Source organism: Canis aureus, chromosome 23 (assembly GCF_053574225.1).
Source record: "Canis aureus isolate CA01 chromosome 23, VMU_Caureus_v.1.0, whole genome shotgun sequence".
In the NCBI taxonomy this organism is placed as follows: Eukaryota; Metazoa; Chordata; class Mammalia; order Carnivora; family Canidae; genus Canis; species Canis aureus.
In genome coordinates, this window is record NC_135633.1 from 34,769,051 (window position 1) to 34,841,139 (window position 72,089).

Genomic DNA, 72,089 nt, shown 5'->3' on the forward strand with positions numbered 1-72,089 from the left:
TTCACTTATCATAATGTCTTCCAAGTTCATCCATGCTATCACAGTGGCAGGATTTCTTTCTTTTTTATGGCTGAATAATATTACATTAAATATACGTATATATTATATATAAATATATATGTGTACACTCACATCTTGTTGAAGATCAGTTGACTATATTTCTAGGCTTTCTATTCTGTTTCATTGGTTTATGTCTGTTTTTATGCCATACCATACTGTTTCCATTAAAGTAGCTCTGTATCACATTTTGAAATCACATAGTATGATGTCTCCTACTTTGTTGTTCTTGCTCAAAATTAATTTGGCTATTCAGTATCTTCTGCAGTTCTATATGAATTTTATTATTCTTTCTATTTCTGTGAAAATTTTCACTTAAATTTTTGCAGGTATTGTTTTGAATCTGTAGATAATTTTCAGTAGTATGAACATTTTAACAATATTAATTCCTCTGTCCAATAAATAAGTAATATCTTACCATTTATCTGTGTCTTCTTAAATTTCTTTCATCATTATTTTATGGTTTTCAGATGCACGGAGCTTTCAACTCCTTGGTTAAATTTTTCTTAAGTATTTCATTGGTTTGCTGCTATTGTAAATGGAATTATTTTATCATTTTTTGAATAATTCATTGTTAGTGTATAGAAACATAACTGATTTTTGCATGCTAATTTTGTATCCCACAACTTTATTGGGTTTGTTTGTTCTAATTCTTTTGTGGTGGAGTCTTTAGTGTTTTCAGTATATGGTATTATGATATCAGCAAGCAGACGATTTTTCTTCTTCCTTTATGATTTGGATGCCTTTTGTTTCTTTTACCTGCCTAACTTATCTGGCTATGACTTTAGTACCATGTTGAATAGGAATGATGAGAACAGGCATCCTTGCTTATTCCTGATATCAGAAAAAGAGCTTTTATCAAACTTCCACCACTGAGTATGTTACCGGTAGGCTTGTCATATGGACATTATTAATTCTGTACCTATTTAAAATTTTTCTTATGAAAGGACTGTGTACTTTGTCAGATATTTTTTCTTCATCTATCGTGATAACTTGGAAATTTATCTTCATTCTGTTAATGTGGTATATCACATTGACTGATTTGCGTATGGTGAATGCCTAGCCCTTGCATCTTAAGGATAAAGCCCACTTGATCATGGTGTATGATCTGTTTAAAGTTTTTTTTTTAATTAATTAATTTATTTATGATAGTCACACAGAGAGAGAGAGAGTGGGGGGTGGGCAGAGACACAGGCAGAGGGAGAAGCAGGCTCCATGCACCGGGAGCCCGACGTGGGATTCGATCCCGGGTCTCCAGGATCGCACCCTGGGCCAAAGGCAGGCGCTAAACCACTGGGCCACCCAGGGATCCCTATGATCTGTTTAATGTGCTACTGAATTTGTTTTGCAGGTATTTTGTTGGAGATTTTTGCATCTATATTCATTCATATTATTAGCTTCTAATTTTTTTCTTATAGTACCTTTCTCTGGCTTTGGTATCAAGATATGCTGGTTTCATAAAATGAGTTTGGAGGTCTTCCCTTGTTTCGAATATTTTGGAAGAGTTTGAGAAGGACTGACATTAATTGTTTTTTAGATGTTTGGTGGAATTCACCAATAAAGCCATTGATTCTGGGCTTTTATTTTTGAGGGAGTTTTATAATTACTCCTTCAGGGATCCCTGGGTGGCGCAGCGGTTTGGCGCCTGCCTTTGGCCCAGGGCGCGATCCTGGAGACCCGGGATCGAATCCCACATCGGGCTCCCGGTGCATGGAGCCTGCTTCTCCCTCTGCCTGTGTCGCTGCCTCTCTCTCTCTCTCTCTCTGTGACTATCATGAATAAATAAATAAAATCTTTAAAAAAATAAAAAAAAATATAATTACTCCTTCACTCTCCTTATTTGCTATTGGCCTGTTCAGAATCTCTGTTTCTTCCTGATTTAGTCTTGGTAGATTATATCTTTCTAGGAATTTGTCTCTCTTCTAGGTTATCCTAGATACATAGTCTATCCTACATTGAAATATAATTGCTTATAGTAGTCATTTATAATCCTTATTTCTTTGATTTCAGTTGTAATATCTTGTTTTATTTATAATTTTATTTACTTGATTCTTCTCTATTTTTTCTTAGTACATCTAGCTAAAGGTATGTCAATTTTGTTTATCTTTTCTAAACATGAGCTCTCAGTTTTGTTGATCTTTACTGCTGTTTTCCTAGTCTCTGTTTCATTTATTTATTTTCTTCTGCTAATTTTGAGTATGTTTTGTTCTTTTTCAGTTACTTAAAGGATAAAGTTAGGTTGTTTACTAGAAATATTTCTTTTTTTTTAATTTTAGACATTTATCACTATATACTTCCCTTATAGAACTGCTTTTGCTGTATCCCTGGGTGGCTCAGTCAGTTAAGTGTCTACTTTTGACTCGGATCAAGCCTCACATCAGGTTTCCTCTTCAGCAGGGAGCCTGCTTATCCTTCTTCCTGCTGTTCATGTAATGCTCTCTCTCAAATAAATAAAATCTTTTTAAAATTTGGTATGCTGTATTTCCATTTTCATTGGTCTCAAAATATTTATTTTTATTTGTTTAAAAGTGTATTATTTAATTTCCATATATTTGTGAATTTTCCAATTTTCTTTCTGTTATTGGTCTCTAGTTTCACATCTTTGTGGTCAGAAAACACACTTGGCATTTCATTTTTCTTAAATTTGTTAAGACTTGTTTTGTGGCAAATATATGATCCACCCTAAAGGGTGTTCATGAGTGCTTAAGAAGAATGTGTGAAAAAAAAATGTGTACTCTGCTATTTAATGAAATGTTTTGCATGTATCTGTTATGTCCATTTCATCCATAATGTTATCCAAGGCCACTGTCTCCTTATTGATTTTCTGTCTGGATGATCTATCCATTATAGACAGTATGGTTTAAAGTACTGCTGTCTATCTCTTCCTTCAGTTCTGTCAATGTGTTTTACACATTCAGACAATATGCTGATGGTTATATGTATTTACAATTGCTACATCTTCTTGATAAATTGACCCCACTTTGATTTTATAATAGCCTTATCTCTTGAGAGAGATTTTTACTAAAGTCTATTTTTTCTGATGTAATTATAGGCACACCTGTTCTCTTTTGGTTGCTATTTGCATGGGATATCTTTTTCCACACCTTCACTTCCAGTACTAGTGTCCTTGCAGCTAAAATGAACCTCATGTAGGCAGCATAGCTTTGGGTTTTCTCTTTTAATCCATTCAACCACTCATTGTCTTTGATTAGAGAATGTAACTAATTATGAATTTAATTTAATTAATCCATTTAAAATTAAAGTGATTATTGATAGGTAAGGACATACTTTCACCATTTACATTTTTTCCAGTTTGTAGTTCCTTTCTTCCTTTGTCTTCCTTTGTGTGTTGTTATTTTTCTTAACTTAAATTCAATTAGCCAACATATAGTACATAATTAGTTTCAGATGTAGTTTTCAATAATTCATCAGTTGCTTGTAACACCCAATGCTCATCATATTCATGCCTCCTTCACACCCATCACGCCTCTACCCACCTTCCCTTCAACAACTCTCAGTTTTTTTCCCAGACATAAGAGTCTCTCATGGTTTGTCTCCCTCTCTGATTTTTTTCCCATTCAGTTTTCCTTCCCTTCCCTTATGGTCCTCAGCACTATTTCTTATATTCTGCATATGACTGAAACCATATGATAATTGTCTTTCTCTGATTGACTTATTTCACTTAGCATAATATCCCCCAGCTCCATCTGGTCAATTGGTAGGTATTCATCCTTTCTAATGGCTCAGTAATATTCCATTGTATATGTCTTCCTTTGTGGTTGAATTTTTTTTCCCATTGCTCTGTTTTGATTTCCTTTTCTTATCTTTTGGGTAGCTGTTAGAGATTTGTTCTTTGTGGGTACCACGAAGCTTACATAAGAATGTATTTTAAACTGATAACCTCAGTTGCATACAAAAACTCTTCAAAAAGTACACTATTACCTCCTACTACATTTTATGTTAATGTCAAAATATAAATATTTTTATATTTTGTATCCATCAAAAATTATAATAGCTATACTTCTTTATAGCTTCTATAATTCTTCTGTTTTAAACTTTTATATTACAGCTCAATGTGATTTATATACCACCATTAGAATATTATTGTACTCAAAATATTGACATATTCCTCTTTTACCAGTAAATTTTACTTTCATATGTTTTCATGTTACTTAATAGTGTTCTTTTGTTTCAACTTAAAGACCTCTCTTTACTCTTTCTTATAAAATAGATCTAGCGCTGATGAACTCCCTCATCTTTTGTTTTTCTAGGACAGTCTTTATCTCTTCATTGCCAAAGGACAGCTTCACCATATATTGCATTCTTTGTCACGAGGTTTTTTCTGTTTTGTTTTTGTTTTTGTTCTTTCTTTTCTCAGCACTTTTAAATATCTCATTTCACTTTCTCCTGGGCTATAAGTTTTCAGGGGTTTTTTTCTTTTTTTTTTATTTTTTGTTTTAGGGTCAGAGGGAGAATTTAGTGATTCATCAGTTGCATATAACACCTAGTGCTCATTACATCAAATGCTCTCCTTAATGTTCATCACCTAATTATTCCTTCACCCCATCTACCCTCACTTCCCCTCCGGCAACCTTCAGTTTCTTTCATAGAGTTCAGTGTCTTTTGTGGTTTGCCTCCCTCTCAATTTTCATCTTATTTTATTTTTCCTTCCCTTTCCATTGTGTGTCTGTTGGCATCTGTGTTCTTTGAAGAAATATCATTCATATAATCTGCCGATTTTTTAATTAGATTATTGGGATTTTTTGTGTTAAGTCATAGAAGTTCTTTATATATGTTGGATACTGACCCTTTACTGGATATGTTATTTGTAAATATCTTCTCTCATTCCATTAGGTTGTCTTTTCATTTTGTTGATTATTTTCTTTGCTGTGCAGAAGCTTTTTACTCTGATGTACTCCCAATAGTTTATTTTTGCTCCCTGTCTTAGGAGACACATCTAGAAAAATGTTGCTATAGCCAGTGCCAGAGAAATTATTGCCTATGCTCTCCTCAAGGATTTTTATGGTTTTAGGTCTCATTTTTAGGTCCTTCAAATAAATTTGAGTTTATTTTTTGTACGGTGTAAGAAAGTAGTCCAGGTTCCTTTTCATGTAGCTGCTCAGTTTCCCCAGACCATTCATTGAAGAGATATTCTTCTTCCCATTGCAAATTCTTCATTCCTTTGTGGAACATTTGTTGACTATGTAACTATGAGGTGTTTTTTTTCCCCTAATTTTCTATTCTGTTCCATTGATCTATATGTCTATTTTTGTGCCAGTACCATATGTTTTGATTACTACAGTTTTATATTATAACTTGAAATCTGGGATTCTGATACCTATAGTTTTACTCTTTTTAAAGATGGTTTTGGGTATTTTAGGTCCTTTTGTTTCCATACAAATTTTAGGGTACTTTGTTCTAAATTCTCTGAAAAACCAATGTTTGGTATTTTGACAGACATTGCATTGAATCTGTAATTGCTTTAGGTAGTATGGACAGTTTAGCAATATTTATTTTTCCAATCCATGAGCATTGAATATCTTTCCCCTGATTTCTGTCATCTTCAATATTTTATAGTTTTCAGAGTACAGGTCTTTCTTTTGATTAAATTTATCCTAGGTCTTACAATTTTTGGTGCAATTCTAAATGGGACAGTTTTCTTAATTTCTCTTTCTGCTACTTCATAGTTAGTGCCTAGAAATATGATGGATTGGTATACATTGATTTTGTATCCTGCAAACTTACTGAACTCCTATATCAATTCTAGCAGTTTTTCAGTCGAGTCTGTCAGGTTTTCTATATATAGTATCAGATTGTCTCTGAAGAGTGAAAATTCTACTTCTATCTGGATGCCTTTTATTTCTGTTTGCTGTCTGATTGTGGTGGCTAGAACTCACCACACTATCTTAAATAAAAGTAGTGAGAGGGGGCATCCTTGCCTTGTTCTTGATCTTATGGGAAAAGTGATCAGTTTTTCACTACTGACTAGCTCTGAATTTTTCATATTTGGCCTTTATTATATTCCCTCTGAACCTACTTTATAGTGGAGTTTTATCATGAATTGATATTGTACTTTATCAAATGTATTTTCTGCATCTACTGAAGCATTCATATGGTTTTTATCCTTTCTCTCATAGATATGATGTATCACTGTGATTGATTTTTGAATATTGAGCCACCCTTGATTTTCTGGATTAAATCCTACTTGGTTGTGGTGAATGATTATTTTTAGTGTATTGGATTCAGTTTGATACTATTTTGTTGACGGTTTCTGTATATAAGTTTATAACAGATATTGCCTGTGGTTCTTTCATATTTTTTGTGATATCTTTTTCTGTTTTTGGTATCAGGGTAATGATGGCGTCATAAAACAAAAATGGAAGATTTCCTTCCTCTTCTATTTTTTGAAATACTTTGAGAAGAATGGTATTTATTCTCCTGATATATTTGGTAGAATTAACCTGTGAAGTCAACTGGTCCTGGACTTTTGTTGGCTGGTAGTGTTTTGATTACTGATTCATTTTCACTGTTGGTAATCAGTCTGTTCAAATTTTTCTTTTCTTTCTAATTCAATTTTTTGAAGTTATGTGTTTTAGGAATTTCTAGTTTCTAGGCTGTCCAATTTTTTGAAATATAATTTTTCATTATCCTTTGTATTTCCATGGTGTCATTTGTTTTTCTTCTTTCTGATTTTGTTTAGTCTGGCTAAATCAATTTTATTATGATTTTAAGATTTTATTTATTTTTCTATTTTCTAAAATATTTTTATTGGAGTTCAGTTAGCCAACATTTAGCATAAGACCCAGTGCTCATCCCTCCAAGTGCCCCCCTCAGTGTCCATCACCCTGTTACCCCAACCTACCACCCACCTCCCCTTTACATTACCCCTTGTTCATTTTCCCGAGTTAGGCGTCTCTCATGTTTGGTCACCCTCACTGATATTTTCACTCATTTTCTCTCCGTTCCCTTTATTCTCCTTCACTAATTTTTATATAGCGCAAATGAATGAGACCATATAATGTTTGTCCTTTTCCGATTGGCTTATTTCACTCAGCATAAAACCCTCCAGGTACATCCACCTCGAAGCAAACAGTGGGTATTTGTCATTTCTTTTTTTTTTTTTTTTTAATTTTTATTTATTTATTTATGATAGTCACAGAGAGAGAGAGAGAGAGAGGCAGAGACACAGTCAGAGGGAGAAGCAGGCTCCATGCACCGGCAGCCCGACGTGGGATTCGATCCCGGGTCTCCAGGATCGCGTCCTGGGCCAAAGGCAGGCGCCAAACCGCTGCGCCACCCAGGGATCCCTATTTGTCATTTCTAAAGGCTGAGTAATGTTCCATTGTATACATAGACCACATCTTCTTTATCCATTCATCTTTCGATGGACACCGAGGCTCCTTCCACAGTTTGGCTATTGTGTACATTGCTGCTAGAAACCTTGGGGTGCAGGTGTCCCGGCGTTTCACTGCATCTGTATCTTTAGGGTAAATCTCCAGCAGTGCAATTGCAGGGTTGTAGGGAAGATCTATTTGTAACTCTTTGAGGAACCTCCACACAGTTTTCCAGAGTGGCTGCACCAGTTCACATTCCCACCAACAGTGCAAGAGGGTTCCCTTTTCTCCGCATCCTATCCAACATTTGTGGTTTCCTGCCTTGTTAATTTTCCCCATTCTCACTGGTGTGAGGAGGTATCTCATTGTGGTTTTGATTTCTATTTCCCTGATGGCAAGAGATGCAGAGCATATTCTCATTTGCTTGTTGGCCATGTCTAAGTCTTCATGTGTGAAATTTGCAGAAGATTTTTATCTTGATGAAGTCCCAATAATTCATTTTTGCTTTTGTTTCCCTTGCCTTCATAGATGTATCTTGCAAGAAGTTGCTGTGGCCAAGTTCAAAAAGGGTGTTGCCTGTGTTCTCCTCTAGGATTTGGATGGAATCTTGTCTCACATTGAGATCTTTCATCCATTTTGAGTTTATCTTTGTGTATGGTGTAAGAGAATAGTCTAGTTTCATTCATCTGCCCGTGGATGTCCAATTTTCCCAGCACCATTTATTGAAGAGACTTTTTCCCAGTGGATAGTCTTTCCTGCTTTGTCAAATATTAGTTGACCATAAAGTTAAGGGTCCACTTCTGGATTCTCTATTCAGTTCCATTGATCTATGGTCTGTTTTTGTGCCAGTACCACACTGTCTTGATGACCACAGCTTTGTAGTACAACCTGAAATCTGGCATTGTGATGCCCCCAGCTCTGGTTTTCTTTTTTAATATTTCCCTGGTTATTCAGGGCCTTTTCTCATTCCACACAAATCTTAAGATGATTTGTTCCAACTCTGAAGAAAGTCCATGGCATTTGGATAGGGATTGCATTAAATCTGTAAATTGTCCTGTGTAACATACACATTTTCACAATATTAATTCTTCCAATCCATGAGCATGGAATATTTTACCATCTCCTTGTGTCTTCCTCAATTTCTTTCAGAAGTGTTCTGTAGTTTTTAGGGTATAGACCTTTTAGCTCTTTGGTCAGTTTTATTCCTAGGTATCGTTTGCTTTTGGTTGGAATTGTAAATGGGATTGACTCCTTAATTTCTCTTTCTTCAGTCTCATTGTTAGTGTATAGAAATGCCACTGACTTCTGGGCATTGATTTTGTATCCTGCCATACTGCCGAATTGCTGTATGAGTTCTAGAAATCTTGGGGTGGAAACTTTTCGGTTTTCTATGTAGAGTATCATGTCATTGGCGAAGAGGGAGAGTTTGACTTCTTCTTTGCCAATTGGAATGCCTTTAATGTCTTTTTGTTGTCTGATTGCTGAGGCTAGGACTTCCAGTACTATGTTGAACAGCAGTGGTGAGAGTGGACATCCCTGTCTTGTTCCTGATCTTAGGGGAAAGGCTCCCAGTGCTTCCCCATTGAGAATGATATTTGCTGTGGGCTTTTCATAGATGGCTTTTAAGATGTCAAGGAATGTTCCCTCTATCCCTACATTCTGAAGAGTTTTGATCAGGAATGGATGCTGTATTTTGTCAAATGCTTTCTCTGCATCTAATGAGAGGATCATATAATTCTTGGTTTTTCTCTTGCTGATATGATGAATCACATTGATTGTTTTACGAGTGTTGAACCAGCCTTGTGTCCCGGGGATAAATCCTACATGGTCATAGTGAATAATTTTCTTAATGTACTGTTGGATCCTATTGGCCAGTATCTTGTTGAGAATTTTTGCATCCATGTTCATCAGGGATATTGGTCCGTAATTCTCCTTTTTGGTGGGGTCTTTGTCTGGTTTTGGAATTATGTGATGCTGGCCTCATAGAACGATTTGGAAGTACTCCATCTCTTTCTATCTTTCCAAACAGCTTTAGGAGAATAGGTATGGTTTATTCTTTAAACGTTTGATAGAATTCCCCTGGGAAGCCATCTGGCCCTGGACTCTTGTGTCTGGGGAGGTTTTTGATGACTGCTTCAATTTCCTCCCTGGTTATTGGCCTGTTCAGGTTTTCTATTTCTTCCTGTTCCAGTTTTGGTAGTTTGTGGCTTTCCAGGAACGCGTCCATTTCTTCCAGATTGCCTAATTTATTGGCATATAGCTGTTCATAATATGTTTTTAAAATCGTTTGTATTTCCTTGGTGTTGGTAGTGATCTCTCCTTTCTCATTCGTGATTTTATTAATTTGAGTCTTCTCTCTCTTCTTTTTAATAAGGCTGGCTAATGGTTTATCTATCTTATTAATTCTTTCAAAGAACCAACTCCTGGTTCTGTTGATCTGTTCCACAGTTCTTCTGGTCTCAATTTCGTTGAGTTCTGCTCAAATCTTTATTAACTCTCTTCTTCTGCTGGGTGTAGGATCTATTTGCTGTTTTTTCTCTAGCTCCTTTATGTGTAAGGTTAGCTTTTGTATTTGAGTTCTTTCCAGTTTTTGAATGGATGCTTGTATTGCGATGTATTTCCCCCTTAGGACCGCTTTTGCTGCATCCCAAAGATTTTGAACGGTTGTATCTTCATTCTCATTAGTTTCCATGAATCTTTTTAATTCTTCCTTAATTTCCTGGTTGACCTTTTCATCTTTTAGCAGGATGGTCCTTAACCTCCACGTGTTTGAGGTCCTTCCAAACTTCTTGTTGTGATTTAGTTCTAATTTCAAGGCATTATGGTCTGAGAATATGCAGGAGACGATCCCAATCTTTTGGTATCGGTTCAGACCTGATTTGTGACCCAGTATGTGGCCTATTCTGGAGAAAGTTCCTTGGGCACTTGAGAAGAATGTGTATTCAGCTGTGTTTGGATTAATGTTCTGTAAATGTCTCTGAAATCCATCTGGTCCAGTGTATCATTTAAAGCTCTTGTTTCTTTGGAGATGTTGTGTTTAGAAGATCTCTCAATTGTAGAACGTGTCGTATTCAAGTCTCCATGGATAAGTGTATTATTATCTAAGTATGTCTTAACTTTGGTTATTAAGTGATTGATATACTTTGCAGCTCCTGCATTCGGAGCATAAATATTCATGATTGTTAGGTCCTCTTGTTGGATAGATACTTTAAATATGATATAGTATCCCTCTTCATCTCTTACTTCAGTCTTTGGGATAAACTTTATCTGATATGAGGATGGTTAGCCCTTCTTTCTTTTGAAGACCATTTGAATGGTAGATGGTTCTCCAACCTTTTATTTTCAGGCTGTAGGTATCCTTACATCTAAAAATCAGTCTCTTGTAGACAGCAAATTGATGGGTCTTGCTTTTTTTTATCCAGTCTGAACCCCTGCACCTTTTGATGGGATCATTAAGCCCATTCATGTTCAGAGTTACTTTGAAAAGATATGAATTTAGTGTCACCATGATACCTATTCTATCCCTGTTTTGTGGATTATTTCCTTGAACTTCCTCTTCATTTGACAGAGTCCCCCTTAATATTTCTTGCAGAGCTGGTTTGGTGGTCACATATTCTTTCAGTTTCTGCCTATCTTGGAAGTTCTTGATCTCTCCTACTATTCTGAATGAGAGCCTTGCTGGATAAAGTATTCTTGGCTGCATGTTCTTCTCACTTAGGACCCTGATTATATCCTGCCAGCCCTTTCTGACCTGCCAGGTCTCTGTGGAGAGTCTGCTGTTAACCTAATACTTCTCTCCATAAAGTTTAAGGATCTCTTTTCTCTTGCCACTTTAAGGATCTTCTCTTTATCTTTGGAATTTGCAAGTTTCACTATTAAATGTCGGGGTGTTCAATGGTTTTTATTGATTTTGGTGGGGGGGGGAATCTCTCTATCTCCTGGATCTGAATGCCTGTTTCCCTTCCCAAGTTAGGGAAGTTCTCAGCTATGATTTGTTCAAATACACTTTCTGGTGTCTGTCCCTTTTGGCGCCCTCTGGAACCCCAATTAAACGTAGATTTTTTTCCTTCTGAGGCTGTCATTTGTTTCCCTAAACCTTTCCTCATGGTCTTTTAATTGTTTTTCTCTTTTTTTCCTCAGCTTCCTTCCTTGCCATCAACTTGTCTTCTATGTCATTCAGTCTTTCTTCTATCTCATTAAGCCTCGTCATTAGGACTTCCAGTTTGGATTGCATGTCATTTAGTTGATTTTTAATTTCTGCCTGATTAGATCTAAATTCTGCAGTCATGAAGTCTCTTGAGTCCTTTATGCTTTTTTCTAAAGCCACCAGTAGCTTTATAAATGTGCTTCTGAATTGGCTTTCTGACACTGAATTGTAATCCAAATTTTGTAACTCTGTGGGAGAGAGTACTGTTTCTGATTCTTTCTTTTGAGCTGAGGATTTCCTTCTAGACATTTTGCTTAGTGCAGAGTGTCCAAAAACAAGTTGTATTGGGAAAAGGAGAAAAAGAGAGAAGAGAAAGGAGAAAAGTAAAAGAAAAAAGGAAAAAAGAGAAGAAAAGAAATAAAACGGGTGGGTGGAAGCAAAGAAATCAAAAAACAAGGGAGAGTATCCTCTGATTCTGTATACTGTAAATCCGACCACTTCCCCTGGAACTTTCCAGTGCTGCTTGGTCAATAATTTGCTTTTCCCCTGTCCGTCTAGCTGGTCTTCTGGGGGAGGGGCCTGCTGTGCTGATTTTCAGGTGTTAACACTTGGGGGAGCCGCTCAGCCCCCTGCCTGGTGCAGGGCTCAGTTAAAGATGTTTAAGCTGTTTATCTGGTGAGGCCACTGTGAGGCTCAGTGGGGGTTGTTAATCTTGTGAGGCCCCTGGAGGAACAACATCAGTGGCAGCGGCCAGCTCTCCAGCCCTGGAATCAGCTCGCGCAGTAACTACCCAGCTCTCAGTCTGCAGGGGCCTGGATGCTCCAGGGGCGGGGCGCTGATCAGTTCAGCTTGCGGCAGGCGTGTCCTTGCTGTCCTGTGCCTCTGCACACAGCCTCTGCCTGTCCCAGGGGGAGCACCGGATCCTGGGCTGTGTCCCTGGCCCCCTGTGCTCCTGGGCCTGCACTGCTGGAATCCCGCTCCTGGCCGCGCAGCTCCCTACGCGTGGAACCTCTGCCTCTGCCGCCTCTGAGCTGCTCCCGGGTCCAGCCGTGGGGGCCCTACAGCCCTTTAGGGAGCTGGGCCGGGGGAGGTGGGCACTGTCTCCCAGGGCGCATGTCCTCTCTTAGTGTCCCAGGAAGCCTGACGGCATCCCGCCCATCCTGGGATCCTGCTCCAACTCCCTGAGACCGCCTTTCCCTCCAGGGAGATTGGTGAAATACCTGCTTCTCCAGGCGGGGCTCTCCTGTCCTGGGGACACTCGCCCCAGCCTTAGCCCGGCTCCTCACGGGGCCCCTCCTCCTTGGATGCCTTTTGTTTCTTTATTTCTTTTTTCCCCCATCTTCCTACCTTGATAGAAGCATGAACACTTCTCACTGTAGCATTCCAGCTGTTCTCTCTTTAAATCTCAGGCCTAATTCGTAGGTTTTCAGGATGATTTGAAGGTTATCTAGGTAATTTGGTGGGGGCAGGTGACTTGGGGACCCTACTCTTCCACCATCTTGCCCCCTCTCGGAAGAGCAAGTTCTTGACCAAGCAGTCAGGAAAAGTTCCAGGGGAAGTCTAGGGACTTACAGTATATACAATCAGAGGATACCCCTCCTTGTTTTTGTTTTCTGTTTGTTTCCCCCCTTTAATTTTTCCTCTCTTTTTCTCCTTTTTCCAAAACAACTTGTTTTTAGTCACTCTGCACGGAGCAAAATGACTAGAAGGAAAAACTCACCACAAAAGAAAGAATCAGAAACAGTATCTCTCCCACAGAGTTACAAAATTTGGATTACAATTCAGTGTCAGAAAGCCAATTCAGAAGCACTATTATACAGCTACTGGTGGCTTTAGAAAAAAGCATAAAGGACTCAAGAGACTTCATGACTGCAGAATTTAGATCTAATCAGGCAGAAATTAAAAATCAACTAAATGACATGCAATCCAAACTGGAAGTCCTAATGACGAGGCTTAATGAGATAGAAGAAAGACTGAATGACATAGAAGACAAGTTGATGGCAAGGAAGGAAGCTGAGGAAAAAAGAGAAAAACAATTAAAAGACCATGAGGAAAGGTTTAGGGAAACAAATGACAGCCTCAGAAGGAAAAAATCTACGTTTAATTGGGGTTCCAGAGGGCGCCAAAAGGGACAGACACCAGAAAGTGTATTTGAACAAATCATAGCTGAGAACTTCCCTAACTTGGGAAGGGAAACAGGCATTCAGATCCAGGAGATAGAGAGATTCCCCCCCCCACCAAAATCAATAAAAACCATTGAACACCCCGACATTTAATAGTGAAACTTGCAAATTCCAAAGATAAAGAGAAGATCCTTAAAGTGGCAAGAGAAAAGAGATCCTTAAACTTTATGGAGAGAAGTATTAGGTTAACAGCAGACCTCTCCACAGAGACCTGGCAGGCCAGAAAGGGCTGGCAGGATATAATCAGGGTCCTAAGTGAGAAGAACATGCAGCCAAGAATACCTTATCCAGCAAGGCTCTCATTCAGAATAGTAGGAGAGATCAAGAACTTCCAAGATAGGCAGAAACTGAAAGAATATGTGACCACCAAACCAGCTCTGCAAGAAATATTAAGGGGGACTCTGTCAAATGAAGAGGAGGTCCAAGGAAATAATCCACCAAACAGGGATAGAATAGGTATCACGGTGACACTAAATTCATATCTTTCCATAGTAGAGGTTCCTCAAAGAATTAAAAATAGATCTGCCCTACGACCCAGCAATTGCACTGCTGGGGATTTACTCCAAAGATACAGATGCAATGAAACGCTGGGACACCTGCACACCGAGGTTTCTAGTAGCAATGGCCACAATAGCCAAACTGTGGAAGGAGCCTCTGTGTCCATCAAAAGATGAATGGATAAAGAAGATGTGGTCTATGTGTACAATGGAATATTACTCAGCCATTAGAAATGATAAATACCCACCATTTGCTTCCACGTGGATGGACCTGGAGGGTATTATCCTGAGTGAAGTAAGTCAATTGGAGAAGGACAAACATTATATGGTCTCATTCATTTGAGGAATATAAAAAATAGTGAAAGGGAATAAAGGGGAAAGGAGAAAAATGAGAAAAAATCAGAAAGGGAGACAGAATATGAGAGACTCCTAATTCTGGGAAACGAACTAGGGGTAGTGGAAAGGGAGGTGGGCGGGGGTTGGGGGTGACTGGGTGACGGGCACTGAGGTGGGCAATTGATGGGATGAGCACTGGGTGTTATTCTATATGTTGGCAAATTGAACACCAATAAAAAATAAATTTATAAAAATAAAAATAATAAAAAAAGAACTTGCTCTTCCCCTGTCCTTCCAGTTCATCTTCTAGGGGAGGGGCCTGCTGTGCTGATTCTCAGGTGTGTGTACCTGGGGGAGCTGCCCCGCCCCCTGCCAGGTGCAGGGTTCAGTAGGAGCTGCTTATCCTGTGAGGCCCCTACTCTTTTAGGCCCTGCTCAGTCCCAGGCACAAGGTGAGTGCCTTTCCCTCTGGGAAGATTGGTGAAGCTCCTCCTTCTCCGGGACTGGGCTTTCCTGTCCTGGGGCACTTGCCCCGGCCTTAGCCTGGCTCCTCGTGGGGCCCCTTCCCCTTGGATGCTTTTTTATTTCTTGATTTTTTTTTTTTTTTGTCTTCCTACCTTGATAGAAGCGTGAACTCTTCTCACTGTAGCATTCCAGCTGTTCTCTCTTTAAATCTCAGGCCGAATTCGTAGGTTTTCAGGATGATTTGAAAGTTATCTAGGTAAGTTGGTGGGGGCCGGTGACTTGGGGACCCTAGTGTTCCTGGTCTTGCTCCGCCTCTTTATTTATTATTCATGAGAGACATACAGAGAGAGGCAGAGACATAGGCAGAGGGACAAGCAGACTCCCTGCAGGGAGCCCAATGAGAGACTCGATTCCAGGACCCTGGCATCATGCCCTGAGCCAAAGGAAGATGCTCAACCCCTGAGCCACCCAGGCATCCCTTTATTGATGATTTCAAAGAAACAGCTCTTTGTTTCATTGATCTCCTGCTCTATTGTTTTGATTTGGCTTTTTAGTTTCTATTTACTTCTATTCTAATCTTTATTATTTCCTTCCTTCTACTGTTTTTGATGTTTGTTCTTTTCTATCTCCTTCAGGAGTAAGGTTAGGTTGTTTATTTGAGATTTTTCTTCCTTCTTGAGGTATGCCAATAAACTTGTCTTAGAACAGCTTTTGCTGCATCTCAAAAATTTTGGACCATTGTGTTTTCATTTTCAAAATTCTTTCCATATTTTTTATTTCCTTTTTGATTTCTGGTTGTCTCATTCATTGTTTAATAGCATATTATTTAATAATCTCCAAGTATTTGTGTTCTTTCCAGATCTTTTCATGATTAATTTCTACTTTCAGAGCGTTGTGGTCAGAAGGGATGCATGGTATGACTTCAGTGTTTTTTAATTTGTTGAGTCTTGCTTTGTGGCATAATATGTAATCTATTCTGGAGAATGTTCCATTTGCACTCAAACAGAATGCACATTTTGCTGCTTTAGGATGGAATGTTCTGAATATATTTGTATTAGATACTTCTGGTCCTTGGGATCCCTGGGTAGCGCAGCGGTTTAGCACCTGCCTTTGGCCCAGGGCGTGATCCTGGATACCCGGGATCGAATCCCACGTCGGGCTCCCAGTACATGGAGCCTGCTTCTCCCTCTGCCTGTGTCTCTGCCTCTCTTTATGTGACTATCATAAAAAAAAAAAAAAGATACTTCTGGTCCAATGTGTTATTCAAAGCCACTGTTTCCTCGCTTTCTCTTTGGATGATTTATCCAATGAAATAAATGGGGTGTTAAAGTTCCCTACTATTATTGTATTACTATTGATTATTTCCTTTATGTTTGTTATTGACTACATTGTATAATCAGGTGCTCCTATGTTGGTTGGTTGCATAAATATTTACAATTGTTATATCTTATTGTTGGATTGTTTCTTTTAGGATTATTTACTGTCTTTTCTTTTGTTATAATCTTGTTTTAAAGTCCATTTTGTCTGATTTAAGTATTGCTAACCTGGCTTTATTTTCCATTTTATTTGGATGATAAGTTCTTATCCATCCTTTCACTTTAAATCTGCTTATGCCTTTAGGTCTGAAATGAGTCTCTTCTAGGAAGCATTTAGATGAGCCTTGCTTTTTTTCTCTCTTTTTTATTTATTTATTTATTTATGATAGTCACAGAGAGAGAGAGAGAGGCAGAGACACAGGCAGAGGGAGAAGCAGGCTCCATGCACCGGGAGCCCGATGTGGGACTCGATCCGGGGTCTCCAGGATCGCGGCCTGGGCCAAAGGCAGGCACTAAACCGCTGCGCCACCCAGGGATCCCGAGCCTCGCTTTTTTATCTAGTCTATTGCTCTATGTCTTTTGATTGGAGCATTTAGTCCACTTATATTCAAGGAAATTATTGATAGGTACATCTTTATTGCCCCTTTGTTATTTGTCTTATGGTTGTTTTTGTAGTTGTTCTCTGTTCCTTTCTTCTCTTGGTCTTGTCTCTCATGATTGCTGGCTTTCTTTAGTGACAAATTTAGATTTCTTTCTCCTTATTTTTTGCTTATCTATTACTGAGTTTTGATGTGTTGTTATCATTAGGTTTGTATATAATCCTTTACATGTAGAATAATCTATATTAACTATATGGTCAATGAAGTTGGACCCATTCTTAACTTCTCTCCCCACCTACCTCCACAACATGGTATCATAATTTACATCCTTATATTTTGTAAATCCCTTGATTGATCTGTAAAGCTATACTTAATTTTTACTGCTTTTGTGTTTCCTAATTTTCTTACTCCTCTTTATGATCTTTTCTTTCCACTCACAGATTCCTCTTTAATATTTCTTGTATGTATTTCTTTTAATAAACTGCATGCCTCTTTCGGTCTCTTCTGGGAACTTCTATAATGTATTGGTTATTTTTCTCATTGGTTTCCTATAAATTACATAGGCTTTCTTCACTCTTTTTTTTTAAATTTTATTTATTTATGATAGGCACACAGTGAGAGAGAGAGAGGCAGAGACACAGGCAGAGGGAGAAACAGGCTCCATGCACCGGGAGCCCGACGTGGGATTCGATCCCGGGTCTCCAGGATCGCGCCCTGGGACAAAGGCAGGCGCTAAACCGCTGCACCACCCAGGGATCCCCTTCTTCACTCTTTTTAATATTTTTTTTCTTTTCTCTCCTCTGACTGGATACTTCCAAATGACCTATCTTTGAGTTCATAGATTCTTTTTCTTCTGATAAAGTCTGTTGTTGAAGCCCTCTGTTGCATTTTTTTCATTTCATTTATTGTATTCATCATCTCCAATTCACTTTTACCATTTTATTTTATGATCTTACGATTTTTATGTTTGGTTCTCTTTTATGATTTCTATATCTTTGTTATACTTCTTGTCTTGTTTCTGTATTGTCTCCTGGTTTCATAGATTCTATCTGCATTCTCTGGTAGCTCACTGAGCAACTAAAAAAAAAAAAAAACTATCTTGGATTTTTATCAAGCAATTCATAGATCCCAAATTCTTTCTGTTCAATTACTGGGAAATTACTGTCTGATGGCATACTTCCCTGATTTTTCATTCCTTGAAGCCTTGCTGCTCTCTTTGCATTTGAAGGAAGGTTTTGGAAGTCTTTTGGAAGGTTACCTCTTCCAAAAGACTAGCTCCAAAAGAGAAAGACCCTCATTACTCGGGCCATCTAGGAATTCTGGGGGTTGCACAGACCTTTTCTTTTTTTTTTTTTTTCTTTTTTTTTTAAGATTTTATTTATTTATTCACAAGAGACACACAGAGAGAGAGAAAGAGAGAGAGACAGAAACACAGGCAGAGGGAGAAGCAGGCTCTGTGCAGGGAGTCCGATGTGGGACTTGATCCTGGGACTCCAGGATCAGGCCCTGGGCTGAAGGCAGGCTCCAAACCACTGAGCCACCCAAGGATCCCTCACAGACCTTTTCTATGGAGGCACATGCTCCATTCCACTTGTTGGGGGAGTTTTAAGTTAGTTAGTATGCCTTTTTATTGGGGAAGTTTTAAGTTTGTACAACTTCTCTTAATCTAACAAAGTCAGCTACTATTTATTTTCCCTACATCAGTACAATGAAGTGTTGAGGGTCATGTGCCTTTTCATAGTCCATCAAAGTCAAGCTGTGTGTGTGTGTGTGTGTGTGCGTGTGCGCATGATTTGCAGGTGTTTGGCCATCTATGGAGGTTCATAAAGGGCAGTGATTCCCAGGAAGAGGAGTAAGTGGTGTGCTAGTGACATGTGTAAGCTAGCTGAGGAATCTGCAGGGGAATAGGTGAGAGACTGATTGAGTCACAAGGTGTTTAGTAGAAAATGCAGCCCTTATCTGAGTTCTATGACTTGGTTGCTCTGAACCCTGTATATTTTCCTTGATCCTAGCTGCTCCAGACTATTCAGATATACCAATTTCCTCAATGATTGGGATGGGATGAGATGGAAGTGGACCTCCTGGGCTAACTTCCACCTAGCTTAGGAAGCAGGGAGCTCACCAAGCTCTCACTTTCCTGTGGAAGAAATTTCAAACTGAGAATTCTCTTTCAGCATTGTGCTATTCAGTCTTATGGAGGGAGAGTGGTGCAAATGAAGTGAAATTGTTCTTGCTACCTCCTTCAATGTGTTTATGCTCAGATTTTTTGCTCCAATGGAGTGCTACAATCTCTCTTCTGAACTCCTGAGCTCCCACAAAGGTACTCCCATCTGTGAGTGATTTTCAAAAACCATCTGGGGGTGGATGAGGGCTGAAAACTACTATTTCACCATTTTGCTGACATTTCTTCTGTTTTTTCCCCCTCCCTCCCTAGCTTTATTGAGGTGTAAATTGCATATAAGTTTTATGTCTTTCTTTTAGACTTTAATTTGTATATGGCAGTAGGGAGAGAATGAAGTTCATTTTTGCCTCATATATATAATATATATAATTACATATTGCCATATATATAATTATATATTGCCAAATATATATATATATATATATATATATATATATATATATATATATAATTGTTCACCATCTGTTGAAAAAAGTTTTCTTTCCCTTGTCCAATTGATTTGGTCTATTTGACAAAAATCAGTTGTACAACTTATGATGACTATGTTCTGTAAACTCAAATCTATTTCATTAATATAAATATTTTTATATCATTATGATGCTGTCTTGGCTACTGTAGCTTCACATCATGTCTTAAAGTTAGATAATGTAACTTCATTAGCTTGTTGTCTTTCATTTTAGCGATTTTAGTTTTTGTTTGGAGCAAGTTGCTTCTTTTTCTTTTCTTTTGCATTTCCACACAAATATCATAATCATAACAGCCATCAGAGCCTGCTTTGAATTGCTCTCCAATGCCCCCTATAATAGTTTTTTAGAATAGATATTATTCCAGAAATTCTAATTATTGGGTGAAGGCAAGTTAGTCTGATACAAGATACACTATTATTACCCAAAACAAAAACTCTCCCTCTCATTTTGTTGTGTTGCGTTGTTTGTTTTTATTAGGGCTCTGTCACTGTCCTACCTCTAACAGTCACCTACAGCAATCCAATGAATAATTCAACAAATAAATTACTTGTTTTCTCTCAATTATTTTACCCCTTCAGAACTCTCACTGCAATACAGTGTAAGCAGGATCCAGTCCAACTTCTCTGATTTTCTTGGAACTGCACAAGTTCCATTTCTATTTTTCCTCCCCACCACTTCTACATTGAGAGAAGAGGTGTGTATTTAGCACACTAGTGGCTCATGTGAGCTAAAATTCAGATTCCCAGGCTCCTGCATGAGATTAAGTAAGCCTAAGGTGAAGTCCAGCAACTTTAGGTTAGGGGCTGTGTCACTTTCACTCCTAGAATACAAACACAAACTGGAAACGTCAAATACAGACTGGTCCTTGAATCACTAAAAGAAACCATATAAAATGATTCTGGTCCATGATTTAGAAAATATACTCGCCTTTGTTCCAATCATCATCAACTGTTTGTCAGCATTGTCTTTCAATGTGTTAGACTTGTCAGCTCCACCTAATGGATAAGGCACTGGCCTCCTAAAGTGTGTTAGACTCTCCCTATTTTGGATTGCTATATTAGCTAGAGCCATCATTAATTTCTACTTGAGCTATGTCAATAATCTCCTGTTATCTATACTCATGCTTTTCAATAGTGAATCAGATAATGTTACCCACACACTTAAAACACTCCAATAATTCCAATCAATGATCTGTATATTTCTTATATTCCCAGACTCGTCTTTTACCAATTTTTCCCATTTCAATGAATTCCAACCACACTGCCCTTCAAAGGATTCTTCAAACGTTCACTTATAATATGAGATTTTTGGGTGTGCTGTTCCCAGAGTCTGAAATTTTTTCCTCCAGATCTCTGCACCAACAGTCACACTTACTATTCAGTCCTCAATTCAAGTTTCACCTCCTCAAAAAGGCTTATTCATCCGCTTTAAGGAAGCTTCCCCCATTTCCAACTTTATTTTTTTGCCACCTACAATTTTTTTCCCTAAAACTTTCCAGAAGTTAAAATCTTGTTCATTTGTTTATTTACTTATTTTCTGCATCCTCTCAATAGAATGCAAGCTACGTGAGAGCATGAGTCTTGTCTTTTCTTCATCACTAAAATCCCACAGAATGGGAACTTAAAAAATGCCTCTCACAGAATAGGTACTCAAAAAAGAGTTGTTCAATTAATAGACTGGAGCCGAGAGAGAGAGAGAGAGAGAGAGAGAGAGAGGAGAGATCATGTTCATCAAAGTAAAAATATGTTCTTAAACCCAAGAAGAATAACCAAGGAAAATAACATCATCTATCTGTATCTTGTACTTCATGAGTACTCAACCAATTTATGAGATTAGGCCTTTTTACAAATATGGTCAGCTAAGCACTGCACCTATGCCATGGTAAGGAAAAGAAAAATATCATACAGTGCCTGAACAAAATAAAATATGGAGTAAGTGCAGTGGTGAGAAGGAGGAATAAGATTTTTGATATGGATGGAAGTGAGTTTAAATAAAACATTCTTGAGGCTATTATAAAAAGTTCAAAGGCTCTTCTGTGTAAGTTAAAGTATATGGGAAATTTTCCATTTCACAAGGTGGTTGTGGGAATTATATGGGACACAGTAATTTGAGAAGACACTGGAGAACAAGGCACATAGTTGTTTTCTCCCTCACCTAGTCCTAATATACACTAATATTCTGCCAAGTAAAAGAGTTTTTCATCCGCTTAAAACACATAATTTAATTCAATTAATTTATCATAGTATGATATCAACAATGAGGAAGATATAATCAAAGACATCTATCCTACCTAGAAGGCAATGTGACTTAGTGAAAGTAATCAAATTTAATGAGTACATTTGCACATTCAGATTTCTTTATTCAGTCTAATTCTTAGTATCTGACTACTCCTAGAATCCACATGGCTCTATGTTATCAAAGTCATTCCAATCACCTGTAATTGAAACAAGTGAGAATTTATTAATATTTCTGTAATATTAACCAAAAACACTACTATAAAAGGAAATAACATACAGACATCAAGTAAGACAAGTTCTAACTCACTATTGCTTCAGGACACTACCAGTACTTTGCCTTGTACAGCCTTCTTTTCATCTATTTCATACAAATACAAGTGATAAAGCAAGGAAAAGAGTTCATTACTACTGCTGACACAACTCTGTACATTTATTTTCCATTTTATCTTATTCCTTCTTGTTCTTTGTAAATGAAAGCATAGAGTATATCCTCATTCATGTGTGATATGATTTCTTCAGCATAACACCTATGAGATTTTATTTGTGTTTTTCTTCCTTTTTAATTTCTATGTACTATTCCATGATGTGAATATACTACTTTTTTTTTTTTTCAGTTTTCCTTTTGATAGTCATGTTTCCAGGTTGGGGTATTATTAATAAAGTTGCTATGAATATTCTTGTAAAAATCTTTTGGAGCTAAGTTTTCCTTTTTTTCTTTCTCTTGGTTAACACCTAGAAACAGAATTGCTAGGTCAAAGAATAAGCATGTGTTTAAATTTATTTTTTTTAGACTGCCATTTATCTCAAGTGATTTTATAATTTTATATGCCTATAACAGAAAGGAAAGTTTTCATTGCTCTTCACTAACATTTATATCACAAGTCTTTTTAACTTTAGCCATTTTAGTGAGTATATTGAGGTATTTCTTTGTGGTTTTAATTTGTATTTCCTGTATGACTAAAGATAGTAGCTTTTATTAAATTAGATTATTGGTGTTTTTGTAGATCATCTTATGTGAAATGTGAAGTCTTTAGTCCATTTTTAATAATTGAATTGATTGGGGTGCCTGAGTGGCTCAGTTAAGTGGGCATCCAAATCTTGATTTTGGCTTAGGTCATGATCTCAGGATTGTGAGATCAAGCACCATGTCAGGCTCCCTGCTTGGGGATCCTGCTGGAGATTCTCTCCTTCTCCCACTGCCTCTGCCTCTCCCTACAAAACTCTCTCTGTATCCCTCCCTCTAAAAAAGAAGGGAAAAGGAGAAAAAAATAATTGAATTGTTTTTAATATTGAGTTATAGGAGTTTGTCACATAATTGCAAAGTATTCTGTGAGATATATGTTTTGCAGTTATCCTATCTGTGGCTTTTCTATTCATTTCCCTAATACTAAATTAAATAAGCAGAAGCTTTTATGTTTGATAAAATATAATTCATCATTTTAATGGTTATTATTTCTTTAATCTTAGGTCCCAAAGATATGTACATGTATTTTCTTCTGGAAATTTCATTGTTTTAGCTTCTATGTTTTAGTCTTGAATAATTTTTTAAATTCATGTAAGCTAGGATTTTCTTTTCCCATATGGCTTTTCAGTTGTTTCTACACGACCTGTGGATATTTTTTCCCAATAGTTTGAATCTTTTATTTAAAATCAATTAACAACGTAAATGTCAGTCAATTTTTTAAATTGTCAGTGCTATGTTAAATGGGTTTTTAAATGTATATTTGCCAATTTGTTGTTATAAGTATACAGAAAGAAATATTTTTAAGAAATATTTTTTAATATCAACCTTGTATTTTGAAAACTTGTTTAATTTAAATTTTAGTACTTGTAGGTTGTTTTTGTATTCCTTTGGGATTTTCTACATAAAACATTATGTCACTTTTAAATAGAGAGTTTTCCTTTTCAACATTTATGACTTTTTATCTTGCTTTGTTGTAATGGTTAGGCCTTCTAGCATAATACAATGTTGAAGAGGAATGGTAAAAGCAGGCATTCTTGTCTTGAAAAGATCTCTGGGAGAAAGTGTTCAATATTTCACTGAGTATAATAAATAGCCTTTGTTTTGTTTTGCTTGTAGATACTTCTTACTAGATTGAGAAAGTTTTCTGGCGTTCCTTGATTATGTAGAGTTTTCATCTAATGGACACTGAATTGTGTTAAATAACCTTACTGCAACTATTGAGAAAATCATATTTTTCTCCCTTTTTTGGTTAATGCAGTATGTTATGCTGATTTATTTCCAAATGAAAAAATCACATTTGTGTCCCCAAGATAAATTTCCCTTGGTCATTAGAGGTCATTTGATGAAAATTATTAATATTCTACTTTTTGCATCTATATTCACAAGAGGTATTATTTTTTATTTTTTGATGCATTTCAATCTTTTTATTTACATTCAATTAGCCAATATATAGCACATCATTAGTTTCATATGTAGTGTTTAATAATTTATCAGTTGCATATAACACCCAGTGCTTAAATCACATGCCCATCACTCAAGGACTCCATCCACCCACCCACCCACCACCCCTTCAGCAACCCTCAGTTTATTTCCTATAGTTAAGAGTTTCTGATGGTTTTTCTCCCTCTCTGATGACTTACCATTCAGTTTTCCCTCCCTTTCTCTATGATCTTCTATGCTGTTTCTTATATTCCACATATGAGTGAAACCATAGGATAATTGTCTTTCTTTCTTTGATTGATTTGTTTTTGTTCAGTTAATACCCTCCAGTTCCATCCACATCAATGTAAATGGTAAGATTTCATCCTTTCTGATGGCTGAGCAATATTCTACTCTGTGTGTGTGTGTGGGGGGGGGGGGGCGTGTATGATACACACCACATATTTATCCATTCACCTTCTGATGAATATCTTGGGTCTTTACACAGTTTGGCTATTGTGAACATTGCTGCTACAAACATTGGGGCACAGGTGCCCCTTTGAGTCATTATATTTGTATCTTTGGGGTAAATACTTAGTAGTGCAATTGCTGGGTCATAGGGTAGTTCTATTTTTCACTTCTGGAAGAAACTCCATGCTCTTTTCCAGAGTGACTGTACCAGTTGCATTCCCACCAATATTGTAAGAGGGTTCCCCTTTCTCCACCTCCTTGCCAACATTTGTTGCTTCCCATCTGACTGGTGTGAGGTGATATCTCATTGTGGTTTTGATTTGTAGTTCCATGATGCCAAGTGTTGCAGAGCATTTTTTCACATGTCTATTGACCATTTGTATGTCTTCTTTGGAGAAATGTCTGTTCATGTCTTCTGCCCATTTCTTGACTGGATTTTCTTTTCTGGGTGTTGAGTTTGATTAGTTCTTTATAGATCTTGGATACTAGCTCTTTATCTGGAGGATCATGTGCAAATATCTTCTGCCTATCCATAGGTTGCCTTTCAGTTTTATTGACTGTTTCCTTTGCTGTGCAGAAAATTTTTTAATTGATGAAGTCCCAATGGTTTATTTTTCTTTTGTTTCCTTGCCTTTGGAGATGTATCTAGCAAGAAGTTGCTGTGGCTGAGGTTGAAGAGCTTGCTACCCTGTGTTCCTCTCTAGGATTTTGAGGGATTCTTTTCTCACATTCATCCATATACAATATCTTTTTTTTTTAAGATTTATTTATTCATTCATGAGACACACACACACACAGAGGGAGAGAGAGAGAAAGAGAGGCAGAGACACAGGCGGAGGGAGAAGCAGGCTCCACGTAGGGAGCCTGGTGTGGGATTTGATCCAGAGACTCCAGCATCACACCCCAGGCCAAAGGCAGGCACTAAACTGCTGAGCCACCCAGGGATCCCCAATATCTTTTATTTTAATGTATTTTCCAGTTTTAGTATCAGCATCATCTTGGCATTATAAAATAAGTTGAGAAGTTTTCCTTTCTACTTTATTTCTGAAAGAATACATGTAATTTTGGTATTTTTTTCTTTATTTGTTGTATAGATTCATCCGGAGAAGACCTATGCAGCTGGAATCCTCTTTATGTTATGGGTTTTTGATAAGTAATTTCTTTAATTCATATTTTGTATTTTACCTATATAAATTCTAACGAACTGTATTTTTCAAGAAATGTAAATATTTCATTAAAGTTGTCTAAGTTTTTATCTTTTAAAATTGGTAGAATCCCTCATGTAACTCTTTCCCTCGTAACTGATATTGCCAATTTATGATGTTTCTCTTTCATTTCTGGTCACTTTGTGAGGATTTTTTATTGATTTTTAATTTTTTCAAAGAACTAAATTTATAACTTTTCTTTGTCTCTCTATTTAATTGATTTCTGTTCTCATTTTTATTCTATTTATTTCTCTTTATTTACTTTGAGCTAATATTTTCCTATTTTCTTAGGAGGAAAATTATATCATTGCTTGTTTAAGGACTTATTTCTATTTTTTTAAAGATTTTATTTATTTATGAGAGAAACAGAGAGAAAAGCAGAGACATAGGCAGAGGGAGAAGCAGGCTCCCTGAGAGGATCCTAGATCCTGTGGGACTTGATCCTATGATCACGACCTGAGCCCAAGGCAGATGCTCAACCACTGAGCCACCCAAGTGTCCCTCTTATTTCTAATATAAACATTTAAAGCTATAAATTTTCCTTTTAGCACAAATTAGGCTATGCTCCATAATTTTTACATTTCTCTAATCATTTGAATCAAAATATCTTTTAATTTCCTTTGTGATTTTTAAATTTAGTCCATGTTATTTATGAGTATGTTGTTAATCTTAAACATTTAGATGTTTTATGTATCACTGTTTTTCTAAAGATTTTATTTACTCATTCATGAGAGGCACAGAGAGAGAGAGAGAGGCAGAGACACAGGCAGAGGAAGAAGCAGGCTCCATGCAAGGAGCCCGATGCGGGACCCAATCCCAGGACTCCAGGATCATACCCTGGGCCTAAGGCAGGAACCAAACCGCTGAGCCACCCAGGGATCCCCAATGTATCACTGTTTTAATGTATCAAATTGTTACTGATTTCTACCTTAATTCATTTGTATTCAGGAAACATTTATATGCTTTCAATAACTTTGCATTCATTAAAACTTATTTTACAATCTTTTATATGGTCTATTTTTGTGAAGGTTTTGTGCAAAGTTGAAAAGAACATATGTTTGCTTTCCTTAAATGTAGTCATCTATAAATGTCAATTAGGTTAAGTTTTTGATAGGATTACTTAGATTTTCTGTATCATCAGTGTATATCTGATAGTTGCTCTATCAAGTATATATGTTCAATTACTAGTAGAGCAACTGTTAGTGTACTTTTGTCTATTTCTCCCTTTAAATTATATAAATTTTTGCTTCTAGTATTTAAAAACTATTAGGTGCATATACATTTATTATGCTAGGTATTTCTGATTGACTACCCAACTTATTATTACAGAATATCACTTTTTAAAAGTACTCCTTATTGGACACCTGCGTGGCTCAGTCAGTTAAGTGTCTGCCTTTGGCTCAGGTCATGACCAGAGTCCAGGGATCAATCCCCACATCTGGCTTCCTGTCAGAGGGGAGCCTGCCTCTCCTTCTCCCTCTGCCTGCCACTCCCCTTGCTTGTGCTCCCTCTTTCTCTGTTGAATGAATGAATGAATGAATGAATGAATAAATGTACTCATCTTCCCAGCATTTCCACTAAAAATAATATTTATTATTATTGTTGTTGTTATTATTACTGTTACTATCTAAGTACTCCTTATCTTGAAGTCTATTGTGTTTGACTTGAATACAGCTACTGCAGCTTACCTGTGGTTACTTTTTGTATGATATTTCTTCATCCATTCTTTTCATCTCAGTCCATTTCTCTTTATCAAAGGTAGATAGCACATGGTTGGGTTTTTCTTTTAATCCAATCTGTTAATCTCTCCTCTTTAATTTGACTGTTTGGTCCAGGGATCAGCAAATCTTTTCTACAAACAGCTAAATAGTAAATATTTTGTGTTATTTATTTATTTGTTTGTTTGTTTGTTCATGAGAGACAGAGAGAGAGAGAGAGAGAGGCAGAGACACAGGCAGAGGGAAAAGCAAGCTCCCTGCCAGGAGCCCGATGTGAGACTTGATCCCAGGACCCCGGGATCATGACCTGAGCCAAAGGCAGACGCTCAACCACTGAGCCACCCAGGTATCCTGTCTATTTTATGTTTTATATACCATACAATTTCTCTCTCATAATTACTCAATTCTGCCATTTTAACATCAAAGTGGTCCTAGACAATGGGTATAGCTGTGTTCCAATAAAACTTTAGTTATAAACAATGAAAAATTAACATTTAAATTTTGTTAAATTTTCCTTTTGCCAAAAAATATTATTCTTTTTGTATTTTTGACTATTTAAAATTTCAAAATCCACTCTTAAGCCATGGACACTACAAAAATATACCAGATTTGATGATGGGCATCCCAATTTAAGTTTGTTTACATTTAATATAATTATTAGTATGATTTATTTGTTTTCTTTTTGTTCTGTTTCATGTAGTCCTCATTTCTGGCTTTCTTTTTTGTTAATATAATATTTTCAGTTTTTCATTTCAATTTCTCTGTTAGCTTTCTAGCTACATGCATCACTAACTAATCACAGTCTACTTAATTTAGCTCTGCTTCAGATAGAATGTAAGACTTTTAGTTACATTTATTCCACCTATGTGCTGCTGTAAAATACATGTACCCACATGTATATACATATGCACATATTTTTATATACATATATATAATATTTATATTTTTTAAACTCACAATTTTTGCTTTAAATAGGATATGCTTTTAAATAATTAAAAAATGTATTTTACTTTTTCTTACCTACGGTTCTTTGTTACTTCTAATAAAGAGGAGAGTCCATATGGTGCCTACATTTCATCCTGAAACTTTCTTTAGCATTTCTTGCAGTGAAAATCTGCTAGCAATAGTCTTTTGTTTTTATCTGAAAATGTTTTTATGTCATTCTCATGTGAAAGATATTTTCACTGAATAGAAAATTGTTTATAATTCTCATAATTTTAGGGGTGACTGGATAACTCAGTGGTTGAGTGTCTGCCTTTGGCTCAGGGCGTGATCCCAGGATCTCAGAGTCCCAGGATCAAGTCTCTTATCAGGTTCCCCACAGGGAGGCTATGTCTTTGCCTCTTTGTGTATCTAATTAATAAATAAATTAAATCTTTAAAATAATAATAATAGTAATAACAATTCTCATAATTTTTAGCATTTAAACATTCATCCATTTTCTTCTGGTTCCCATCATTTCTGAGGTGAATTCAGTATCATTTCAATCATTGTTTCCCATATGTAACACAATATTTTTGTACAGCAGCTTTCAAGAATTTCTCTTTATTGTTGGCTTTAGCAGTATGACTATGACGTACCTAGGAGGGATTCATTTGAATTCATCCTGCTTATACTTTCCTAAGCTTCTTGATTTGTTATTTTTCTTACCTTATTTAGTAATTTTTAAAAATAATTATTTCTTCAAGTATTTTCTGCCCCCATTCTTTGTCTCTTCTTACACAAATTTATATGTCTGATATACTACTTAGTATTGAATCTAATAATTCTTTCAGTATTTTTTTCTTATTCTTCAGAATAAATATTTTTCTACTGATCTATCACCAAGTCAAATTCACTGATCTTTCTTTATGCCTTATGCAAGTTGGTAGAATGAGTATGGCCTGTTGACATCAGCTAGTCTTTATGGACTGATGGAGTGAGGATTACAGTAGGCATATATCAAGGAAAAAGAAAATTCATTGACCCAAGAATATGGCTCTCAGTCACCAAGGCTGATCTTGCAACTGACCTTACTAAATATACAAACTTCTATCAACTGACATCATTATTGAGTCACCAGTATCGCTACCTTCCTCAAGGAGACCCACCAGCCAATTAGTCACAAATTGACTATATTGGGCTCCTTCAAATTAGAGTAGGTCGAAATTCACTGAAACTGGAATCAAACCATATTAGGAGTATGAGTTTGCCTTTCCTGCTTATAGTGTCTCAACCAGCATTTCTATTTGAGGGCTCATCAACAATAAAATTTTGTGTAATATCACATCATAGTAAGGGATACATCAAAGAAAGCATGGTAGTGGTCTCTAATTAACTTCCAATGGATCCATTGATTCTATCATATGCCATATACCCTAAGCTACCAGTGTGACAAAGAAAGATAATAATAGCCTTTTGAAGGCATATCTGGGTTTATAGCTTTGAAATAATGGGATTCAATCCTTTCAGATGCAGAGTATTCCCTAAATCAATACTTATTATACAGGTATTATATTTCTAGTATGTGGAATACATAAGTCTTGGATCAAAGGTAGAATCTAATTGGTTATATTTACTACTATTTCCAATAAGCTACTAATGAATATATACTAATTGTCCCTCCAATTGTAGTTTCTTTGTAGAGGGGAATACATCCTATTAAAGTTTATGTGTAGCTACCACCGAGTCATTTTGGACTCCTTGTGCTAAAAAAAAACCCCAAAGGTCAAAGAAGGGAAGTTACTATTCCAGCCAGGGTAATTAATACTGATATCAGAAGGAAGTAAAGTTGCTATTAAACAGTGTGGGGAAAAATAATACATTTGATGCCCAAGTGATCAAGTGGAGTTCCTCTTGATATTCTTCTGCCCAATTTTGATAGCCTATCAGCAAATGAAGCAGCCATAATCTGAATAAGACATGATACATAGGAACTCAAAATTCCTCAGGCATGAAAATCTTGGAGATGATACTAGCAAAAATGCTAATTAAGTGGCAGGAAAATCTAGAATGATAGTAATGGAGGAAAATTATGAATATCACTTGTAGCCTGGAGAGCATCTGCAGCAGGAAATGCTGCAAGAGATTTCATCCCATCAATCTTCTTCTAGTAAGGAGTATGAACACCCCCAGCAAATGAACAAACAGAACCTAGAAAAAGCTCTCTGTAGATGAATTATTATTATAGTGTGAATTATTATTATTATTATTATTTATATTATTATTATAGGGAACAAGTGGATCCAAGTGGTAGATTATTCAGAACTGAGATTAACTCCCAACTGCCAGGCATGTTGTCTGCTTATAGTTTTTGGGAACTGAGTCCCTCCCTGAAACTTGCTTGTCCCAACAGAGCTGCCTCACCCAAAATTCCATCCTCAAAGGCTGTCTACATCCAGTGATCTATTGATGAAGGTGAACAAAGACCCAGATTCTCTGCTTCAATGTGAGACACCCATGAAATGCCATCCTTGTGTCACATCATTCGGTGGGATTAGCTGAGTCTCTGCTGCAACTATACTGAAGATCAGTCTGTTGCTCTGACCACTGCTGCTTCCCTTACTCTTTTACAGGTAGTATATCTGAAACTACTCCTCAATAACCCACTTGCACTCAAAACTTCATCTTAGGTTCCATTTCAGGAAATCTAGGCTATAGATACATTTAATAACTTCTTTTCAGATTAAAAAAAGTATTGAACTATAAATGTAAAATGGCTATTACTATAAGTGGTTAAACAACGAGAAGAACTTCTCTGTAAATTGTACTTTCCTTACTCCACTGAAGCTACTTTTCCCAAGACTACTCCCTAATAAACTACCTGAACATAAATCTCTATCCCAAGTTTGTTTCCTGGAGAAACCTAAGGCAAGCCTGAAATATACATTATGGCCATTATACTCATTAGTGAAATGGAGACTCAGAGAGGTGAAGTGATTTGCTCAAGGATTACACAGCAATAAGTAACAGGGCAACTAATCCAAACCCCAGGCTGATTCCAAAGCCCTATGCTTGTGACAATATCACACTGCCTTCCCTCTTTTCTCCAACTGAGCATGACTTTATTAATAAAAGAAACTGCAGCCTCTTCTGTTTGCTTTAAAGTAAACCTTCTCAAGCTGACAGCTCTATCAGAACTTGCCACTTAGAATTTAATGCCATGCAGCCTGGTTGGGGCTTGTCAGATTTACAGTAAAGCCCAAATGGATGCTATGCCATTATGCATTTAATGTACTGCCCTCATGGAGCCAGCCACCACGTTAAATACTTAATGCCAGTCAAATTTATTTACAGAATCAACCTTCTCCCTTTCATATATTGCCTTTTATCCTTTAGGCTGAAGCCTCTGGGGCTCTTCAGGAGCCACTTGGCACTTTGTCCACCTAGAGCAATCCTTTGCCAATGGTGACATTTTCCAGTCCAGAATGAGAACTATTTATGAAGAGAAACAGGTCCCAAGGAACTTCAGGTTGAGAGAAAAAAAGATGAAATACAAAAAAGATATTGTTATAATGTGGAGCTTGTAGAAATAGATAAAAGAGCTCTTTTGTTCTCTTTTGCCCTACATCAAAATGCTAGTTATGTTGACCAAAGTCTTTTGAAGACTGATTCCAAATCCACCAGCTTTACTTCTTTTTCGCCTTTTGAAGTATTACTGATATGAAAAGGGTAGGTAGAGAAATTTAGAGTATTGTATCTGCCTTGCCATCCCAGTAGAGTTCCTGGGGTCACTCCAATAAATATTGGCTAACAATGTTTTTGGTAGGACTTCAGTTATAACTTCCTCCATCCACAGTTTGAAACCCAGAGGCACTGCTCTTTCTCTTGACACATTCACATGACTGCCATGCTGCTATGTTGTTAGGAACACATGTAAAGAAGACAAATACAAGTGAGATCATAGCTGAAGAGGAGCAAAGAGAGTTTCTGTAAGTCATGTTATGTCAGAAATAGCTGAAGGATATAAATATGTACAGACTAAGAAGATTAAGAGAGAGTAGCAGTGTTCTACCTAGGGGGAGCAGGATTATCCACATCCAGCTCTTGTCTTGCCCAATTCAAGCTCTTCTCACAGATAATTCCCTGCCCAGAAGGGTTCTTAATTATTCCTGCTCTCAACTCTTGCTTGGTTAACAATGACTCATTCTTCAGATCTCATTTTAAATGTCACTTCCTCATGAGGTGTTTTGTCCACCACCATCACATCTATGAATACTACCACCATCAGAACTGGTCAGTTTGGCCTCTTCTATGAGCTTATAAAACCTCTGTAGTTTTACATAATAGTTCTTATTATGGTTTGAAACTAATTTATGCATTTTATGTTATTTTCCAGTTACTACTGATTTCATACTATATTCAAAATCCTATCACCACATCAACCAGTACTATTTTGTTTATTATTACATCCTTAGAGCTAGGGTAGGGCTTTGCATAAAATAGGCACTCAACAAATACCTTTTTCAGAGAAAATAACATGTTCATAAGAATGAATGAATGGATGAATGACTTATAAAGAGACCTAAAAACAGAAAGTAGAGAAAGCCACATGACAATTAAATAGAAGTAAAACTGTTATTCATCAGCAAATCTGCTATATATATGAGAATGAGCTCTCTGCCAGAGAAAGTATTCAAAACCAGAGAATAAGATTTGTTTTTAAAGCTTATGTATGTATTAATTAAACTTAGAAATAATTGCCACTTGATATAATATTCTAGAGTTTTAAGATTCTATTAATATATCCTCTTTCTTTTCCTTCTCCATAAGGTCATCCATTTGTATTAGATTTTGACTGACAACTTCAATGACCACCTAACAAATCCCTCAGCTCTCATAGTTGTGGCAAAACAAACTTCTTAGATACTATCAGGAATTTGTAGGAAAGGTGATTTATTCATTGAAAGTCCACTCTTTTGTTTTTCATTTATGAAACAGTAATTCCCCATGTCCTGTCCATCAATCCTGTCTCTTCTGGATATAGCAAATGGCTTTGTATATTGAATGTTTAAAACATAGTTTTTGGTGATTTTTTCCCCATTCCCCTGAAAATGGTTCATATACTTATGAAGGTAAAAAATACAAATAGCGAATTCACCAATCTACAATGATTTCTGGAGGGACTCTATTTCCAATCTAAGTTTGCATAATACACAGGTAATGAACAAAAAGAAGTAGAAAACTAGGTGGAAAGAAGTTGTTAAAATAAAGTAATCAGGGGTGCCTGGGTGGCTCAGTCCTTTAAGCATGAGCTTTCTGTTCTGCTTATGATCTTGGAGTCCTGGGATCCAGCCGCTCATGTAGCTCCCTGCTCCACAGGGAGCCCTCTTCTCCCTCTCCCTCTCCCTCTGCCTACCACTCCCCCTGCTTGTGCTTTCCCTCCCTCCCTCTCTCATAAATAAATAAATAAACAAACAAACTAATCAATACAATATAAATAAAAATAAGGAAAATTTATAAGCAGGAGGCAGATTTTGACTCAATATGAAAAAACTTTCCAGGAGCATCCAGGCAGTTCAGTAGACTGTCTGCCTTCAGCTCAGGTCATGATCCTGGAGTCCTGGGATTGAGTCAGGTTCCATGTTCAGCAGGTAGCCTGCTTTTCCTCTCCCTCTACTCCTCTCCCTGACCCCTGGCTCTTTCATTCACTCACTCTCTGAAATATATAAATAAAATCTTTTTTAAAAAAGAAGAAGAAAAAATCTTCCAAATTTTAAGTAATGAGTTTCCTGATGATGAGAGTGTTTAAATGGTGGCTGATGGACACCGAATAGAGAGGATAGGTTAATACTTATACACCAAAGTGATTTTGAATTGCAATGACATTTAAAAGTCTTTCCAATTGTGAGGTTTTCCAAGATTGTTGTTTTAATTTGAAAAAGAAATACATAAACAACTGGGAATTAAGAGTAGAACAATATGGTACCAAGTAATCTATAAACTCATTCTATTCAGGAGAGGACACAATCATTCAGGTAAAGTAATCTACTTGCTAGTCTATTCAAGAAACACTATTTTTCCACCTAACAGATAAGGAAACTGCTACTCAGACAAGAAAAAAATATTCCAAGCATTTATGTAATAAAACATGTAATATAATTATGGGACTTTCATCCTAGTATTTCTGATTCCAAAATCCATGCTCTTTATATAATATCTAATTAAGTGAGTAGAGAAATAAAATCAGGGGGAGAGAGAGGGAAGATGGTGGCAGAGTAGGAGAACCCTAGGCTGTCCTTGTCCCACAAATACCACTAGATAACTACCAAACCATCCTAAATATCCCAGGAATTGACCTGAAGTGTGGCAGAACAAATTCTGTAACTAAAGGTAGAGGAGAGGCCATATTGAGGAGGACAGGAAGTGGTTTGGAAGAGAAATGGATCTTGGCCACTGTGGTGGGGAGGGAGCTATGGTTGCAAAGAAGGGCAAGAGACAAACTAGTATACAGAGGAGCGCAAAGGGAAAATTAATCCCCATAGCAACTGGTATGGAAAATGAGAGGGCCAAATTTTGTGAGTTCTTACAAATAGCAATGTTTAAAGAATGGAGTTTTAAAGGTCAGCATGGCTGACTCTGTGGGAGTTCAGAAAGCATTTCACCAATCTTGGAGAAAGAGCAGGGCAAATAGTCCCAGAATATACAACATGAAAACAGCACTCTGAAGAGTACCTGTAGCACATAGTGGAGAAATTATTTGTTCATCTCAGAGGACATCCCAGAGAGACAGCAGTGAGTTGTTTCTCTGGGAACAAAAGAACTAGCAGGCACCCTTTCCCCAGTCTAAGCAGAAGGCCATCTGCAAGAAGCAACACAGCAACACTTGCTATATAACTTGCTTATACCAAACCTCAGGGCCCCATGCTCCACTGGAACTGTCCATCCCATTCACATTTGCCTCAGTTCCATCACAGGGGGCCCACTCCCCCAGATGACTAGCCCTAAAACCTATTCACACCATGTCTCCTGACACAGGAGTTTTTCAGAGCTTTGGTACCAGGGGTGGTGACAAAAAGTCTCATTTCACAAAAAGGTCAGAGCACATCTAGTTAAAACACTCCATATTCAGGCCAGGGGCAAAATACCATCCTGGACAGGCTCTATAGAGCCTATGCAGATGACTGGTCTGAAGGATAAAGCAGCCAGGACAAAACAGCAGAGAATACACACCACACACTGGAGACACTTCCAAAAGCATCAGGCCCTGGGGAGTAAGGTACACTAGAGGGCACTACAAAACCTCTTCTCTATAAAGATATTATACTCAAGAACAACAGACATAGCTGACTTTCCTAGCACAAAGAAACAGGCAGAGACATTTAGACAAAATGAAAAGATGGAGAAATTTATGCCAAATGAAACAAAACAAAACAAAACAGGACAAGGCCACAGCCATAAATCTAAGCAAACCAGTTATAAATAACATCCCTGATAGAGAATTTAAGTTAATGAGCATAAAGATACTCAGTGAACTTGAGAAAAGAGTGGAATACATTAGGAAGATCCTTAAGACAGAGATAAGGAATAACATTGCAAGGCAATGTGTTAAAGGGCATAATAAACAAAATGAGAAACATGCTTGATGGAAGGAATAATAGGCTGGAAGGAGCAGAAGAACAAGTTAATTATCTAGAAGATAGAGTAATATAAAGTAGTCAAACTGAACGAAAGAGAAAAAAAAAAGAATTGTGCAAAATGAGAACACACTTAGAGAAATCACTGAGTCCATAATAACACTTGTATTATAAAAGTCCCAGAAGAAGAAGAAGAGAGAGAGAAAAAAAGTCAGAGAATTTCTTTGAAGACATAATAGCTGCAAACTTCCCTAATCTGGGTAAAGAAGCAAATATCTATTTCCGAGAGGCACAGAGAACTCCCAAACAAAATTAACAAAAGCAGAGCCATAACAAAACATATTGTAATTAAATTGGCAAAATACTGTGATAAAGTAAAATGTTTTAAAAGCAGCAAGAAAAAAGGCAGTAACTTACTGGGAAAACCCATAAGACTGGCAAGAGATTTCTCACAAGAAACCTTCCAAGCCAGAAAGGAATGGTATAATATATTCAGAGTGATAAATGGGAGAAATCTGCATCCAAGAATACTCTATCCATCAAGAATATCATTCAGAATAAAAGGAGAGATAGCTTCCCAAACAAAAACTAAAGAAGTCCAGGACCCTAAACCAGGCCTGCAAGAAACATTAAAGGGGACACTTTAAGTGAAAAGGAAAACCTAGGGGAATCCCTGGGTGGTGCAGTGGTTTGGCGCCTGCCTTTGGCTTAGGGCGCGATCCTGGAGACCCGGGATCGAATCCCACGTCAGGCTCCTGGTACATGGAGCCTGCTTCTCCCTCTGCCTATGTCTCTGCCTCTGTGTGTGTGTGTGTGTGTGTGTGTGTGTGTGTGTGAGATTATCGTAAATAAATAAAAATTAAAAAAAAAAGAAAAGGAAAACCTAAAAGTAACAACATAAAAGTAGGAAACAGGAAAGCAGTGAAAATGAATATTCATTTTACAAATGAATGTAAAAGAAAATCAGTCAAGAAAGAAACACACAAAGAACATAAAATATAATGGTATATGCCTAAAAAAATGTGGGGAGAATAGGGGTAACAAATGGGTTCAACTTAAGCAAACATCAACTTAATGGAGGCTGCTATAAGCAGAAGAGGTTATATACAAACCTAATGGTAACTATATATCACAAACAACTAATAAATAGGCAAAAAATAAAGAGAAGGAAATCCAAATATAATACTAAAGAAAATCAGCAAATCATGAAAGAAAAACAAGGATCAGAAAAAAATCTTCAGAAAGACCACAAAATAATAAATGACAATAAATACATATCTATCAATAATTACTTTGAATGTAAATGATCTACATTCTCCAATCAAAAGACATAGAGTGAGAGAATGGATAAAAAAGCATCTATAAGATGCCTACAAGAAACTTATTTTAGACCTAAATACACCTGCAGATTTAAAGTAATGGGATGGAAAAACATCTATGATGCAAATAATTGTCAAAAGAAAGCTGGAGTAGTAATACACCAGAAAAAATAGGCTTTAAAATGAAAACTATAAAAAGAGACAAAGAAGGACACTGTATAATAATAAAGGGGACAATCCAACAAGAAGATACACAATTGTAAATATTGATGCAGCCAACCTAGTAGCACTCAAATACAAAAAACATTTAATAACATAAAGTATCTAATCAATAATAATACAATAATAGTAGAAGATTTTAACACTCCGATTACATCAATGGTCAGTCAGGTCCTTTATTTTTTTTATTTTTATTTATTTATGATAGTAACAGAGAGAGAGAGAGAGAGAGAGAAAGACAGGCAGAGGGAGAAGCAGGCTCCATGCACCGGGAGCCCGATGTGGGATTCGATCCCGGGTCTCCAGGATTGCACCCTGGGTCAAAGGCAGGCGCTAAACTGCTGCGCCACCCAGGGATCCCCAGTCAGGTCCTTTAAATGGAAAATTAACAATGAAATAATGGTTTTGAATGATACACTGAAACATATGGATTTAACAGATATATGCAGAACATTGTATCCTAAAACAACAAAATAGACAGTCTTTTTAAGTGCATATATACAATATTCTCCAGAATAGATCACATATTAGTTCATAAAACAACTCTCAGCAAATTCAAGAAGATTAAAGTCTTTCCCTGAATATTTTCTCACTACAACACTATGAAACTGTAAATCAACCACAAGAAAAAATCTGGAAAGACCACAAATACATGGAGGTTAAATAACATGCTTCTAAATAATGAATGGGTCAACCAGGAAATAAAAGAAGAAATAAAAAGTACATGGAAACAAATAAAAATGACAACACAACAGTCCAAAATTTCTGGAATGTAACAAAAGCAGTTCTAAGAGGGAAGTTTATAGCAATACAGAGCTACCTCAAGAGCAAGAAAAATCTCAAACAACCAAACCTTACACCTAGAAGAGCTAGAAAAAGAGTAACAAACCAAACACTGGCAGAAAAAAAAAAAGGATATAACAAAGAATAGAACACAAATAAATGACACAGAAATTAAAAACAATAGAACAGATCAATGAAACCAGAAGCTGGTTTTTTTGAAATGACCAGCAAAAGTGATAAAAGTCTAGCCAGACTTGTCAAGAAAAAAAGGAAAGGACTCACATAAATAAAATCACAAATAATAGATAATAACAACCAACACCAAGGAAATACAAGAGAATATTATGAAAACCTATATGCCAACAAATTGGAGAACTTAGAAGAAATAGACAAATTACTAGAAACATATAAGTAACCAAAACTGAAACAGGAAGAAATAGAAAATTTGAACACACTGATAACCAGCATAGAAATTGAATCTGTAGTCAAAAAATTGTCCCAGAAAAACAAAAGTCCCGGACCAGATGCCTTCACACCCAAATTCTACTATACATTTAAAAGGAAGTTAATATCTATTCTTCTCAAACTATTCCAAATAATAGAAAAGGAAGAAACTTCCAAATTTGTTCCATGAGGCCAGCATCACACTTATGCCAAAACCAGATAAAGAAACCACTAAAAAGGGGGGCGGGGCAAGATGGTGGAGGAGTAGGGTCCCCAAGTCACCTGTCCCCACAACTTACCTAGATAACCTTCAAATCATCCTCGGGCAGGATCCCAGGAGGGGCAGTGGAGCCCCAGGTTCCCGGGGTCACTAACAGAGGAGGTGGCCCCACACCCCCGGCCGAGCTCAGTAAAGGGCTGGAGCGCGCCCAGCGGGGCTCCACGCGGAGGGGGCTGCGCGGCCTGGGAGCCGATTCCAACCGCGCTGGCCCCGGAGCCCAGGGCGCTGGGGGACACAGCCCAGGATCCTGCACTCCCCCTGGGGACAGGCGGAAGCCGGGAGGACATAGGACAGCGAGGATTCTCCCGCCACTGGGCACCCCCGAGCTGTGCAGATCAGTACCCCCGCTGCCCCCCAGAGCATCCAGGCCCCTGCGGGACTAGGAGCTGCGGTAGTTACTGTGGGAGCTGATTCCAGGGCTGGGGACCTGGCTGCCACCAGTGTGGTTGTTCCTCCTGGTGTCCACCTTGTGCCTGGGAGAGGCGGGCCGCCAGGGGACAGAGGCCTCAGCTCCCACTGAGGTCAACAGCGCCCACTGAGCTGTGAACCTGGCAGGGGGTGGGGCAGCCCCCCCGAAGTGCACACACCTGAGAATCAGCATAGCAGGCCCTTCCCCCAGAAGGCCAGCTGGAAGGACAAGTTCTGGACCGAGCAGTGCTGGAAAACTCCAGGGGAAGTCGAGGGATTAACAGTATATAGAACCAGAGGGTACTACTCCTTTTTTTTTTCTTCCTTTTTCCAGTACAACTCATTTTTATATCAGACTGTAAATTTCCAATTTTTTTCTTTTCCCACCTTAACTATAATATTTTACCACCTCTTCATTTTTAAGATTCTTCCTTTTGGACTTTCATATTTCTACAATTAGAGGTTCTAGATATATTTTCTACTTCTAGATTCCCTTCAACATACCCAACTTAATTTTGGGAGCTATACAAGATATGTTTTTGTTGTTGTTGTTCTGTGTTTTTTGTTTTCTCTGCCTCATTTTGTTCTACAATGGTGGAAGTTAATACCTTCTAAAATATGACCAGTATGCACCCAGAACCAAGTGGTATACCATGCTGGTTCATTCTGTGAGATTCCTCATTCCCATTCTGTCCCCCTCTTTTATCTCATTTATGTTATGGTGGTCAATGTTGGGGCCTTCTACAAGTATTTCTGGTTTATATAAATTTGAGACTGAGCATCTTCTAACATACAGAATTTAATATACTCAAAAACAAGAAGATCACCCTCTATGACCCCTCAGGTAGATTACGTTCTCCCTCCACTACAACTTTTTCACCACCACCATCTCCCAGTCTCCATCCCCCCTTTTTATCTTCTTCTTTTTCTTTTTTCTTTTTCTTTTGTTTTTTTTCTCCCCTCTTTTTTAGGATTCCAGGCCTTTTATTTTTTTACTACTTTGTTTTAAAATTTGTTGTTCACTTTAGTGGTACTTTTGTCTTATTTCATTCTGATGTTTGTTTTCAATTCCTGGTCTCTGACCTTGGCAGAATCATCTAGGGTAAAATTTTTTTAGCTCGTGGTTGGTATTCTTGATGCAGCCCACTCATACAGCCACTCTGCACTGAGCAAAATGACTAGAAAGAAGAACTCACCACAAAAGAAAGAATCGGAAACATACTCTCTCCCACAGAGTTACAGAATTTGGATTACAATTCTATGTCAGAAAGCCAATTCAGAAACACAATTGTAAAGATACTGGTGGCTCTGGAAAAAAGCATAAAGGATTCAAAAGACTTCATGACTACAGAATTTAGATCTAATCAGGACAAAATTAAAAATCAACTAAATGAGATGTAACCCAAACTGGAGGTCCAAATGATGAGAGTTAATGAGGTAGAAGAAAGACTGAGTGACATAGAAGACAAGTTGATGGCAAGGAAGGAAGGTGAGGATAAAAGAGAAAAACAATTAAAAGATCACGAGGAAAGGATAAGGGAAATAAATGACAGCGTCAAAAGGAAAAATCTATGTTTAATTGGGGTTCCAGAGGGTGCCAAGAGAGACAGAGGGCCAAAAAGCATATTTGAACAAATCATAGCTGAGAACTTCCCTAATTTGGGAAGGGAAAGAGGCATTCAGATCCAGGAGATAGAAAGGTCCCCCCTAAAATCAATAAAAACCACTCAATACCCCAACATTTAATAGTGAAACTTGCAAATTCCAAAGATAAAGAGAAGATCCTTAAAGCAGCAAGAGACAAGATATCCCTAACTTATATGGGGAAAAAAATAAGATTAACAGCAGACCTCTCTACAGAGACCTGGCAGGCCAGAAAGGGCTGGAAGGATATATTCAGGGTCCTAAATGAGAAGAACATGCAGCCAAGAATACTTTATCTAGCAAGGCTCTCATTCAGAATAGAAGGAGAGATCAAGAGCTTCCAAGATAGACAGAAACTGAAAGAATATGTGACCACCAAACCAGCTCTGCAAGAAATATTAAGGGGGATCATGTAAAAGAAAGAAGAAGCCCAAAGAAATAATCCACTAAAACAGGGACTGAATAGGTGTCATGAATACACTAAATTCATATCTTTCCATCGTAACTCTGAACATGAATGGGCTTAATGATCCCATCAAAAGGCACAGGGATTCAGACTGGATAAAAAAGCAAGACCCATCTATTTGCTGTCTACAAGAGACTAATTTTAAACCTAAGGAAACTCCAGCCTGAAAATAAAAGGTTGGAGAACCATCTACCATTCAAATGGTCCTCAAAAGAAAGGAGGGGTAGCAATCCTCATATCAGATAAATTAAAGTTTATCCCAAAGACTGAAGTAAGAGATGAAGAGGGATACTATATCATACTTAAAGGATCTATCCAACAAGAGGATCTAATGATCATGAACTATGCTCCAAATGTTGGAGCTGCCAAGTATATAAAACAATTAATAACCAAAGTAAAGACATACTTAGATAATAATACACTTATACTGGGAGACTTCAACACAGCGCTTTCTGCAAGTGACAGATTTTCTAAGCACAACATCTCCAAAGAAACAGGAGCTTTAAGTGATACACTAGACCAGATGGATTTCACAGGTATTTACAGAACTTTACATCCAAACACAACTGAATACACATTCTTCTCAAGAACTTTCTTGACAATGGACCACATACTGGATCACAAATCAGGTCTCAACGTATAGGATACCAAAAGATTGGGATTGTTCCCTGCATATTTTTAGGCCACAATACTTTGAAACTAGAACTAAATCACAAGAAGAAATTCCAAAGAAACTCAAACACGTGGAGGTTAAAGAACATCCTGCTAAAAGATGAAAAGGTCAATCAGAAAATTAGAGAAGAATTAAAAAGATTTGTGGAAACTAATGAGAATGAAGATACAACTGTTCAAAATCTTTGGGATACAGCAAAAGTGGTCCTAAGAGGGAAATACATTGCAATACAAGCATCCCTCAAAAAACTGGAAAGAACTCAAATACACAAGCTAACCTTGCACCTAAAGGGACTGGAGAAAGAACAGCAAATAAAAACTACACCCAGCAGAAGAAGACAGTTAATAAAGATTCGAGCAGAACTTAATGAAATAGAGACCAGAAGACTGTGGAACAAATCAACAAAACCAGGAGTTGGTTCTTTGAAAAAATTAATAAGATAGATAAACCATTAGCCAGCCTTATTAAAAACAAAAGAGAAAACACTCAAATTAATAAAATCATGAATGAAAAAGGAAAGATCATAACCAATACTAAGGAAATACAAAGGATTTTAAAAACTTATTATGAGCAGCTAAATGCCAATAAATTAGGCAATCTAGAAGAAATGGACACATTTCTGGAAAATCACAAACTACCAAAACTGGAACAGGAAGAAATAGAAAATCTGGACAGGCCAATAACCAGCGAGGAAATTGAAGCAGTCATCAAAAACCTCCCAAGACACAAAAGTCCAGGGCCAGATGGCTTCCCAGGGGAATTCTATCAAATGTTTAAAGAAGAAGCCATACCTATTCTACTAAAGCTGTTCGGAAAGACAGAAAGAGATGGAATACTTCCACACTTGTTCTATGAGGCCAGCATCACCTTAATTCTAAAACCAGGCAAAGACACCACCAAAAAGGGGAATTATAGACCAATGTCCCTGATGAACACAGATGCAAAAATTCTCAACAAGATACTAACCCATAGGATCCAACAGTACATTAACAAGATTATTCACCATGACCAAGTGGGATTTATCCCCGGGATGCAAGGCTGGTTCAACACTCATAAAGCAATCAATGTGATAGATCCTATCAACAAGAGAAAAGAAAAGAACCATATGATCCTCTCAGTAGATGCATACAAAGCATTTGACAAAATACAGCATCCATTCCTGATCAAAACTCTGAAGAGTGTAGGGATAGAGGGAATTTTCCTCAGCAGCTTAAAGCCATCTATGAAAAGCCCACAGCAAATATCATTCTCAATGGGGAAACTCTGGGAGCCTTTCCCCTAAAATCAGGAACACGACAGGGATGTCCACTCTCACCACTGCTATTCAACATAATACTAGAAGTCCTAACCTCAGCAATCAGGCAACAAAAAGAAATAAAAGGCATTCAAATTGACAAAGAAGAAGTCAAACTCTCCCTCTTCACAGAAGACATGATACTGTACTTAGAAAACCCAAAAGACTCCACCCCAAGATTGCTAGAACTTATATAGCAATTCGGCAGTGTGGCAGGATACAAAATCAATGCCCAGAAATCAGTGGCATTTCTATACACTAACAATGAGACTGAAGAAAGAGATTAAGGAGTCAATCCCATTTACAATTGCACCCAAAAGTATAAGATACCTAGGGATAAACCTAACGAAAGAGGTAAAGGATCTAAAACTAAATACTAAAACTAAAAACTACAGAATACTTTTGAAAGAAATTGAGGAAAACACAAGGAGCTGGAAAAATATTCGAAGCTCATGGACTGGAGGAATTAATATTGTGAAAATGTCAATGCTACCTAGGCAATTTACACATTTAATGCAATCCCTATCAAGATACCATGGACTTTCTTCAGAGAGTTGGAACAAATCATCTTAAGATTTGTGTGGAATCAGAAAAGACCCCAAATAACCATGGGAAATTTGAAAAAGAAAACCAGAGATGAAGGCATCAGAGCCGGATTTCAAGTTGTACTACAAAGCTGTGATCATCAAGACGGTATGGTAGTGGCACACAAACAGACACATAGATCAGTGGAACAGAATAGAGAACCCAGAAATGGCCCCTCAACTCTATGGTCAACTAATATTTGACAAAGCAGGAAAGACTATCCACTGGAAAAAAAGGACATTCTCTTCAATAAATGGTGTGGGGAAAATTGGACAGCCACGTGCAGAAGAATGAAACTAGACCATTCTCTTACACCATACACAAAGATAAACTCAAAATGGATGAAAGATCTCAATGTGAGACAAGAATCCATCAAAATACTAGAAGAGAAAACAGGCAACAACATCCTTTTTGAACTTGGCCACAGCAACTTCTTGCAAGTTACATCCATGAAGGCAAGAGAAACAAAAGCAGAAAAGACTTATTGGGACTTCATCAAGATAAAAAAAACTTCTGCACAGCAAAAGAAACAGTCAACAAACTAAAAGACAACTTATAGAATGGGAGAAGATATTTGCAAATGACACATCAGAGAAAGGGCTAGTACCCAAGATCTATAAAGCACTTATTAAACTCAACAGCAAAGAAACAAACAATCCAATCATGAAATGGGCAAAAGACATGAACAGAAATTTCACAGAGAAAGACATAGACATGGCCAACAAGCACATGAGAAAATGCTCCGCCTCACTTGCCATCAGGGAAATACAAATCAAAACCACAATGAGATACCACCTCACACCAGTGAGAATGGGGAAAATTAACAAGACAGGAAACAAAAACTGTTGGAGACGATATGGAGAAAGGGGAACCGTCTTGCACTGTTGGTGGGAATGTGAACTGGTGCAGCCACTCTGGAAAACTGTGTGGAGGTTCCTCAAAGAATTAAAAATAGATCTGCCCTAGGACCCAGCAATTGCACTGCTGGAGGTTTACCCCAAAGATACAGATGCAGTGAAACGCCGGGACACCTGCACCCCGATGTTCATAGCAGCAATGTCCACAATAGCCAAATTGTGGAAGGAGCCTCTGTGTCCATCAAAAGATGAATGGATAAAGAAGCTGTGTCTATGTATACAAAGGAATATTACTCAGCTATTAGAAATGACAAATACCTACTATTTGCTTCAACGTGGATAGAACTAGATGGTATTATGGTGAGTGAAATAAGTAAATCGGAGAAGGACAAACATTATATGTTCTCATTCATTTGGGGAATATAAAAAATAGTGAAAGGGAATAAAGGGGAATGGAGAGAAAATGAGTGGGAAATATCAGTGAGGGTGACAGAACATGAGAGACTCCTAACTCTGGGAAACAAACAAGGAGTAGTGGAAAGGGAAGTGGGCAGGGGGTTTGGTGACTGGGTGACGGGCATTGAGGGGGCACTTGACGGGGTGAGCACTGGGTGTTATGCTATATGTTGGCAAATTGAACTCCAATAAAACAAACATCTACAAAAAAAAAGAAACACTAAAAAAAAAAAAAACCTACACGCCAATATCCTGATGAATATAGATGCAAAAATTCTCAATAAAATATCAGCAAACCAGGCACCAGTGTGGCTCTCAGTAGGTTATGCGTCTGCCTTAGGCTCACATCATGTTCTCAGGCTCCTGGGTTCAAGTTCTGTACCTACTGAGCAGGAGCCCATTACTCCTCCTCCTGACCCTCCCCTGCCTCATGTTCTCTCTTTCTCTTGCTCTCTTTCTGTCAAATAAAAAATCTTTTTAAAAATAAAATACTAAGAAACCAAATTCAACAATACATTTAAAAAATCATGCACCATTATTTATTTATTATTTAAATAAAGAATAAGTGGCATTTATTCTTGGGATGCAAAGGCGGTTCAATATTTGCAAATCAATGTGACACATCAATAAGAAAGGATAAGAACCATAGTATCTTTTCAATACGTGCAGAAAGTACAAAAAAATGATAAAACCCCTGAACAAAGCAGGGTTAGAGGGAACATACCTCAACATAATAAAGGCCATCTATGAAAAATCCACAGCTAACATCATCTTCAATGGGAAAGAATTGAGAGCTTTTCCTCTAAGGTCAGGAAAACACAAGGATGTCCATTCTCACCACTTTTATTCAACATAGTACTGGAAATCCTAACCACACAAATCAAGCAATAAAAAGAAATAAAAGGCATATAAATAGGTAAGGAAGAAGTAAAACTTTCCAGCGACAAAAACAAATGAATAAAGGGAAAAAAGAGAAAAATGAAGAAAGAGACTCTTAATTATAGAGAACAAAATGATGGTTACCAGAGGAGAGAGTGATGGGGAGGAGTTAGGTTAAATAGATGAGACAAATTAAGTAGTACATTACTATGATGAGCACAGGGTGATGTATGAAAGGGTTGAATCACTATATTGCATACCTAAAATTAATGTAACGCTCTAACTAATTAGAATTAAAATTAAACTTAAAAAAAGAGAAAACCAGAACTGATGATGGAAGTCAAATAGGTAGTATGCTCTTGTTAACAGGATATGGAACATTCCTTACTCAGACTTGGGGGAGAGAGGTCATGATTTGAAAGCAGAGTCCAAGGTCCTGAAGGACAGAGATCTCAAGGGGAAGGTAGGCATCCTGTCTGGATTTTGAGAGGAGGGATAATATATAGATGCTCCTCCTTTTTGAAAACCAGGGAGTGATGATTAGCAAACGGGCCAGGTGGTGTCTAGGTCAGGAGAGTGTCCTTGGTAGCAATATTGGAGTTAAGAGACAGGCATCACTTCCAAGGGTGGCTAAATTTGAGCCATTATCCCAACTAGGGCAGGCCTATAACAGTAGTTATAGGGATCCACATGAGAGGAAGTTGAAAGTAGAATGTGGGGAGAAACCCAGGGCTGATTCTGGAGGTGAATCAATGGCAGCTTCTGGGGCTTAGCCCTGGTTTCCATAGCCATAGACATGCACATGTGGGGAAGACACTGAGGAATGCTAGGCAGAGAAGCTAAGATAGAAATAATACACATGGGGCAGGAGACAGAAGAGGGACTCATCAGGTGATTTAGGAAAACCAACTTTCCTTGTCACTCTGTCCTTATCCCTTGAAACTCAGGTTATCAAAAATCTGGGCAGGATGATAACTGCATATCCTACCATAAGAATGGCCTAAGGCTTCTAAGAGACTAAAACAGTACTTCATACTAATCAGGACCACTTCAAGAGCAATATAAGCTGGATCTTCAGGGAGAGTTACCCGTGATTTCAGATGGGGACCACTGGGAAAAGCATCAGCCTTTTCCTAATGTGTCATAAGGACAGATGTTTATACATTTTAATTATAACAGCTATTATCAGTTCCAACAAATAAGACTGAATCATAAAACTACAATACTAAGAAATATCATTGTAGTGTTATGTTTTTTTGTTTTGTTTTGCTTGGCTGTTAGTGTTGCTATGATCGCTTTTTAATAGAGTAACTTAAGAGAAGACAATGCCACTTTATTCCAGCCTAGAAGAAAAACATTTTCTTCAAATCTCCGTATATATACAAGACACTGTTTTTGTTTGTTTGTCTATTTAGATTTATTTTGTGAATCTGTAAATTTTCTACTTGATTAACTGTGCTTTGATTCTCTTGCAGCCAGGCAGAATGGGGGTTGTGATGCCACACAGCATGCCAAAATCAGAAAAGAAACAAACAATGAACAAGCAAACAAACTCTGCTCAGAATCTGAAAGGAGACATTATTAGTCACTAAAGATTGCCTGCTATATTTGTGCTCATTTGTATGGGCGAAGAGCCTCTGCATGTCCAGATAGAGATCCCAAACTATTGTCTCCAAATCAAGTACTGGCTTGGCTTCACTACCAGAATGCAAATTATGTTATTTGCTGCCATTGTGTGTCAATTAAAGATAAAATGTGAATTCCTATTGCAATATGCTCCTACTGGCATAACATCTGGGCTTACCTAAAATTCATGGATCAGTTTCCAAAGATGTTGCCTGCTTACATGCTGGAGGTAGGAAGCCTTGGCCTCTCAGCAAAGCTGTGGAACATCTCTGGCAGCAGTAGAATCATGGCTATGAATGTGTATTCCAAATGTATTTTCTAAAAGGGAACTTTCTCTCTGTTCTTCCCATTTAATCTATGCTAATATTACTATTACCTGCTCAATCACCAAGATCTATAGTTTAGCACAGTGTGCTTCTTCTCTCAGTACCTCTCATCTCACTTTACAATCTGAGAGCAAATCCTATGCTTTGCTGTGTCTATTACCCACACTTATGTCATCATTCCCCCAGTTCCATCAGCCCAAAATGTTGCAATAACTTCCCAACGCTTTCCCCTGCTTTCTCCTCCCTGTCATCATTTTCCCATAATATATCTATGTTTGCCTTCAAAATCACCTTTTGATCATGGCAATCTCCTTCTCCCAAACTTTCTATGGCTTCCCAAGTTAAAGAAGTGGCGTCATGAGTAGATTGTCTCTGATGTCTGTGACTCCATGTCTGTCCTTACTGTCTACTCTGCTTGCAATGCTCTTTTCACTCACCAACCTCATTCTTTCTACTAGTTTGCTCTCATTTTTCAAAACACACTTCAATTATCTCATCCTCTGTGGCACATCACCTTAAACATTCAAACAGAATCATGCCACCTGTGTGTCATATACTTTATTTATGCTGCTACCTCCATTATTTCACTTATCTCCTATTTTTATACTGTTTACCTATTTGGTAATTATTATCAAATGAGCTTTCTAAAATAGTGTTATTCAATTTTAATCTCTAACCTAAACATTGAGTACTTAAACAGGTATTTTTGTGATGAATGAATGGTGAATTAATCATTAGGTGTATATTTAAGTAAATATTTGGGACATAAAAAGGAACACTATAGCCTCTAAAATACTTAGCTGGATATAATAATTCTTACAACTTCTATTTGATATTACACTGATGTGGGTATTATCTAGGCATACCTGGGGGACAAGGTAAGCCTAATGTCCTCTTACCCTGCCACTTTCCCTGGAAGTCCTCCTATTCAATATTAGGTATAGCAAATTCTACTGAATTGCCTACATTATTCATAGAGCTGCATCTGTGTGATAAAGCAAATAATGTGTACTTGAAATAATTCTTAAGCCCTCACAGTTTATGCAAGCAAATAGTGTTATTGTCAGTGTATCTTTAATGAAAAAAGTAAAATATAGAGATGTATAAAATTCTATCCTGTTTTAATGAGGAAATTGTGTGATGTTGTGATTCACCCTCTGACTTCACCCAGTTATTTCACTTGGATAAATAGGGTAACTGCTATACAAACAATCTTTTGACCATTCGTAATACTGTAGTGGAAGATTGATCTAATAAATCAGCACTCATCAGACACCTATTATGGAGACAATGTCTATTATCCGAAGAAAAAAAAAATAGAAAGTTTTGACTTTAACACTTGGGATTGCAGTCTATTGGTATAGATTAACTTCTAATTCAATACCTACAATATCAGAGAATGAGAATTCTAACAGAGAGATGAACAATTTATTCAAAGACTACAAGGATGATCAGATCAAGTCAATCTGATAGTTCTGGAATGAAGGCTTAGGATATAGGGTTTAAGGGGGAAAAAAAGAAGTTTGTCAAGCAAACAGAAGTAATTGACATTTCAGGAACAAACTGTTTGAATTCAAAGTTATATGAATAAGCTCTAGTTGAGTTCCTAGCTAAGAGTCAGTATCAACCACCAGACACATATTTGAATCATCTTGGACATGTATTCCAGTTCGGCTGATAGTTATACAACTAGTAAGTATCAAACTAGAATTTAAACGCAAGTCTTATGACTCTATGTCCAGTCCTCTATCTTCCACACCACTGCTCCTACCAAATGGAACTAGATGATGTCTAGCATAGTTTAAGACCAGTATAGCAAGTAGTTAAGATTTGGGTGACATGACAAAGTCACACAAACTTGGAAAGGAATCCCAGCAGGGCCACCTACTTATATGAACTTATATGAACTACTTATATAAACTTTTTACTATTTTAGACCTCAGTTTCTCCATTTATAAAATAGAGTTAATAATAAGCTCTATCTACCTCATAATGTTATTATGAAGGATAAATGAGTTAAGGAATATAAATAATATCCCTGACACATAATAAACACAATAAAATTATAGCTATTATGAAAGTACTACTATCTTATGATTTTTAACCTTTGAAACTCTGTCAACTTTGTCTTTAGTTCATTTTCTACCACTATGGTCTCAAAGAACATAGAGGGCCTTCACTTCTAAACAGACCTGAATATTTACTTTGTTTCTTTAATACACAATCAGCACATATCTCACAGCCAAATGTACAAACTTGCCTCAAGCAAAATCTCTCAATGTTACACAAACTGCAAGAGGCTGAGAATTCATCCAGACAACTCAAAACCAATGTTCATTATAGTTTTAATTAAATTCCATTGGGGTGTTTTATCTACCCACTTATCTGTCTTTGAAGTCTCCTGAAAGGTCAGAAACTTATCTAGCCATAAAAACTAAATAGATTTTGATGACTCTGTATCAGAAAACATTAATGCCATTTTCTTATCTCTGTGAAATAGTCTTTTCTCTACACACATTTCTAATGACTACAGGAAGCAACCTTGGTTTTATTGTCCTCAATTTACTTTTGAATAATTTCTTTTTTTTTCCCATCAGCTTTTCTGTCAAATATTTAAGTTTGTCCTCCAGGCAGTTACATGAAAAAGCAGTAGGGCAAATCTTTTCCTTTCTTCATTCTGTTGGATACTACATGAAAAATTATTTGTTTTACTTGTAATGCCCCTTCTACTTGTAATATTTAATATCACCATCTGGGAATTTCTGAGAACTAGGTAAAAGCTAGCACTGCATGCTTAAACACACAACATATCTCATATGCCTGAGGAAAACCCACAAAATAATGATCTTGTCATCCATGGCTTTCTTTGGTCAAAACTAGCTGCAAAGCATCATTGTCCACTGCTGGAACCATAATATAAGATCCACCTCATATTTGCCTAAACCAATACTCCCCTCTAGAAGGCCTTGCCTCCCCTTTTCATATATCCAGCTCCTGCCCTTTCTCCAAGGCTCAGCTAAAGACCTACCTTTGCTAAAATCTTTCTCTTCCTCTTTTGAGCTACAACAAGGCTCAGCTAAAGCCCTACTTTGCTAAAATCTTTCTCTTCCTCTTTTGAGCTACAACAGCACTGCTTATTTGCAGCATTCACTGCCACATGCTGCCTTTATTTTGCTAAATATCAAACTGTCCTTTAAGCAGTTTCCACAATACTATATATATACAGGGAGATTGCTACTAAGAATTATTAGAATTTGTCTAATTAAGAAGCACTATGTCATGGTGGAAAGAATATGGACTTTGGCAATACCTAGAACTTAAGCTCAAAGATACCATTAAAAATGCGTGAATTTGAGAAACTTAATTAACCTCCTGCTGCACCTCTGACCATTCATCTGAAAAAAATGCTATGAATAATGAGGTTAGGAGAATATTAATGAGATAAAGTGTACAATAATATGGAACTAAGTAATTGCTCAGTAAGATCACTCTTCCTTTTGTCTTAATATTTTGTGAAGAAGAAAGAGCGGAAATCAAGTGCATATTCTTAACTCAACAGGGTTATTTTCTGTGCAGTGACCAATGACTGCCACATATGCCACTATTAATGGTGATTTTCAGGGTCTTGACATGGGACATCACAAAGTAGGTTGCTCATTTTCACATAGAACAGTTGTAAGCTATTCTTTTAAAGAAACACTCAGACGTTCTCAATCTTTCTCTTATGCCACATTAAGAAAACAATAAACATGAAATCATGAATTACAGACCAAGAACTAAAAGAAAAAGCTCAGAGATTAAAAAAAAATTCAAATTGCCAATAAATAGAAAAGTAGGCCCAATCTCACTGGTATCTTAAATATGTAAATTAAAATTTCATTTGAACAAGTTTGTCCCTCACATTTTGGCCAATTCTTAAATAAAACTGTTGGCAAGAAAGAGGAAAGCTAGGCACTATATTATAAGATTGAAGAATGAGTATTCATATCACCATCCTGAAATGTGAGCAGTCTCTATTAAAATAAATTATATGCATACCCCATGAACATGTACTGTTATATAAGTACAAGTGACAAAATATTCTATAAAAATATTTTCACAGATGTTTAAAGAAATATATTTAAGACCACACATTGCAACATTGTAATATCCAAAAATCAGAAACAATGCAAATGTCCATCAGAAGGGGAATAGTTTTAAAAAAAATGATAGTATGTTCAAACAGTAAAACACATCCAGCCATAAAAAGAATGGGGCGTATACTGACATGAACTCTACCATACATACATTGTTAACTGACAAAAGCAAATTGATGAAACCTTTTAATATAATATCATTTTACTAATCCAAGTATCTATTATCTATTTATATATACAGAGTAAAAATCTGCACGCTTTTATACTAAAATATTGACAATTTTCACCTATAGGAAGTGGGATTAGAGAAGATGAAACTTTAACTTCTAATTTTTACAATTCGATTTTTAAAATATTTTTCGTGAATATGGATTTTTCCAGTTTAAAATATTTTAAATAATTAAGTCCAACTGTCATTTATTGAGCACCTGCAATTCATCTTATATAAAGGTTAATAAAAATATTAACCCCATTAAACGAGAACTTCAACATTAAGTAAAAGAGATAAGGGGTTAGAAATGAAGTAAATAAGTATATCTGAGTATATAATACACTTTAAGTAAAAGAAGTAAATAAGTATATCTGAGTATATAATACACTTTAAATAAAAGAAGTAAGTAAGTATATCTGAGTATATAATACACTTGATGTAGTATGTTTACATGCTTTAATTTAAAAAATTATTTGAAATAAGTATTGTTGTACTTATTCCATAGATAAAAATGTTGGTTGATTTGCCTATGTTTATCCAAGTAATGAGAGGTAAATGTGGTATCTAAGTTTGAGTCTATCTAGTTTCAGAGGCTATTTACTTTCTACATACTACCATGGACTTAGAAGACAATAATATAATAACATCTGAGATTTTCATATCAATATTCCTAGATTTAATATCATTCCTAAGATATAGCTATTTCATATTTTATCTGCATGTCTTGCTGTTAACCTCAATATCTCCAGCATTAATTTCTACTGATCCTTTAAACTATACTTTCTACTATGTGTATCACAGATCACAATTCTATTATCTGCCCAGCCACCCCAACTCAAAACATATTTGACATCTCCATTTCCCTCACCACCCTCCTCCCAAACCAGTCAGCCCTCAATTCAATTCTCACACTTACTGCTAAAAGGACTTGCAAAAAAATAAAAAAATAAAAGGACTTGCAGAACGCTGACAATCTTGCACCTGCTGTAATTCAGCCCTCATCACATGGAGTCCTGACTGCCGTGACAGCCCCCTAACTGCCTCTTGTCCCCCCTCCAATTCATCCTCCACATAGCGGTCAGTGGTATATTTCTAAAATGATAATCTGTCTACATCACTCTTGATGTTGCAATTACTTTCTCTATACGGTCTTCAGAATAAAATCAAAATTATGCAGAATGGCATTCAACCTTATTTACAAAACTCTTTCATAGTGTCTTTCTCCCCCACATATATACTCACACTCCCACATAGAACAACCAACCCTTTCCTGAATATGCCTTGAAGTTTCACATCTTTGTGCCTTTGCAAATGCTGTGTCCTCTACCTAAACAAGCCTCTGCTGCTTTATGAAAGCCACATAATTATCCTTCAGGATTCATTTCATATGTCCTTTCTACTTGAAAACTTCATACAACTCCTCTCTTCTGGACAGCAAAAAATATCATCAGCTATTTAATTTACCCAATACATATTTTTCAAAGTTCTGGTCATATTTCTCACCACTCTGCATTATAGAGTCATTGATATCCATCCCCCTTACTAGAATGTTATGTACCTTATTCCATGTTCTAATCCTCCAGTACCCCCAAACTGCAGTGGTTGGCACATAATAGATACCCAATAAACATGTTGAACTTAATTAAGATGAGAAAGATGTTCATTTATCTATACACTCAATCAACATACTTTTGAGCACATACTATGTTCTATGCATCCTACCAAGTGTTGGAGACCCAGCATTAAACAAGAGACAAAAGATAGAAACATGGATAGATAAAGTACTCTGGGAGTTCACGGAAATAAAAAAATATAACCTATTAACTTGATTTAGTTAAGTAACAATTCAGCACTGAGTTGGTTTCCTATTGTTATCATAAAAAATTACCACGAACATAGTTACATAAAGCAGCACACATTCATTATCTTATAGTTCTGGCAGTAAGAAGTAAAAAATGGGTCTCACTGGGCTAAAATCAAGGTGTTAGGTGTTGTGCCCAAGATTGCAAATCCGAGAAACCACCAAGGAGCCTACACCGATGCAAACACACAAGGGTTTATTTACAAGCTCGAGCTTGGGTCCAAGTATACCCCAAACGGCGGAGCAGGGACTTGGACCCCGAGACTAAGAGGCGTACCAGCTTTATAGGGGCCAGTGGCCAATGGGATTGTAACATACACAGAAAGTTGCAGTCAAGTCGTTCCACATGCAGGTGGCCGATTGAATCACATTTTACCCTATAGTATCCATTTGAGCTGGCCTATTACTTTGGTCAGAATTGGCGGGCAGTTTTGGCGGGCACAAGGCGGGGTTACATTATTATGAGCCGATTTCCGATAAGGGTATGCCCAGCAGCTTGACTAGGGTGGGGTAGCGCCTTAAGCAATAAGCAGGTCATGTGGGGGTCATACAGGAGGTGGCGGGTGCAGCACAAAATGGAGTTAGTCCTGCTCTGCTTGTCCAGGGGTAGGGGATTTTTGTTAAATTTCCTGGGTCCCACATTAGGAAGGCTGAATTTCTTCTCAAGATCCAAGGAGAGAATCTATTACTTGCCTTTTTGGAAGTATCTTCATTGCTTGCATTGCATTAATTGCTCCTTCATCCATCAAGCAATATAACATCTTTAAATAAATGTCTCTGTGAATCCACTTCTTCTTCCGGTTCCTTCTTTCACTTTAAAAGATGTTTGCAATTACATTGGTCACACCTGAACATTTCAAGCTAATCACTTTACCTTAAGGTCAACTGATTAGCAACCTTCAACTCCCTAGCCATGTAATGTAATATATTCTAGGTGTCAAAGATCAGGACATTGCCAGATCAAGATATAAAAAAATTTCGTAAAAAATTTTACTCAGTATTTTTTCAGATATACACAGAGCCAGATATTAGGTGGAATGAGAAACATAGACTCCTGCAATATAGACAGATGGGCAAGTATGCAACATAACTGTAACTGCGATAAAATCTATACTCCTTAACCTATTGCAGCTTTCTTTCCTATGATCTGCTGCACTCAATCAAAAAATAATTTTAAGTAACACTGAATTTTCAATTTACAAATCTTTCATCAATTACATTATTTTATTCTCAAAATTACCCTGAAAAAGAAAGCAAAGTAAGGAATTTTATATGAATTTTACTTTAACCGTTGAACTTAAAGTCATCAGACACAGATAATGCCCTTCAAAATCAAGATCTTACATTTTCTGCATGATGACGTGTTTCCTAAGTAAGCACTCTCATCTGCTTTTTCTCTGTCCATACATTCTCAAAAGTCTGAGTGTAAGTTCTACTTTTGGGAAGATAAAATAGGCCTTTGTATAAATCTCAAGCTTTATCCAAAAATTAACTCGAAATGGGTCATGAACACAAATAGAAAATGTAAAAATGAAGGACTTTTAGAAAAAAATAATAAGAGAATATCTTCAGAATCTAGTGCTAAGTACTAGGCAAAGAATTCTTATACTTGACACCAAAAGCACAATCTATAAAAGGAAATGATAACTGTACATCATAAAAGTTAAAAACTTCTGCTCTGTGAAAGATTGTTAAAAGCTTAAAAAACAAGCTTAGACTATGAGATAATACTTGAAAATCACATATTTAAAAAGGAGTAGGGTCTAGAATATACAAATAACACTCAAAACTCATCAAAAAAAGATTAGAGAATGGGCAAAAGATATCTATAGACATTTCAATAGAGAGGACATATGTAGTAAAGAAGCATATGAAAAATATGCAACATGATTAGCAATTAGGGAAATGCAAATTAAAGCCACAATGAGATGTTACTATGTAAATATCAGAATAGCTAGAATAAAAAATGTCAACAACCAACACTGGTGAGGATGCAGAGAAACTAGACCAATAAGACATTGCTTTTGAGAATATGAAATGGTACAGCCACTCTTGAAAACAGTTTAACATTTTCTTAAAAATCTAAATATGTAACTACCAGGTAACTCAGAAATTATACTCTTGCATATTCATTCCATAGAAATTAAGAATTATCTCCAGTAGCTACACTTGTGGTGAGCACAGTATAAGGTATAGAATTGTCAAATCACTATGCTGTACAAGTGAAACTAATGTAACATTATTCATCAACTACACATCAATACAAAAAAAAATTACCTTCACACAACAACTTGTACATAAATGTTTTTAGCATATTTATCCATAATTGCTCAAAACTGGAAACAATTCAGATATCCTTCATTCAAATGAGTGTTAAACAGTTGTATATTCACACCATGGAATACTATTCAGCAATAAAATAAAATAAACTACTGACACCCACAACCCGGAAGAATCAAGCTGAGTGAAAAATCCAATCCCAAAAGGTTATATATTGTATTACATATTATTCTATAATTATTGAAAAGACAAAATTTCAGAAATGATGAACAATTGTTACCAGTATGTGAAAGTGTGAAGGACTGGAGAGAAATAAGTGTAGCCATAAAACAACAGAATGAGAAATCCTTATGGTGGTAAAAATATTCCGTTTCTTTATTGCATCATTAACAATACATTGGTTGTGATGTTATAATATAGTTCTGCAAGCTGTTACCATTGGAAGAAATTGGGTAAAGAGTATATAAAAACTGCATTATTTTGTGCAACTGCATATGAATCTGTAATTATCTCAAAATAAAAATATTAGTTTAAAAAAGCCCAAATAATATGGTAGTTCTATTTTTACTATTTTGAGGAATCTGTCATTGTTTTCCACCATGACTGGACCATTTTGCTTTCCTAACAGTATTTAAGAATCCCAATTTCCCCAAATCCTCACCAACAGTAGTTGTACTTTGTTGTACATTTGGGGTTTTATAGATGATCACCATCTTGACAGGTATAAAATTTTGATTTGCACTTCTCTGATGAGTACTGATTGAGCATCCTTCCAATATATCTGTTCACTATTTGTATTCCTTCTTTGGATAAATGTGTACTCAAGTCTTTAGCCCATTTTTAAATCAGGTTATTAGTGTTTTGTTTTGTTTTGTTTTTTTGTCTTCTTTTCTTTTGAGTTTTAATAGTTTCTTACACCTTTTGGAAATTAACCCCTTATCTGATGTGGTTTACAAATATTTTCTTCCATTCCATACACTGTCTTTTCACTCCGTTGTTTCCTTTGTTATTGCAGAAGCTTTTAAGTTTGCATTAATCCCACTTGTCTAAATTTTTGTTTTTGCTGCCTGTGTTTTTGGTGTCATAATCATCCAATTAAATTATTGCCAAGATTAATGTCATGGGGATAGAGGAGGACTGAGGAGTTGCTAACCAAAGGACATGATGTCTTAGTTATGCAAGATGATTAAGTTCTAGAGATCTGGTGTACAACACTGTAATTATAATTAACTATATTATACATTTGAAGAGTTAAGAATATAGAACTCATTTTGTGTTCCTGTCAATATTTTTTAAGTCTGAAATCACATCACTTTGCTTTCCCTCAATGTCCTCAATTTATACAACATGACACATGTCCTATCACAAATGAATTATTTCCTTGACGAAAATGAAAACCTATTATTTTGTAGTAAGTGGCTTTCTGGAAAATGAAAAAGTCATAATGAAACTTGTTACAAATGACTGTCCCATGGATACATCACCTAAAAAAGTAGGAAGATTTGACTGTCTGAAACTTACCACAGTCTGTATTTTCCAATTACAAAGTAACATATTTGAATCAAATTATATTCTTTTTTCATAATTAGTGACTTGGACATTTTGGGTTCATGTAATTTTGATTACCTATGGAGAGTCTATTTCCCAGAATATCTTTCCACTTAACATTTCTTGGTAATAATAGAAATGTCACATCTTTTGTTAAATTATATAAACCACTGTTAAGGCAAAGAACATTAAGAGAGAACAGATCAAAGTTTGAAATTCACAATCAGTTAAAGTTACACACACACACACACACACACACACACACACACAGGTTTCCCAAGACCATGTCGTTTGTCTTGTTCCTTTCACCCAAGCTGACATAGCCAATAGGAGAACCTAAGGGAAACAATCCTATTTATTATTATCTAGCCATTCATTAAATAGTCAGTGATTTCTTTTTTTTAAAAGGATTTTATTTATTCATTTATGGGAGAGAGAGAGAGAGAGAGAGAGGCAGAGACACAGGAGGAGGGAGAAGCAGGCTCCATGCTGGGAGCCCGATGTGGGACTCCATCCCAGGTCTCCAGGATCACAGCCCTGGGACTGAAGGCGGCACTAAACCGCAGAGCCACCCAGGCTGCCCTAGTCAGTGGTTTCTAACAATGCACTAAGGAGTGAAAAATTTATAATTTCAAAACAGAGTCCCTGTGTTGCTGGAGTTTGTGCCAGATTAGCGTTTGTGACTGAAATGGCTGTTCTCTTGATACATGTTAACTGTTTGCACTCAGCACCAGTTCTGACCTCTACACTCTCCCTTGTTCACAGATTCCAGGAGCCTGGAAAATTTATCTTCCCAGATTAGAGTGCCAACAGGATTGTACTGTTAAATTCTAATAATGGAAGTCTAATGCAGAAGGTTAAACTTCATTAATTTTATCTATTGTTTGTTTTAGGTTTCATGTATTTCTGCTCTTCATTATTTCCTTCTTGCTACCAATTTTGAGTTTACTTTGCCCTTTTATTTCTAACTTCTTAGGTAAAACTTTAAGTCATTTATTATATATCTTTTTTATGCCATGTAAGCATCTAAAAATATAGATTTCTCTCCAAATTTCTAATATAAGCCCTCAAAACCTAAAATGCCCTCTAAAGCCTAATTAGCTGTGTACCACAGAACTTGATACATTGTATTTTTATTAACATTCAGTTGAAATTATTTTCTATTTCCCTTGTGATTTCTTCTTTAATTCGTATTTTACAAAGGCATTCATTAATCTGCCAATATTTGAGGGTTTTTTAAACCATTTTGTTCTAATTAATAGTAATCTATTTTACATCATAGTTTTCAATATTTTTAAATGTACTGAGACTTTTTTTAAAGATTGATTGATTAATTCATGGGAGACAGAGAGAGAGAGAGAGAGAGAGGCAGAGACACAGGCAGAGGAAGAAGCAGACCCCATGCAGGGAGCCAAACATGGGACTCCATCCCAGAACCCCAGGATCATGCCCTGGGCCGAAGGCAGGCACCAAACTGCTGAGCCACCCAGGGATCCCCTGTACTGAGACTTTTTTATGGCCTATCATAAGGTTCCTTTCGGTGTATAGACCACTGATTATTTTGATACTATTATTCTATCAATTGCTGAGGATAGGATGTTAAAATCTCCAGCAAGGATGAAATTATTTATTTTTCCTTTTAGTTTGGTAAATTTTTGCCTTAGACATTTCAAAGTTGTGTTGTAGGTACATATACTGTTATAATTGTTATGTCTTCCTGACATAAAATTTCCCTTTTATATCTCCCTTGGTTTCCAGTACGATATGTTATTTTGAGTTTATTGTATGTGATAACATAGCCACTTCAGCCTTCTTAAACTTACTATTTTCAAGGTCTATCTATTCTATTCTATTTACTTTAACCTATTATATCTTTGCATTTAAAATGTATTTCTTGTGGATAGCATATAATTAGGTCTTGCTTTTATATACACTGACGATCTCTATTTCATTAGTGCGTTCAGTCCACTACTACTCAATGTATTTTGATATGACTTGATTTATGCATTGTTTTCTATTTGCTTATTTTGCTTTCTTTGTTGTTGTTCTACTGTTCCTACTTGGCTGACTTATTTAAAAAAAATTTTATCTGAGTATAACTGACATAAATGTTACATTACTTTCAGGTATACATCATAGTAACTCAGCTTCTCTATATATTATGCTATGCTCACCGCAAGAGCTACTTCATTTTGCATTTAAATATTTTTTAATTTTAACATATCTATTGGTTTTAGCTATAGGTCTTTGCACTATTTTATAATGGTTGCTGAAGGAATTATATTATACATCAATTTTTTTACGGTCCACTTAGTGTTAATTTTGTATCATTCTACATCAAATGTAGAAAATTTCAAACATATAGTTCAATTCATAACTCAATTTATAACATAACTCATCTTTTATGTTTTAGCTTTCATATGTATTGCATTTACATACTTTACATGTCAACAATATAATGGCATCAAATTTTTATGCAATTGTATATCAAGAAGTTAAAAAGAAGAAGTTAAAAAGCCTTTGATATTTATTTACAAATTTACTATTTCTGATATGCATGATCCCTTCCTAAAGACATGTGTTTCCATTGACCATAATTTTCCTCCAGTCTGAAGGAATTCTTCTATCATTTCCTCTAGTGCTAGACTCATGGCAAAAATTCTCTTAGTTTTCTTTTATGTGAACTTGTAGTTATTTGCTTCATTCTTAAGAATATTATCAGTGATATATTCTAGGAAGACTTTTATTATTTTCTTTCTCTCAAACATTCAGAGGTAGATATATAGATATATATAGATATACCTTATGGCACTCATTGATACTGATGAGCAGTCCATCATCATTTATTCATTGTTCCCCTGTATGCAATATGTCATTTTTTCTAGTTCGTTTCAAAATATTCTTTATATTTTATTTTCATCAATTCGTATATGATTTGACTAGGAATTTTTCTTTGTATTAACCATGACAGATTCACTGAGCTTCTTATATGCCTTCCATCAAGAATTGGATGGATGTTATACTATATGTTGGCAAATTGAACTTCAATAAAAACAAATAAAAAAAGAATTGGAAATCATCACCTGTTCTTTCTTCAGACACTGTTTCTGTCCCAGTCTCTCCTTTTTTTCTAGAACACCTATCTACATTTAAGCGGAGACATTTCTTTTGTATTCCTAATGCTTTGTTCATTTATTTTTCAATACTGTTGGCTATGCTTTTTATATTAAATATTTTTATTACAGCTTCAAATTCACTGAATTTTTCCCACCTCATTCTTTGGTTATTCCCATCTAGTGATTTCATTTTGTTTCTGATACTATATTTTTCAGTTCTTCTCTTTCATTCTTTTTTGATAGTTTTTGTTTCGCTGCTGAAATTTCTGAATTTCTCTTTCAACAAACATTTCCTTTACATCTCTGAGCACAGTGATAATAGCAGATGTATTTGATTTCTAGAACTGCTATAAGAATCACAAACTGAGTGGCTTAAACAATGAAAATTTATTGTCTCACAGTTCAAGGTGTCAACAGCTTAGTTCCTTGTAAGAGCTGTGAGGAAGAATCTGCTCTGTATCTCTCTCCTGGTTTGTGGTGGGTTGCTGGCATTTGGCATTCTTTGGTTTATAGATATAAGTCTTCATGTTCACATGGTATTCTTCATTTGCATGCCTGTTTGTTCAAATTTCCCCCTTGTAAGATACTGGTTATATTGGATTAGGGCTCACATTCACAATCTAATTTTAAATTGATTACTTCTAAGATGACTTTATTTCCAAACAAGTCACATTTTGAAGTTCTGGGTATTAGGACTTTAATATATCTTTTTGAAGGGAATGCAACTCAATCCTTAATAGCTGGTTTGAAATCCATGTCTGCTAATCACAACATCTGGGTTTCATCTCAGAACACTGATCGGAGGTTTTTTTTCCAATGCAGAATAAATATTTTGCTACATTTTAATATGTCAGGTGGTTTCATATTGTATTCTGTAATCATGACAATATGAATTATAAACAATAACAATATGCTTTGGTTCTATTTTCTGAAGTGTTGGTGTGTGTGTGTGTGTGTGTGTGTGTGTGTGTGTGTGTTTTAGCAGCCAATTAACTTGGCTGGCCTCAAACTGTATACTCTGTCTACTTTTTTGCAGGCAATTGTTCTTTTAGCCTAAACTAAGATTCTTGGGGTCTGTTGTACACGATCTGATTCAAGGGCCATCGAGGGATTTATATAGGTTAAACAACAAATTGTGGTCACCCCGTCTAGTTATCTCCTTTCTGGGATCCCCCTCACTTTTTATTAGCTATGGTTGCCCTAAAGTCTGCCTGGTTTTGATGCCAATAAGACTGTAGGTTTTCACTGCCTGACATGGCACAAAATTGAAACATGCTTTCAGGCTGAAAGCCATAAAAATGTGATATTCACCCAATACTGCCCCTTCCACCAACGGTGGACACCCTCTAGTATGTCTCTGCTTTGGGTTGTTCTCCAATTCTCTTACATATTTTTCTTTCTGTTTTTAAAAATATTTTTCCAGAGTTAATATTTATTATCTATGGAGAGGTTGATCTAATAGTGTGTACTGGCTTAACCAGAATCAGGCACATGTGAATAGCAGAATCAGAGCAGGAGCTATTATTTGTACTAAAAAATGTATTTCAATTTCTTATTGCTTTGTATCAAAATCTTTCAAAACTCAATGACTAATATCAGAAAAGACCTATACCCATTTCTTTGGGTAAATGTCCAAATAGCCAGCAAGACCCAGAGAATAAATTCTCATATATTTAAGCCAGTAGTGTCTAGACATCCTCAAGAGTAAAACCATCATCATCATTATTATGGTATTTCCACTGTGATCTCTTGTGTGACTTGTTTTTAGAAGATTCAAAACAGTGGCTTTTTATTTGCCTTTCTTACAGTAGATCCTTAACACTATCTTGAAATTCATATCTACTTATACCTTAGAACCTTATAAATTTATTAATTTATAAATACAGGTTTCCCCTGCTATCTCAGAGTGTTCCAATAAAATATTTTGTAAGCCAAATGGCTTATAGTGAAGAAGCACTTACTATTAATTCATATGGTAAAATTTTTGAGCATTCCCAAATCCCTTGAATAACTTCTCTTAGGCTTTTCTGATCCTTAGGACACATCTTGCTAGTGGATACACATAATGAATTGAGATAAAGCACAGGTGCACACAGACAGTTGAAAGCTGTGACAGATTGATGCTAAGAGGCTGAGTGTAGTTCCAAGGGAAGGAGCCTGGTGGTGCCATTCTTACTGCTCCACATGTGCACTGCCTGTATAATGACAAGCTACAAAACAAACATTAAACATTACTTTGCTTCTTGCATTTTTACATAAAAGTGAATATCCTATTTGGATTTCTTTCATTTAGCAAAAACAGATACTAAGGTAAGTCTTTCATAAAATCAAAGTGGTGTAACACAAAATTTCAAAAAGTGGGAGATAGCTATAGATTATTTTTCAGGCTCTCTCTTTTACCTCAAATTATATTTATGTTGAGTGTAATGAGTTCCATGGCATAGCTTCAAATTTTAACCACAGTTTTCAACATTTACTAAATTCTTATCTTTCCCTTGTCTGCAATATTTCATAAATAAAACATTTTTACAACCTTAGGAGAATTTATAAGTACATAAGGAGAAGGAGCGAACAACCCAGCTGAACTGAGATCTGATAGACTAACATTTTTCACTATCTTAGTAATTCACAGCTCAGTATTCAGGTTTCTGCTTCAGCAAGAGAACAAATTGCCATTGTAGCATTTATTGAGTATTACAATTCCATGATTTCTTTTCTGTATCTTCTACAAGAAGAACATAAACTAAATTGTCATTGCATCTCTGGTACCTAGCAGAGTAGGCCTTTATTAATATTTGTTCAATGAAAAGATAAAACCAAGAATACTAAAACTCTACGACTTTAAAAAGTTAAAACCTTTGCTTTTAATATCAGTAGTTGTTATGATAGGACATATACATGAAGAGGTGAGTGGGTATGTGTGTCGGAGTTGGGTCTGATTATAAATACATGCATAAAGATGAATAATTTTACAAGCCATAAATGTCTTGGATGACTACATTTTCTAAGTACTTGTACTCTAAAAAACACTCCTGCCTATGTGATAACCTATAATATTTTCCTAACATGCCCACCTTCTAGCTTTTTATTGATATAGCCTAAAAAAGTAAGATACTCCCAAGCTGTGTTTTACAGAGAACTCTATGAACTTTAAAATATTCTAAAATGAGTCAATTGGAGAAGGACAAACATTATATATTCTCATTCATTTGGGGAATATAAATAATAGTGAAAGGGAATAGAAGGGAAGGGAGAAGAAATGGGTAGGAAATATCAGAAAGGGAGACAGAACATAAAGACTCCTAACTCTGGAAATCGAACTAGGGGTGGTGGAAGGGGAGGGGGGGGGTGGGGGTGGAGGGGTGACGGGCACTAAAGGGGGCACTTGACGGGATGAGCACTGGGTGTTATTCTGTATGTTGGCAAATTGAACGCCAATAAAAAATAAATTTATTATTAAAAAAATATTCTGAGGTTTAAATCAGACATCTATTGGAAATTATGGCCCTGACCACAGACATGCCACCCACCAATCCACTAACACAAGAGTACTTTTCTTCAGGTATACCTCCCATCATATCACCTCCTTGCTTAGAATATTCATTTCTTCCCCACTCTAATATACACAACTCGAACTTCTTAAATACCCTTCTCTTTGGGCCCAGCCTTCTCCTTTCACCCATTCATTAGCTAAGATCTGAGAAAGGTACTTACCTTCACTGAACTTCAATGTCCACTTTCATAAGTGAAAATACTAATGTTTGTATCAAATGTATCAGTATGAAACACAGTAGGTATTTAATCAATGACAGCTATTAATGTGATTACTATAAGTTATCTTAACTTCTCTCTCACAAATCAATCTGAATTATGAACCATTTATCCAAAACATGTCCTCTATCCTTAACAAAATTATTAAAATTTAGACTACTGCTAAGAGCCACTATCTAATATTTTCCTTGGGATCTCATCAAAACAATAATAATCAACAGGGAACTGAATGTAATGGCACCTTGTTTGGGTTGATGGAGAGCTCAATTATAAGAAAACATGATCTATAGAAAATAAGAAGCATTTAACACTGCTATTAAAGAGCTTCAACTCATAACACAGATAACATTTAATACTTCTCAGGAGGACTGCTTTCAGGCTGCCACCAAAAAACAAACAAACAAACAAAACAAAACAAAACAAAACAAAAACCTCATTGACAAAGCAGACACAAACCTATGTGGCATTTTACAATTGTACATTTTTATTTAAATTCAATTAGCCAGGGCAGCCCTGTTGGCGCAGTGGTTTAGCGCGCCGCCTGCAGCCCAGGGCGTGATCCTGGGGACCTGGGATCGAGTCCCACGTCAGGCTCTCTGCATGGAGCCTGCTTCTCCTTCTGCCTGCGTCTCTGCCTCTCTCTCTCTCTGTGTCTCTATGAATAAATAAATAAAATCTTAAAAAAAAAAAATAAAAAAAAAAATAAATTCAATTAGCCAGCATATACTACATCATTCGTTTCAGATGTAGAATTTAGTAATTCATCAGTTGAATATAACACTCCATGTTCATCACATCATGTACCTACCTTAATGCTCATTACCCAATTACCTTATCCTTCTACCCACCTCCCCTCCAACAATTCTGTTTCTTTCCCATAGTTAAGAGGCATGGTTTGTCTCCCCCTCTGATGACTTCCCATTCCATTTTCCTTCCCTTTCCCTATGATCCCCTGCACTTTCTTATATTGCTCATATTAGTGAAACTATATGATGACTTTCTCTGATTGACTTATTTGCTCAGCATACTACCCTCTAGTTCCATCCAAGTCAATGTAAATGGTAAGATTTCATTCTTTCTGATGGCTGAATTATATATATATATATATATATATATATATATATATATATATATATATTATATATGAATTATATATGATATATATATCTCACATCTTTATCCATTCACCTGTCCATGGACATGTCAGCTCTTTCTATACTTCTGAATTTATGGACATTGTTACTGTGAACATTGGAGTGCAGGTACCCCTTTGAGTCACTATATTTGTATCTTTGGGGTAAATACCTAGCAGTGCAATTGCTGGGTCATAGGGTAGTTCTATTTTTTCACTTCTGGAGGAAACTTCATGCTCTTTTCCATAGTGGCTGTACAAGCTTGCATTCCTACCAATATTGTAAGAGGGTTCCCCTTTCTCCACCTCCTTGCCAACATTTGTTGTTTCCCATCTTATTAACTTTAACCATTCTGACTGGTGTAAGGTGGTATCTCATTGTGGTTTTATTTGTATTTCCCTCATGCCAAGTGATGTGGAGCATTTTTTATGTATCTGTTGACTATTTGTAAGTCTTCTTTGGAGAAATGCCTGTTCATGTCTTCTGCCCATTTCTTGACTGGATTTTTTTCTTTTTTGGGGTGTTGAGTCTGACAAGTTCTTTGTAGATCTTGGATACTAGCCCTTTAACTGATTTGTCATTTGCAAATATGTTCTCTCGTTCTGTAGATTGCCTTTAAGTTTGTTGACTGTTTCCTGTGTCTAGAAGCTTTTTATCTTGATGAAGTCCCAATAGTTCGTTTTTGCTTCTGTTTCCCTTGACTTTGGAGACACGTCTAGCAAGAATTGCTGTGGTCGAGGTTGAAGAGGTTGTTGCCTGTATTCTTCTCTAAGATTTTGATAGATTCCTGTTTCACAGTTGGCTCCTTTATTCATTTTGAGTTTATCTTTGTGTATGGTGTACATAAAAGGTCCAGTTTTGGGGATCCCTGGGTGGCTCAGCAGTTTGGCGCCTGCCTTTGGCCCAGGGAGTGATCCTGGGATCGAGTCCCACATCGGACTCCCTGCATGGGACCTGCTTTTTCCTTTGCCTTTGTCTCTGCCTCTCTCTCTCCCTCTGTGTTTCTCATGAATAAATAAAATATATTTAAGAGGTCCAGTTTCATTCTTCTGCATGCAGCTGTCCAATTTTCCCAGCACCATTTATTGAAGAGACTTTTTTCTATTGGATATTCTTTCCTGCTTTGTTGAAGATTAGTTGACCATAGAATTGAGGGTCCATTTCTGGGTTCTCTATTCTGTTCCACTGATCTATGTGTCTGTTTTTGTGCCAGTACCATACCTTCTTGATGATTACAGCTTGTAATAGAGCTTGAAGCTCAGCACTGTGATGTCATCAGCTCTGGTTTTCTTTTTCAACATTCCTTTTGCTACTCAGGGTCTTTTCCGGTTCCATACAAATGTTGGGATTATTTGTTCCAGCTCTGTAAAAAATGTTGATAATGCTTTGATAGGGACTTCACTGAATGTGTAGATTGCTCTGGGTGGCATAGCCATTCTAACAATATTTATTCTTCCAATCCATGAGTATGGAATGTTTTTCCATTTCTTTGTGTCTTCCTCAATTTCTTTCATAAGTGTTCTATAGTTTTTAGAGTACAGATTCTTTACCTTTTTCGTTAGGTTTATTCCTAAGCATCTTATGAGTTTTGGTACAATTGTAAATGAGATTTGTATCTTTTTCTTACTTAAACTATATGGAACTAAATTTCTGTAAGTTGAATCATCCCCCCAGAAAAAGACAAATCTACAAAGCTGCTCTTCTGCCACAGGAAATGCTAGGATTAATAAGCTTTCTCTTGAAACCCAACCAATGGCAGTCATGTAACATGTAAGTATTATGTTCCCATTATTACTCACTGAATCTTAACCTGACACAATAGCTATAAAGTCTCTCTGCATATCCCCCATAACAATGAACCCACTTAATGAAGTTTAGGTATAGATACCAGCATGCAAAATTGTCCAGAAGGATTCATTCCTGGCCAATAATGACTAGATACATGCCCAGAAGAATGGCACAGGGATATATTCATTTTGAAAATATTTGTATTCAGGGACTCCTGGGTGGTTCAGCAGTTGAGTGTCTGCCTTCAGCTCAGTGCATGATCCTAGGTGCGGGGATCAAATCCCACATTGGGCTCCCTGTAAGGAGCATGCTTCTCCCTCTGCCTATGTCTCTGCCTCTCTGTGTGTGTCTCCCATGAATAAATAAAAACTTTAAGAAGTAATAAAATAAAAGTTTTTTAAGAAAATATTTGTATTCATTATGTATTATGTTCAGGCTTAAACTAGGCATAGGAGACATAAAGGAGACCAAGGCACAGTTCTTGACCTTAAGGAGTTCACAGGCTAGGATATAATAGTAAAGTGAAAATATAAACACAATATGACAAATACAACCATGTGGGATGAGGGGTGGGGGCAGTCATAGAACATTTCTGAAAATAGAGAAAAGCTAAAATGAAAAGGATATTTAGGGGTTACTAAATGAAGTATATGTTTGTATTAGTACTGGAATAGAGCAGGAATTGGTAATGATAGAGTGTTTTGAACAGAGTGTTCTATTCAGAGTGAATAACATGTGTAAAGTCTTAGCAGGTAACACTCAACTAGGCAAAAGGAACAAAATTTAGATAAGAAAGATATTGTTCTGGAAGTTCTCAGTCTGTGTCTTCCCTACAAACGAATGAATTAAAACATGGCAAGTTGAGTTCTATAAGATAGAATGAAAAATGTTCATTAATGACATTTAACATTTAACACTTCCTGGAAAATCAAGAAAAGTTTTACAGAAGAAAAAGGTAACATTTAATTTGAATCTTCAACCTTCAAATGCTCTGTTCCCAAGCAGATTCTTTTAGAAGCTGGGCAAGAACACTAATGATTCTAGTATATAATTATCTTAAAACGGGTTTCTGAGTAACATGAAAATAAGCATGTGTTTCCAAAATAAGTTGAAAACAGAAAAAAAGCAAAGGCTACTGTTGAATCAAGAGAGTAAAAGATGAAGTGTTCCTGTTTATTAGTGCATCAAAAAATGAAAATTGTGGAATCATGGAAATATTAAATATCATAAGATCAGAAATTAAATAATGACTGTTCATTCACTGAGTTATTCAATTGATATTTAATGCATGCCTACTACAATGCAGGTATTTTGGACATAGGGATATAGACACAGAGGTTATGAAGATAATACCTTCCCCCAAAGCTGACACAAGTAGCAAAGGAGAGACTCATGGAAATATACGAAGTACAATGGGGTGAGTAAGTTCTATGAGGGGGATGCACAGAAGACTCAGAGGCACTGAAGCAAGCTTTGAGGGGTAGGGGAACAGAGTCGGGCTAATAGGTCAGAGAGAATTTTCTATAGGAGACAGTGTTATAAAAGAACTTACAGTGCTGCAGGTGGCAGGTCACCAAATTTGAGAATGTAAAATAAATGAAGAAATCCATCATTTACTGCAGTCAACATTCTGGTATCTGGGTGAATATGGAGTCAGGAAGTGAGTGATAAAGGTCCAGGTATGTCATAATATAATCAAGGCTCTGCCTGAAGCAGGTGTCTTTTGACCTTCCTTCTCTAGAAGGTGATCGACAAGTTTACTCTGACAGTCAATGACAGATGGGGAAAGCAAAGCCTGAGGCACTGAAAGTCGAATCATATTTATTTGCCTGAATAATCCTACTGTTTCTCTGGAACCCTGCAGAAATGGCAATTCAAAGACATTTCAATTTCTAGTGTTCAATGTTTTCACTAGACTAACTATAGAACAAGATATCACTTAATTGGGGTGGGGGGAGCCTAAGGTATTTGTGTAATTGGAAATCTGCAGAGAAAATGCACAAAATGAGAAAAATAACCTTAAGTTGCTATTTACCCAAGATGAATAGTTCAGTACAGGGACTGTGTTGGGCTAATGTAAGAATATGGAAAGACGTTGACTTCTTCTAGGTCCATGGAATGAACCTCACCTTTTAACCTAGGGAAAATTAATCTATTCAAAAGTCATTTCATCTGAACCAAACACACTTAAATATGAGCATATATTGCAACAATGAAACTAGTATCTTCAGTTGTGCACTCTTTTTCACACATATCTTTAGAGCCATTCTGTGTCATAGATTTTATTAGACCCATTTTCCAGATGTTCAAGTGAGAAAAATAAGCCCCTGATAGATAAAATGACTTTGTTCAAGAACCTATAGATATGAAACGACAAAACTGAGATTTAAATTTAAAAAGTTCTCTACACAAATCCAAGTTGTTTCTCTAGTTCTTGCTTTGTTCAGAAGTCATCATCCTAAAGAATAAAATCACCACTGAAAATGCTGTTTTGAGGAGCAAGAATTTAAGGAAGAATCATATAATATTACCAGTTATTTTCTTAAGAAATGGTTGGTAATAATGTTGAAAAAATAAAAGTAGCAAAACTATGTTACAAGTTTTAAAAATATAATGTTACTTAAAAGGTAATGTTATCAGAGCAACTCCATATAAAAAATATTATTGTATGGGCCTTGGAAAATGTTGGCTATTTCAATAAAAATAAAAATAACAAATAAAAATCAAACTAAAGTCATGTATCTCTTAGAAAGATAAACTAAAATAATATTCTATAATGGATATAATAATATTTAATTCAAAGTACTTTTTTAAAAGTACTGTGCTTAATCTGCAGCATTTGATTCATTGACTACTTTCTTCTACTTGGAATAGTCTCCTCTTTTTGTGACATTTCTTATTCTTCTCTTACTTTCTGGACCATTCTTTTTAAATCTCTTCTTATGGATCCCCTCTGCTTTTTCCTGTTCCTTAAGTGCAAATATTCTCCTTAATCCTTTCTTGGACTATTACTCCTTTTACTACATATGATTTTGTTTACTACTTCTAATGTCAAAGTTGTAAGTTAAAATGACATACTACTCTAATCCAAATTCATATCCCCAACACAAGGTCAGCATTCCAATTCTTCTCTCTTACTCATCAATCTGTACTCTTTCCAGTGCAATTTTTTTGTCCAGGTACGTTGAGAATAGTACGTTGAGAACTCAAAATTAGACTCCTAGAAGTACACTGGATTATTAGTAGGTGACTGAAAACTCAGAAACCAGACAAGCGCAACTATGAGATGAGGACATCCATCATGAATTCAAGGAGCTTCGACAGAGTCGTAGAGTCTGAACTGCCCTCCTCTTCTTAGTCATATATCCATCCTCAGCTATGGCTTGTCTACTTTAAAACAGAGCTATGATTTCTATACTAGGCAATTCCTTATCTCCCCTTAGATTTGTAAAGACCAAAGCAAAATGCAGCTGTTGAACACATTTCCCTTTGCTTAGCCTATGTCTCTAATTCCCCATTCTCATTTTTCAGCAAACCAATTTTCCTTTTACCGTCTGTCTCCTATAAATACATTTGAGAAATCTTTTCTTGCTGATTGAATTAGGCCCTGAAAATTAATACTCTAGTTTTTTTTTCTTTCACTTCCACTTATCTCTTAAAATTTTTTCAGCTTCCTTGCTTTTGAATCTCCCCAATTCTTTTATCGAAGAGTTGTGGTTTTCTTTTAAGGCATCCTATTTTCTAGAGCTGCTTTGTGGGGGAGTGGCAGAGAGAAAATTATCTTTTAAATGGTCTTATCAGCAAATATTAATGTTTTTAACTAAAATTCATTAGT

At 36.5% G+C, this 72,089-nt stretch overlaps 1 long non-coding RNA gene across 1 annotated transcript; it reads right to left on the reverse strand.

Moving 5' to 3' along the window:
- Positions 1 to 21,923: 21,923 nt before the first annotated feature.
- LOC144295482 (uncharacterized) lies at positions 21,924 to 57,260 on the reverse strand. The gene is made up of 4 exons (XR_013362624.1): positions 57,179 to 57,260; positions 55,312 to 55,431; positions 27,567 to 27,740; positions 21,924 to 22,016 (listed from the first exon to the last, which is right to left on the reverse strand). It is a non-coding gene; the product is annotated as an uncharacterized LOC144295482 (long non-coding RNA).
- Positions 57,261 to 72,089: the final 14,829 nt, after the last annotated feature.